The sequence below is a fragment of the Heliconius melpomene genome, chromosome 7 (genome assembly GCF_056956725.1).
Source record: "Heliconius melpomene rosina isolate 202511_hmr_F chromosome 7, ASM5695672v1, whole genome shotgun sequence".
Classification (NCBI taxonomy): Eukaryota; Metazoa; Arthropoda; class Insecta; order Lepidoptera; family Nymphalidae; genus Heliconius; species Heliconius melpomene.
In genome coordinates this window covers 2,613,052-2,685,140 of record NC_140395.1, presented here as the reverse complement: position 1 = coordinate 2,685,140, position 72,089 = coordinate 2,613,052, and the positions used below count along the sequence as shown (strand labels likewise).

At 34.3% G+C, this 72,089-nt stretch overlaps 3 protein-coding genes and 4 non-coding genes across 7 annotated transcripts; 5 read left to right on the top strand and 2 right to left on the bottom strand.

Moving 5' to 3' along the window:
- Positions 1-12,304: 12,304 nt before the first annotated feature.
- Positions 12,305-20,790, top strand: Ephrin (ephrin). The gene has a single exon (XM_085188481.1). It carries the CDS (start codon positions 12,731-12,733, stop codon positions 13,511-13,513), a length of 783 nt encoding a protein of 260 aa, XP_085044607.1. The 5' UTR covers positions 12,305-12,730; the 3' UTR covers positions 13,514-20,790.
- A 10,255-nt stretch (positions 20,791-31,045) lies between these two features.
- TRNAE-UUC (transfer RNA glutamic acid (anticodon UUC)) lies at positions 31,046-31,117 on the bottom strand. Its single transcript has one exon. It is a non-coding gene; the product is annotated as a tRNA-Glu (tRNA).
- A 537-nt stretch (positions 31,118-31,654) lies between these two features.
- TRNAE-UUC (transfer RNA glutamic acid (anticodon UUC)) lies at positions 31,655-31,726 on the top strand. The gene has a single exon. It is a non-coding gene; the product is annotated as a tRNA-Glu (tRNA).
- Positions 31,727-33,134: 1,408 nt separating this feature from the next.
- Positions 33,135-33,206, bottom strand: TRNAE-UUC (transfer RNA glutamic acid (anticodon UUC)). The gene has a single exon. It is a non-coding gene; the product is annotated as a tRNA-Glu (tRNA).
- A 537-nt stretch (positions 33,207-33,743) lies between these two features.
- On the top strand, positions 33,744-33,815 carry TRNAE-UUC (transfer RNA glutamic acid (anticodon UUC)). Its single transcript has one exon. It is a non-coding gene; the product is annotated as a tRNA-Glu (tRNA).
- An 18,684-nt stretch (positions 33,816-52,499) lies between these two features.
- LOC146537303 (uncharacterized) lies at positions 52,500-58,058 on the top strand. The gene has a single exon (XM_085188178.1). The coding sequence runs from the start codon at positions 52,500-52,502 to the stop codon at positions 58,056-58,058; it is 5,559 nt and encodes a 1,852-aa protein (XP_085044304.1).
- Positions 58,059-64,647: 6,589 nt separating this feature from the next.
- LOC146537302 (uncharacterized) lies at positions 64,648-65,445 on the top strand. The gene has a single exon (XM_085188177.1). The coding sequence runs from the start codon at positions 64,648-64,650 to the stop codon at positions 65,443-65,445; it is 798 nt and encodes a 265-aa protein (XP_085044303.1).
- Positions 65,446-72,089: the final 6,644 nt, after the last annotated feature.

Here is a 72,089-nt window from a genome sequence, read left to right as displayed (position 1 = left end):
CGTGGTAAATAATATATTATACCTATTCTTATATTATAACTAGCGGCCCGCCCTCGGCTTCGCCTGCATGAACTACGTTATTAATAATTTCTGTCTCCATGAGTACCTGCGTCCTATACGTGACGTCCATGCAAAATTTCAGACTCCTAGCATTTGTAGTAACGAAATTTCATACAAACTTTCAACCCCAAAAACAAACCCTTAGACGTCGAATATTGCAAATTCCCGTCTTAGCGTGCACCTACGTCCTATAAATAACTCCTATGCAAAATTTGAGATTCCTAGCACATGTAGTTCCTGAGTTTTCGTGATGAGTGAGTGACCTTTCGATTTTATATATATAGATTTAAAAAAAATATATTATGTGCACTTGCTAAATAGGATCAAAATTTATTTTGAGTGTTTCAGTTTGAGGTACATACAAATGTCAGTACCGCTACTGGTGCAGGAGACAGTTCTGCTAAAAATAGTCGGCAACAAACTCAACAGTTGCTTGCTATATAATGCTTCTTTCTTTTTGTTTCAGAAAATCCAATGTGCTTGCAAAAATTGTTATACCAAGGCTAAACGTGACATCTTACTACATACTCGCTGAACTAGAAGAGAAGGAAAGAGAAGAAGTGTTCCGTTTGAAAAGAGTCAAACAGAAGAAGGACTTTGAGAAGAAATTAGATGAAATCAGGAGGAGGCAAGCGACTGAAAACAGACTTCGCAAAGATGATCCATTTCAAGTACCTCCAACTCCTAGCTCTATTACAGATGTGGAGAAAAGAGAGGGCTCAGCTGCTATAAGGAGAAAAGATGATGACGTAGGAAATTGAAGTTTTATAAAGGAAAATAAAAAATTGCCTTCTTATATATTTATTGCATTATTTCGCATAGTAAGAAGTATATATCTGCCCCGTACACCAGGTAGGTCACTAGTTTGTTAGGCAATAGGGCGGCGTTAAGTTCCGAAATCAAACACGTTGAAAATTTAATATACTTATAAAAATGGCGAAAAGTACAGAATGCAGTGTTATATTGTGTCTTTCTACAAAGTCATGATAACAATGTGTAATCATAGAGTAAAATGATAATATTTTAATTATACTCAAGTAGCCTGCTCGTAAAAGACAAAACACGGCGTTGAGTTACGCCACTCAACACACCATATATGAAATAAAAAATATAATTATCTAAATTAACAAAAGTAAGTAGTAATTTAAAAAGTAAACACACAAGCCATTCACGCAATCCCATAAAGTATATGGAAAATGTCCAGTGATTATAGAAAATTCGCCATATTTTCCTCTTTTTTTGCATTTCAAATGTTTAGGAGTGAATGGAAACTGACAAATGGTGCCATTGAATCGGTAGTACAGGATAATCCAGCTTAGAGCCAAGTTAAAAAGTTAAGCTACTATTGCCCGCAAAAAAGCCTTAATTGTCCTTGTTTTATAATACAAAGAGGACGTTATAGGGCAGTGGCAAAGCGATGACTGTGAGGGCGATCCTTCATGGGTTCAATTCCCAATCGGAAAAAAAAACTTTATTATATTTTTGTTTTCTCGCCCTGGTGAGAAGACAAATTGCGGTGTTAAATTCTTCGACTCTAGATGCAATGTCTTGAAAATTTTGCAGAAAGTGGGGTATGGAGTGTTTTAATATTATGTTCCCTTTACCTATCCTGATTGTGAGAAAAAGCGCGAAGCTGCTTTTTTTATTAATAAAACGTGATATATTTGATATATGGTTAAGTTAACGTAATAATTATAGGTTGTTAGAAATTTGTGTTAAGGTAGGTACTCGGCCTCGCACCGCTCAGTTTTCGAGATATGTTGTCACACGCGTGTTGAGTAGAGGAACTCAGCGTTGCGCCTTGTTACCAGAATGAGGAATTGAAAAATAATTCATTCCCCCGAACTGGCATCGAACTTACAACTATCGTATTTGCATCTAAACGCTGTGCTGTCTAATAACGACTTTATATTACCATAACTGGGATTTGAACCCCTTTATTTGTTTATTCAACGAAAATTACATCTTTTCATATAATTTATCTGATATTAAACCAAAATACAAAGTAGAAAATCGTATCAATAGAAAAATACTCAAGCCTTAACAATACTATTGAATCGTCATTGTGCTATTAAGAAATTACCAGATCGCCTTTTGTGGAAACTTCTAGTGATGGCCGAACAGATATCGATAAAAAATATATATAATTTTTGAAGCTTTCGTCACGCAGTCATAGCATAGTCATAGCATGTAACTGTGAACGCGAAGGTTTTGAGTTCGATTTCCTTTCGGGAGATTGAAATATTTTCATTTCTTTTTATAAATGGATAAATGGGATAAAGCACAAAGTTTCAGTTTTTTCACTAACCAATACTGGATACATCGCGAAGCTAAAAAAAAGAATATTTTCAAATTTGCTTCTTTACAAAAAGAAATATATCGTATATAATAGTAGTATAATAAGAACGAACATTTAGTGGAATAGTAATACACAACGGTAGTGAAACGAAAGGCCTGGCCATTTAATGGCGTAAAATTTAATATCAAAACACCCCAAAGTAGTAAAATTCAAAGCCAATATTTAAAATGAATATCAATCAGTCTATCGATATCAACGTGTCGCATCCCTACAAAGTACGCCATTAGGCATGTAGCTGTCAACTCGCATCAATCATAATCAACCTCTGTCCAGGACTTCGTATTCTTGCCGGGGGAGACTTAGAAACGATATATTAATGTTTTTTTTTATTATTTACTAACTTTTACCTGCGGCTTCGCACGCGTGATGAGATCACAGGTACGCCTCGGTAAATAAGCTACATATTTTTTTTTCAATTTTTTACCTATATTTTCTGAGATTAGCGTGCTCAACCAAACAAACTATTCAGTTTAATAATATTGGGATAGATATTTATATAGATTATTTGAATAAACATGTAGGTACCTGTTGTTGTTCCATTGGTCTGTCACTGACATTGAAGCTGACTGAGGGAGGCATCACGCCTTTTTCCTCATTTCCTTCATAGCCAGTTATGGAGAGGGCACTTAGTTTGAAAACACTCCGTTCTCCACGCGACGTCTTGTCTTCTTACCAGAGCGAAGAAATGAGAATAGTTAATTTTTTCGGAGTCATGTTAGATCCCACATCCGTCGCGTTTACAGGTAGATGCCGTGCCCCTGGTATTAGAACGGGAATAGAGTTTCTTAATACTAAATTCCCTATAACGAGTTATGCGGGAAAGAGCGTGAAGCCGCAACAAAAATACATGCATATATAAAATTACTGGTACACTTGGTTTATTTTGTACCTAAACAAAACTTACAACTTGTTGACGGCATGTAAACACCAAATGACATTTTTGTTTAGTAATAAAAAAGACCAGTCGAGGGCAAAGCTGACCCACCCATATAGGGTTCCGTACCAATTTCATGATTGTAAGTGAACGGGAAGTACACCTTAAAAGGTTGATGAACTTCAGTTTGCGGGCGATTTGTATTAATTTTAAATGAAATGAACTTTGAAATATAAGTTGGTAAAAATAATGTAAATTATAGTAGGCTACAAATTAACAATTTTGATTTCTTATAATATTATACGGTCAAAATGGATAGACAGACAGAACGATTAATAAACAGACAATTAACAAACTCATCTATAATTCCGCAATGCTTGTCAAATATCAACATCATTCTAGGTCAACGGGAAGTAGGTACCCTATAATTTCTAGCTTCTTGCCAAATTCAACAATTGTAGGTCAACGGAAACTAGTTCATAGGTTTTGATTACGCAGCCAATTTCTTTTAACACTATGCAGCAGACGAACAGACAGAAAAACATTACCATCATCATCATCGACAGCCATCTTTTGTCCACTGCTGGACATAGGCCTTCCCCAATTCTCGCCATCACACTCGATGCTCAGCTCTTCGGACCCATCCGCTTCCTGCCAACCTCTTTGATAGAAAAACATACGAGCGTTTAATTTCTTCTTTTAAACTACGGAACCCTAAAAATCACTTCAAATCATCTTTAAAAATAAAACAAACGACCAACGCTTCGGTAAGTACAGCTTAAAGCCTTAATTTAACATTTTACGATCAAACTAAATTGCGAATGTTTCTCTGCGCGCATTCAATAAATAGTTGAAAGACTACACAATACGAGTACATTGTTTTCTATGAGTTTACTTTCGTTTTCGTAACAGAAGTCCTGTCGTAAAATGCGAGTATTATATTGACTTGTGGGGGGGACTGTGGTTTTGGAGATTGGTGGAAAATGTAGTATATTATTTAAATAATAGTTGTGTATAATATTGTGTAATAAAGTTAATAACTAAATATTTTTTGTGGCGGTGGCGGCGGTGGTGGGCAACGGCTGGATGCGAAGAGCTGAAGGTCGAGCACAGTGGCGGGCTATTGGAGAGGCCTATGTCCAGCAGTGGACGACGACAGGCTGATGATGATGAAGTAAGAAAAAATCTCAACCTCTCAAGAGATTATCGCTTAGCTGTTGGATTAAGAACTAGATGCAGAAAATGATACGGCGCATGTTGTGAGGAACCTCCTCACTATGGCAAGGATGGCTTCGACCCTTGTCTCACCATTAAAATATATATTTTTTTATATTTTAAAATATATTTACAATAAAGAAATAAATAGTAGAGTAAACAATTCATTGAATTATGAAACATATAATGTTATAATATAAATAAAAACTGTTTTTATACTGTAGAGTACGATTAGACAGGAAAGCATCTAAAAGATACGACAATATAATGTCAGTTCAATTTCCGAGTCAGTCCTTTCTTAATCCAACCCATGGTCACACTAATAAGTAATATAAATAGCTAATTCTCTTTACAATAACACAATTGTTCACACGTTTGTACGTGTCAGAGAAAAAAATAATTTAATACACACTACATTATATATTATTATTTTACTTTTCGAAATACTTTTCTTGAAGATATAGTTATGGTTTAAATTTCAATTTGTTAGTTATTACTTTTTAAGCTTCACGCTGTATCCCGCATACAGGATAGGCCGAGGGAACCCAGTGTTAAGACACTTCATTCACAATTCCTCCATTCCGTCCACAATTTCGAAATATTTCGTGTTGAGTGGCGGAACGGAAAATGAAAATAATTCATTTCTTCGAGTGGGAATCGAACCCACTACCGTTACACTTAGAGTCAGACATTGCGCCGATGCGGCATGACGACCTGGGCCTCATCCTATGACTGACGAATCCACAACCTGGTTTACAACGGCAAGCTTGTGCCCCTATGCCACGACTGGCCCCTAACACTATTATTATGTCACTTTTTCTAAGAAAGTGCAAGTTGCAAATTGCATTGTCGAACAAAGTTGTCAAAATATTGCTACTTTTTATATATTTTTAGTATATAATAGGATGAGGCCAGTCAGAGATTGTAAACGTGAACGGTTATGGGTTCGATCCCCACTCGAGCAAATTAAATATTTATTTAAATTTATATTCACATTTCTTCGCTCTGGTATCGAGAATAAATATTCAGAATTAAATATTTTAATAATCATAAATTCTACACATTTCTAGGACAAATTAAAACTGAATTCTGTCGTTTTGTTCTAAGAAAAAGTGCAAGTTGCTAATTGCATTGCTTGCAAACTAGTCCAAATATGCCTATTATTTACTATTATTTTATTATATAGCAGTATTTACTTTTGTTATCGTATTTGTCACGTACAATTACAACGGCGTGACATCTGGGTTTTTGCTTTGTTTTTTTTTCTTGGAAATAATTTAAAGATGGCATCGGCTTAGGTAATTGTAGCTTAACTAACTATGGGTACCTTAATTACTTTTTATAATTATTATGATGTCTGTTGTAGCGCATTGGCTGAAGCGTGTGACTGTGAACGCGACGGGTTGTGAGTTCGATTCTCACTGGAGGATATGAAATATTTATATTATATTTTCATTTCTTCTCTCTGGTATCCAGGCAAAACGAAGCGTAGAGTTCCACCACTTAACATACAATGCTTTCAGAATTTGGCGGAAAATACTTAAAGGAAGTGTCTAAATGGGAACAGAGTATCTTAAAACTAAGTTCTCAGTTACCCTCTGCCTTTATGTTTTATGCGGGATACACCGTGAAGCTAAAATATATATATTTGTATCATTTATCTGTTTTAAGATATCCATACGATGTGTGCTTATCGTACTCTTTATAGCAGCGTAAAGCTAGAAATGTGCGTTAATAATGTTTAGTTTTATATAATATTATAAAACAAAACTGGCATTCTATCGATGTAACGGATTCCAAAGGAATTAAAAGAATATCAGAAACTGTTATGTGATTTCATTAAAAACTAACTTTTCTAGGGAAGTAGCGAGGAAGAAAATGAATAAATATAATAAAAAGATATAAGGATGCTATGAACGGAACACCAGTCCCTATATATAAAACTGTTCCGTGACTGACAGACAACGCACAGTCGGCACTACGCGGCGTAGAACGCTGAATTTGTCATGTAGGGTGCTAGAGGAGTATAGAAGAGCACTAAAAGAAGATTTGCCGAAATTCTAATAGTGTATTTTATTCTATGTTTTACTATTTGTTTTTATAGCGGCAACAGGTCATGTGTAAAAATTTCGACTGTCTGACTATCACGCTTCTTGAGATATAGCCTGGTCACGAATAGACAGACACCGAACTCTAAGCAATAGGGTCCCTTTTTACCCTTTATGTGCGGATGTCTAAAAAGAACAAAACCAAGAAACAACCCAAAAGAAAGTTCGCCGTCATAAAAATTCTAAATAAGTAATGACAGACCATAAAATATTTGTATACAATTGTTTGTAGACTTTCTTTTGTTTTCATATTTTTACGTAACGGGTTATATTTTTAGGTAAAATAATAAATCTATTATTTTTTTAAGTTCAAAGACAACTTTCTTTGCCGTAAAGGTACATATCTTGAATATTTGCTATATTCCGCCATTATTCTTTTAGTAAGTTAGTTTAGTAATTTTATCGCTAGCGGAAATCGAACCCACAAAACGATTTGATAAGAACTAGCTATATATTTTTCGATAGTAAAATTTTTCATATTATATATTTTAATTGATATAAAGTTATTATAATTGATTATAAGCGGCACTAAGAAAGTCATGCCTCTAGAATTCGACGGATAGTGGTAAACGGAAGTGTCTTATTCTGATAGGAGTGTTTGAACACTTGGTTCCCAGGTTCCCTTTACTTACTCTACTATGTGTAGGATACAATATGAATCTAAAAAAATCTATTATGTGGTGTTATGAAACTTTTACGTATCTGACTCAAATTTAAACTACCTATAGTTATTCATTATCCTCAACAAAAATAAAGAAAAGCAATGAAAGAGTAATCATAAACGGAAGTAAAATTTAAATTCTTCATACTTTTCAAGTAAAATCATTTGTTTAGGCCTTTTGTTGGAACATAACGGGTTGTATAAACAAACGGACCGACAGTTTTATTGCTAACAGTTAGAGAAAGTAAGTATTAGTCATTGATGGCTGTGCTAATTTCTTTTCTTTTGTACTTAAAAAATGAATATGTAGAAATTATTATATAACACTATTGTTAAAGAAACAAATGAATATAGTTTAAATACAAATAGGGGGTGTCATCTCCTATTCGTCGTGTTACAAGTGTCTTAATGTGAATCGGAGTGTCTTAACAATGGGTTCCCAGGTTCCCAGGTTCCCTTTGCCCACCCTGCCATGTGCGGGATATAGCGAGAAGTGAAAAAAATACCTTCGTCTTTTGAAGAGTTTTCTTTATTAGCACACTCAGCAAGGTGAACTCGGTGAGCAAAGCTAATAAATATATGTTTTTTTTTCCTTTCATTAACAAACATTATTGAATCTTATACCTTTGTAATATATAAGATAGATTTTAAAAGAGTCTTCTCATGAAATCTAACACCTGTTTGCAGGTGAATATAAATGTTGCTTTTCTTGCAGAAAGACTGTAATATAATCGTGCAAATAAATATATGTACATATGATAATAGTATATTACCGTATATTAGTTATGATGTCAAATTTACTATAGAGTATGGAAACTGTATGAAAAAATCGTTTCTTATTGTGATAAGAGGAATAAATATTATTTTCTAATTTTTTCAGCTAAAGTTGGAATTGAACCCACAACTAATGTGTGTGGTTAAGTTTGCCCCTCGTGCCTCTGATGAAGAATTATACAGTGAGTTAGACACTCCGTTCCTAACTCTACACCTAATTTTGAAGTGGTATATAGTCATACCCCTGACTATGAATCGAACCGACCATCTCGTTCATTCAATTCACAAAATACTAATATTATATAGATACAATAAATGTGATGGGTTCCGTGAAAAAAGTAGAGAGTTCTCGTTCTCTCCCATAAGAGAGATGCATAGCTAACTAAATATATAGAAGGCTGTATTTCAAAGAGGATCTCTAAAATATAAGATATTTCGCACGTCCACGGATAGCCAAACACGTAATTTTACCGCTAAAAAGCGTTAAAAGCATCGTGAGGCGCTAAGTTGTGGTACACCGAGCTTATGGTGAAAAGAATTGAACAAAAATAAAGCTAAGGTAGCACAGTTGAAAATATTAGTTAGATTGCCTTTGATGGTTGATTTGATTCCCATTCCCAGAAATTTCGAGAAATCTTCTAGTGCTTCCCTATACTTAATAAGGAACCTGCCAAATTTCATCGTTACGTCCTGCTTAATTTCGGCTGTGCGTTGTCTGTAATGGAAGAGTTTTATATATAGAGATAAATAAACAATAGAGATCAACAAAAAAGTCCTTTAAAATTACAGAAAAGAAGAGAAATGTTAAATCATTTGCACCCACTATACCACGAACTCAAACCCGCCGTCGGTGCTATCAATAAAACAAACAAACAAACACACAGGTCTCACGTTACTAATGCATCAAACCCTTTGTTGTTTTGAAATGACACCGGGAATTTTAAAATGGCGTTGGCTATTGGAAATATGGATAGCTAGCGACCTGAAGCTGGCTTTACCTGCTTCAACTTATTGTTATATTATAGCTAAATTATACGATTTTTTACCGAAATTGTAGCTTGTGTGTTATTATGATGTATTAGCTATATTATTGGAAAGTTTCATCGAAATCTGTTCAGTAGTTTTTTCGTGATAGTGGACCAAACTTACTATTTGTTTTTACTATTCATTTTTAGACTACCCCCATTTATGATAATAATGACCGGTGAGTAAAAAAACCGTAAAAATGAGTAATAATCCACGAAAATGGAATTGAACCTCCTCTCTCCATGTATTCTATTAAACCACTGAATCAATTACGCTATCAATACAATAACAATATGATAAAACATAAATAAAATGAAGCGTGTTATAATATTTGACGTGATGTCGGACGCGGGTTACATAAACTAACTTTTGTATTTGGGCAATGTGTTTACTTATTCATTAAATATGTCGATTATGTTTATTATGGCAGGGACTCTAGTTATAGCTTCGCTTTATCTCGCGGGAAAGCGGGGGTGGGCCATGTCCATCCTAGAATAAATTTGTGCCCACCCCAGTTCTTTGTGTAACAAATGATTTAATAATGAAAAATTGAGGTCGAGAAAATCTGATGATTTTTCACTACATTCCATTTTTTAACTTCCATTAACTTTTAGTTAAATAAACTTTAAAACATGTTTACCTTTTAACTAATTCGTTGTAAATAAAACATGACGGGGTTAATTTTAGAGCTAGCCTTATATTGGTCGACATTACTTTGGAGATGCGCTACACGATAATAGAATTCATGTGAAAATTCTCATCTTCTTTTATATTTAAATTGTGTATGGCAGAAGTCGAAGCTGCGCATTATCTACCGGAGTGAGGAAAATGATGAAAAAATAAGTATAGTAATTCCCCCAGTGCGAATGGAACCCACAAACGTCGCGTTCACAGTCAACCGCTGTCAATTCGCCGCAACGCCCTCTAAGTTCTATAGTCACATATAATATTGAAACAAAAAAAAGAATAGCTACTTTGTCATAATAGCATTAACACCAACTTACTGTAGGACTGTTTGAAATAGAGCGTAATGGTGTGTAGAGTCGCCATCAGTTGGAGAAAACAGTGAAAAAAACGTTAAATTAAAAAAATATATATTTATATGTATATTAAATTTAGTAATATTATTCAATTATACATTAATTATATGTTAGTGAGACATCATCATCATCAACGTAATATATAGTCCGTACAGTCCATTATCTTCATCAAAACCGATCACCATGATAGATGACCAATGGCTGACGCTGCGAGTGTCAAGGTATTCTTCTGTGAATCGTGGCGGCTTTTCTCCTATCCTGCTATGCGGAAAAAAGCGTGAAACTATATAAAATTCTAAGCATACCTAGACATATTAATTAACGGACTCTTTCAGACATTTTAAAATCAAGACAAAACTTTTAAGGAGGACTCATCTAGCCTTCCTCCATTAATTTTTGCAGTGATATAGATTCTTCTCTTTCAATACATACGCAGTCGTGTAAGTAATACAAATAATAAAAAAAACAAGAAAAGAACAGAAAAAGGCACCGACGCGACGACCAGTGGTATTATATTTAATATTAAAAAAATATCATAAATGTCTCTTATATAACAATAAACGTGGTCACAAGCGAAACCGTACCGAAAAGCGGATTTATTTCATAATTAGATGAATGATAAACTAATTTTGGACAATTGTTTTGTGAATGCTCATTTTGTTTCACAATATTTATATAAGCGGTTTGTCTTTTGTATGAAAATATATATTAATATTATGCTGCTACTATAAATGGGATTAAAAATTATACGTAGATCGACCACCATACAAAGAATTTTTGAATTTGATATTTTTTGGTGCCGCGTTGAGTTCCGCAACTCAACATTCTTAAGTTATGCTAGGCTCTCTTTGCTTACTGCCAGGGCTTACGGAAGATTCTTTGATATTCGTAGCCAAAGTCAGCTGCTTTTCTAACAAAGTTTTTAAATAGAATATTAAAAAAGAAAAAAAAATAGGTAGATGGACTTTTACCAAGTTACATGCATACAGGTAATATTTTTTTAATGGCAAAAGGAATAAAAGGCGTTGTTTTTTTTTTAATTTCACGCTGGATCTTATATATATCAGTGTAGGCAGAGGGAGAGTTACAGAGAGAGAAAGAGCCTGAGAATGCAGTGTTAAGACATTCATTTCCCATAAAGAAAAGAATAAGGAACGGAAGTGCCGTTCCTCACTTTCCGCTGAATAAAAGCTTTGAAAGCTAATAAATTTGTATTAGGATAGATTAATTAGTATGTAGCGAGATTACAACCCGTATCTCTTTGTTATCACCCAGCGTTATGATCACTAAGCCATACGTTCTCAGATATACATATATAACAACAAAAGTCTCTACTTTTTTTAATAATAGCAAACAGATAAATAGATATAAAAATAAATTATACAAATTACAAATTTCTAGATAAAAATGATACTGTGAGTAAATTTCTTTTTCCAGTCGTTACATGCTTAACTTTCCCAGTTAATACTCGTCACGTATATATAGTGTAATGGCGTACCTTACGTACATATTTTTAACATATGATGACAGATTTACGTTTTGAAAGCTAAAATCAGTGTAGATGCATTTCAAAGCTTCTATTTTTACCTATGTATAGATTTATTAATATTTATGTTATAAATATATAAAATCATTTATATTAAATATGAATATTTCAATTTTAAATGACTCTACATTCATTAAAATTAATAGTTTTATATATTATAAAAAAATAAATGAAATTTATATAGATAGAGTGATGTAAGTATCACAAGATCTATTTAAATATGTAGCCCATATTGTACCGTAGACCCCATAAAGCCTTTGCTCGGGCTTCGCGAGCTTAAAGCTTGTTTGTGGCAATGCACTTTTTTACTTACGCGTCGGGTGCGTTCAATATTAACATACGGCAACAACTTACAAAATATATGAATTCCACATTAACTATACTATAAAAAACCTTAAAATTATTAATAAATATAATAATAACATAAGATAAATAAGATTTGAATAAAAAATTCAAAAGAACTCTACATTTTATAAAGCTTTCGGTCTCACATAATACCAAAAGTTCGATTGGGTCTCGTATAATACAGTACAATCCTGGCAGTAACTCGAACGCGTCGGTTAGACTAGGGGTTAGTGGGGGAGGGGCGCGGGCCGCATGCGTACCTCCAGCCCGAGCAGCATTCCAGTATTCGACCGACGGCCGCGCGGCGCCACGCAGCCACTCCGCGACGCACGATCATACAAAGAACGCCTCAGTATTGTAAAAAAATCTGTGATGTATTGATTTATTTCAACGCTTAACAAACATAGAAGACATCCAACGCAATACTAAATAACGTTACAGTGTAAATAAATAGAGTCTAAGTGTTCATAGAGACGTTTAAAGCGGGCCACGTCCCATGAAATTCCACATTTATCGATGAATAGAATCTAGCGGAGACCGAACATGGTGGACTGTACGCGATGAGTGGAATTGTTCTTGTTGTTGTGTGAAACGGTTTTTTATTATGTATTTAGTGAATTTTGTTTGTTTCTAAATATGGATTGGTATATCCGGGCTGAAGCTTAGATAGAGTGGCTCGAGTCTCCTTTCGGATATGATTTTGTGAATGATAAACATACAGAATGGTGTCCTTTACTTATTTCGGATTGCGACAAGCGCCTTGGACCTTGCTAGTCCTGATCTTCTTCATCGAGAGCGTGATGGGTAACTACGCCAAATCCTTCTACATACATTGGAACACAACGAACAGTATATTCAGAATAGACAACACCGACCATGTATTCGATTTGAATAAAGGCAACGCTCAGTTCGAGTACGACCAAGTGAACATAATATGTCCCGTGTACGCGCCCGGGACGTTCGAGGAGGACACGGAGAAATATATAATATATAACGTTAGTAAAGAAGAATATGATACTTGTAGGATAACCAATCCAAACCCTCGCATTATAGCGATATGCGATAAGCCGCACAAATTGATGTTTTTCACGATCACCTTCAGACCGTTCACGCCGCAGCCCGGCGGGCTAGAATTCCTCCCAGGTAAAGATTATTACTTCATATCGACGTCTAGTAAGGACGATTTGCATAGACGCATCGGGGGTCGTTGTCTCAGCAACAATATGAAGCTGGTTTTCCGGGTGTGCTGCAAGCCGGAAGACCAGCCGCCAGCTCCTCCCTCGCAGCCGACCCCTCCACCGCCGCCTCCGCCGCCCACCATGCCGCCGACCACCACGACGACCACCACCTTCAAGCCAGTGACTAAGAAGACGCACAAATACGATAAGACGCAAAACGAGGTCGTGAAGAGCGAGGAGCTTTCGTACTCTCGCGGGGCGGCGCTAGCTTCCTCCTTGGCTTTGGCTCTGGCTGCGACCGCCGTTTTAGCGCCCCTGGCTCGGTGAATGTGCGCTAAAGCGGCGCGGCCACCGCGACCCGATCTATTGGCCAAGCCCGATTCACACACAACACAAACTCTACAATCCCTACAGTCTCTAAACTATCCGGACTCTCTAGTCTTTACGTGAATCGTGGGTGTGAACAAAACTCTAGTGATTTAAATTGGAATGATCTATAGTGTTATACTGTGCTCATATAAAGGATTCTTTTGGATTTTGTAAGTACATAGTGCGGTAACGAGATTGGTGTTCGAAATGGATAAATGACTGTTGGTTGGTCGAGTTGTGCAAAATTCCTAGTTATTTCAGAAAGTTCCAATCGACAAATTGTTAGTGTTTAAGGAACATGAGCCTAATTTTACTATTAACTAAAATATCTGGCCTACGGATAATCGAACTATTATTATAAATAAAGATCGGAAGGCAGTTGCTGCGGCGATAATTATGAAGTTATCATATACACATACATACATATATATAAATATAAAAAAAATCGTTAAAATGTATAATGGTAATATACATAGGTTTCTTAAACCATTAGAAATTAAATTTTTATATTTTCACTAATGCAATCGTGGATTAAGATTTAGATTCATTACTGTCTAGATGAAGTCTCTATATAGGGCGATGTAGCTAGCGTTTAATTTAGTTCAAAAGACATGTTTGTTTATTTTATTTTTCCATACAATTACAATTTTATTTATACGAGAAAAAAAAATGGAACAAGAAAATCTTGTTCGGACACACTGTGATTTTGGTTTATTTAGGGTGTAATTTTTCTATATATATATATTCTATATATATTTTTTTAATTTGTGATAAATTCCCATTTTTTGTATTTAATATTGCATTTCAATATTTGTTTGACCACACGACTGATTTGATGCTTTATTATAACAAATAACGCAAATTAAATATATTAACAGCTTTTAGTGGCTTTTGGTCACCTACATAAATATTATTTTGAGTCAATACTCAAAAATGGCAAAATTACATCTCAGATCTGGCCTCCGCTTAAGTGTTAAGCTAATATAAATTGATTAGAAATTAATCATTTTCATATTATTATGATCTTTTATGTTTGAAACCAGAATAAAGATATAGAACGACTAACTTGGGTATATTTGCATAAAATAATAGGATTAACTAATAATTGTCCATAATTTTGTCAAAAATCTATAATATTAGATCAAAGCATTTTTAATTTTGCTATAAATTTATTCAACACATTGACGATGGTTTGTTCTTATACACTGCTTAGTTAGAAACTTGTGAATTGCTTCATTTTAAGTAATTTTCATATCAATTTTGTTCTGGTTCCAACATATATGCACATCTTGTGCTGGAATGTGATCTGTCATCTGTTCACAAAATGAAATAGTCAAATAGTTAAATAGTAGTTGAAATAGACCGGTTTTCAGTTAGACATACGCATTTAGTGGCAGTTGGTATATTTTTAAAATAGTGCTTAAGGATACGTTTATATTTCACACTGCATTGATTACTGTAGTATTATCAGAATTAGTTTAGTCCATTTTATTAAAATAACGGAGAAAATTTAAATGAGAATAAATGAAAAAGGAAACCACAACGTTAAATTCTTAAAAGATCCAAAATAACAAATAACTTAATAATCTTAGTAAAAAATAAGATTGATATCTACATTGAATTAAACAAAAGCTGAATTAAACTAATTGTCTGATAAAAAATACTCTAAAAACAATATAATATTGAAGCATTACATTAATTACTTAAAACGTTTTTACACGTGACACTAATTGCTTTATTTTACACTGTAATGACCTAACCTTGTGAGACAAAAGACCACGGACGGAGCATTATGAAAATAAATTCCTCTCAGAATAGATTCTTAATGACAGATTTCACCCCAAAAAAGAAACCAAGTGGAACAACGTAATAGACATATATCTTAAGTTTAATTTACCAAAAACAAAGTAAAAAGACATCACACGAAATGAATGATTCAAGCGAACAAATGGTCTTAAAAATAAAATTTTGAATATCTATTATGCTCCATATGCTGGGTGTCTATTTTAAAAAGCTTAACCATGAAGATATACTCAACCGTTTCGTGGTACAGACTATGTTTAAAGCTTTGGTTTATTTTAAGATTACGACCCTGAAGCTCGTGAAGGGATAATCGGCCTAACCTGTTCGTAATAAGTTAAAGCGTGTTTACTTGCTCTCAACTGGTTGAAATAATGTATGATGTGCAAACAATTAGTTTATCACGCGTTTAATGGCGTGAATAACACTAAATACACGGCCTAAAATATTTACATTTGACAATAATGAGAATCCGAGAAAGGGGATTTAAAATTGTTGAATCATCCAAAAGTTTGTCTAAAGCCTAACTTTTGTTTAAATTTTAGATAGAAGTGGCCTAAATATTATATGACAGAAGAAGCAAAAGAACAAACTTACATCACATGAAATTAATTAAGACAAACCGGTCTAATGGTTAAAAGATGTTGTTAATAAAAACAAATAAATGATTACACAATATAAAAATTACTAGCGATCCCTCATATTACACAAGAAACATTCTGAATTAAAGAGACATAACAGAATGCAACATTTAATTGATGACGCCGCATTTATTTAAATAGATGATACAAGAACTTTACTAAATCATTTTGGTTCTGAGAATGTTTCTGAACAAAAAGGAAACATAAAAGATTTTAGATTAAGAAATGGAATTTGCATTCTTAGAAGGAATATTGTAAATGAGAAAGGTAACAAAAGATCGTAAGTTGCAGCATCTTTAGATCTTTAAACTGGAGATTAACATGAGATTAAAAAAAGGTAAATTCAACAATGCAGTGTGAAATTTGAATGTGTAACCAACATTTTTAATAGTACTTCTCTCTCATATTAGTTTTTGTTTAGATGTGCTGTGTACTTAGAATAATTAATTGCCTATTAAATGAGATGACCTCATTTTTTAAGTCTCAAAACAAAATCAGTCCGTTAGTTATAATGATGGAAATGGTAATTTTATATTTAACTAAATCTTGGGTGATTTCCAACAACACGAAGATACGGTTGGCAGACTTTTGTGACACTAATGTCTAAATTATTTAAATGTCTACTGTTCATATTGTATTAACAAGATCTATGTGAGAATGTATAGACAAAATTGTTTCTTTTTTAAATATTTGTTTGTAAAATCAATTGAATTTAACCCTTTCGTATTCAAAATTAAAGTTTTAATCACTTTGCAATAGTTGTAAATTAATTAAAGAATTAAGTAATTATTGTTGAAATTAAGATGTCGTGTCATTTGAAATTCTATTGTTTTGAATTTGTACAAATGACTGTTTCGTTTAACGTCTCTTTTAATGATAGTAAAAGTGTTAACAAAAATACTAACGAAATAATTGCAAGGATTCAAGTCATAATTATTGTACATTCTCATAGATATTTTACAATTTTTTTATATATATATTTTCGGTCTTCGAACTTTTTGAATTGTTACCAACCGTTTTCAAACTTTAAACATCTTTATTCTGAAAGTTGTTTTAAGTTGTACTTACTTTTCCATATTATAATATAATTAAATAACAAATACATTACATATTCTTTCATAATCATCATAATCCAAATAATGATTATAGAAACGTACGTACACATATTGTGTTTGTGTTTGTTGGAAATCACCGTTTAATTGATAATTTGTAAGAATAATGTTTCTTTTATTGTAATGGTATTAGCTATTAAATTGAACCAGAACGTCTCAGTGTCTCAAGGCGGATAAGTCCTCGAAATTGTGCCTCATTTTATCGTTTTACGTAAAAGGCTTTATTATTACGGAATCTCATTATGTAGAAATAAGTGAATACTTATTATTTTTAAAAGATTCTTTAAAAAAAATAATGTTCTAAAGCCTATGTGAAATTTTGATGAATTTCTTTGCTCAGTGGAGGTTGTAAAATATTTTAAACTCCCTATTGTTTGAATACTTAAATATTTATTATTTTTAAGCTTTTTTTTAAAACTATTATTATTATTATTATATTTTGTACGCGTGTTCTGTGAATAAGAGCAATTAATTGAATAGGTATTTTAAAAAGATTGCAATATTTAAACAATTAAATAATCATTTTTAAAAAAAAATCTCTAAGCAATAGTGCAAAAGCCTGGCTGTATCATATTGAACAGCATTAGTCCCTAAAATCACTATATTCTAAAATGTAAAAAAAATTATCTTAAATCTATTTCTAATTGTTTCCATATAAATTTACTGTATATTTTGTACTTAATTTAGACCTGCTCAAAATTTGTGGTTACTTGTTTTTCTCTAATGATTAATGGAAAAATATCTTAAAATAATCAGTTTATTGTTAAAATTTTCGTTCAGAACATTGCACTTATATATTTATTTACTTGGTAACCTTAACAGTTTTTCTCTCGTAAAAAATTTACATAGTTAATTGTTAGTTACTCTCTCTCTTTCTCTTTCTCTCTTTACCTCACATAATGCAGGACATGCGTGAGGCATAATTGTGTTATAATGGATGTTTTGGACGTCACTCCAAAAAGAGTAAGATAATATCAGTAAACAAAAAGATTTGAACTAATATTAGCGTATATTGGTCCCCATTAATCACAAAATAAATACAAAATAAAAAGGTGTTGCCAATAATGCTTATTGATAAGAATAACACTTTGCACTTATCATTGAATATTAAATATTTAAAATATGTATTCGCAAGGTCTTAAGTGCAAGTTTAAGCAAAAAAATATGTAAAACAAATGACTGTAATATCTTTTAAAACACGATTCAGCCATTTTTAAAGCCATAAATTACATTTTTGTAATATCTGAACATTTTTTTTTTGGTCTTAAACAAATGCTATAGCGATACAGTTGTCAAATGATAATTGTGGGTTTGATTCTGGTTTGGCAAAGCAATATGTAAATTAAAAAAGAAAAAAAAATCTCAGTCAGGTCGCAACCACTAAAATGGTTCAAAGTAAAGAAATTTTGTTTATTTAACCTTTATACTAAAAAGATGTCTCTTCTGGTGTCCCAGTCAAAAAAATATATGATTTTTAATAGTATTTTTTACACTTATTGTCAAATTTAATTTAAAAGTTCTAAAAACTAAACAGTTTCTTCTAATAAATTTCAATCAAATTTAAACGTGTAATTAACACAAATAACGTTTGAACAATAAAATATCTATAAAAAGCTTTGTAATTAGCTCGTATCGTGATTTTAATGAAAAAAGCCAATTCAATTGCTAATTTCATCTTTTTATGCCTTTTAATTTGTCTTTAACGTCCTCTATTACGTATTTTGTTAAAATTTATGAAAATTGGTTTATCTATCGATATATCTAGGAACTAAATTTTATAGGCATCTTATAAATTCATATAGAAGTTATGTTATTTCAATAATAACTGTTTAAAATTCTAATAATTTTTGCAATTCGGAAAATATTTTTATTGCTAAGATTGCAGCTTTTACTAGTTTTCTTGATTTTTTCATATGAATACATTTAGAAGTAGGTTTAGAAAGGTTTATTTAAAGCTGATTAAGACTTATGTTATATTTTAAAACGGCCCTGACCTAAGTTTCTTATGTGCTTTGAATTTCGATTGAAATTATTTTTCTTAATGAAGAGAATCTAGTGACTACACTCTTTTGCTAGTAATTTTGGGACACTCTTTTGTGGGAAATCGGAAACCATATTTCTTAATATTGATAACTTTTTCAAATAATTATAATATGTACTTAATAATATAATTTAATAGTAATACCTTATTGTAAGAGAGTAATAATATAATTTTTACCTTACTTTGTTAATGAGTTGTCTAGGTTTTTAAATGAAATTTGAAGTCTGTTTACTGATTAAAATTAAAAATCTAAGCAAAAATATATAGGGACGGATTTATTAATTTCATATATCAACTAATTGCTCTTATTCCTAATGAAAAAAATAAAATAAAATATTTAACCACGTTGGTGCTAAAAAAGACTATCAAAATCTCATAATGTATTCAAATTAATGATATTATTTTATTTCTTTCTAAACTTTTTTTCTTCTTAAATATTCTAACGCTTAATGCTGCGTCTGCGCAAGTTTCGGTGCAGGTTCGACTCCTTTTTATTAACTTAGCTATTTATTTTAAATGACTGATAAATTATTTCTTTAAATGTACTTAAATTTTAGCGTAGTATGCTTCAGCTACCTCTAAACTTTAAAATATTTATATATAAACTTAGATAAGGGCCTTTACACACTGAGACATTCCGGTTATTTTCCTAAAAAAAAACAATGTTCAGAAGCCTCAATTTTCCTAAAGCGATTGTTGGTAATAAAAAATAGCACGTAGGTTATTCCATTTAGAATATTATGATCGTATATTTTTTGCAATTATTATTAATGCTATAATACTGTGCGGCCATAATTCTGGTTGATTCTGGATTGTTCTCGAACATTCTATAATACTCTGGGGGGCGAGACATCGATATGGAATCGAATATAACATTTACTGTTTATTATATATTTATAATTGAATTATTTGTGAAAATTTTAAATGTATGAATTAATAAAATGTATTGTTTATTGAACTGTTTGTGACAATTTGAATTTTTTTATTTTATAATGTAAAAAGAATACAGCATTTTAATTATGAAATTATATAACAAATACAGCCATTTTGTATATTGTAATTGTTTTTATAACATATCGCATAATATTATGTAAAATTTTCATAATAAATTGTTTCATGAATTTCGACAATATTCCTCTAGGCATATAAAAAAGACTGTAAATCGTCTTATTAATAATTATTATGTCCCTTTCACACTTTGATTATAAGTTAAGGTGTGAAAGAAACAGATGTTTATGTGATTTTTTTTCATAATAAATTTGTATTATGAAGACGATATTTATAATATAATGTTATATTCGATTAATTATGTAAAAATTGGTATAAAAATATTGTAATAATAACATTTATTTGTAAATTATGTATAAAATTCATCGTAAATGTCTCTGCCTCATCGAAATTGATGAGAAATGTCGAAATTTTTTTTGAAAAAGAAAAAAACTAAAATGAAGAAAAATTGGCAACGATTGTAAAAAGGGGAGGGGATGAAAATTATTGTACCTACTAAGTAAACAATAAGGAGTTGTAAATATGTTGTTATTAAGAAGTAGACCCTGTAGGTATTTATTTTCGATTTCAGGCCTTTGTTAAAATCCAAAGTTTTTAATTTATTTTTCGACCAATAAATGTTGGAGAGAACTATTTGTTGTTTTTGTTCATTATTAACCATATGAAATAAAATTATTTATAAATTTTTATATAAAAATGAAATCTATCCGAATTAAAACCTAAATCCTCTTACAATTTAAATTTTTTTAGCTACAGATACTTTAAGAAATTATATTGAATTTCAACATGCCATACAACTCTAGTTTTATGCTTAAATTAATTAATAATTTAAGAAAGGTAAATAAATATAATTTTAGAAAAGGGGCCAAGTGTGAATTACCTTTTTCTACCAGCAACATAAATAACTTTGTTTTTCAAATGTTTGTGTAAATGACAAAGTTACATTTGCAGTTTTAAAACTGTCTTGTTCTAACTAATTTTTGTTGTGTTCATTGAAATCTACAGGCTCATATTTATATTTTTCACTTTTACTTTTAAAAGAGGAGAGTAGCAGAGACCTCATATATGAGAGTGATATATTTTACTACTTTGGAAGTATCTAATTTTCAAATGATTGAGCTATCTCAGCAATTCGAAGATCTATCTATATATAAACTGCACGTGTAGGTTTGTATTCGTAAAACAGTTCAAAGACTATTATCATTATTGTGTCTCTAATACATAATAATAGCAGTTTAGTTTTTCTTAATATAAAACATAAATAACGAAGTATTGTTACTTACTAGCGGACGCGCGCAGCTTCGCTTGCCTATTTAAGGGTGAATTCTAATAATCCATGAAACATGTGTTCAATGAAAGATTTTTCCATACAAACTTTCAACCCCTTATTTGCACCCTTAGGGGGTGATTTTTGGAAAACCATGAAACATGTGTTTAATTATATACGTTTAAGAGTCTGAATTTCAAATTTTATGAAAATTGGTCACGATTTAAAAAAAACCTACACAAACTTTCAACCCCTTATTTGCACCCTTAGGGGGAGAATTCTAGAAAACGATGAAATACGTGTTCAATTAAATACTTTTAAAAATTTAAATTTCAAAATTTTATAAAAATCGGTGCCGATTTAATTTTTTTTCCATACAAACTTTGAACCCCTATTTCACCCCTTTAGGGTTAAAACTTTTCAAAATCCCTTCTTAGTGGATGTCTAGATTACGAAAGTAAACATTTGTCCAAATTTAACGCTTCTACCATCAGCGGTTAAGGCTGTGCGTGCGTCTTACCTCAGTCAGTGAGGACAAGTCCTTTTATATATATACTAGCGGACGCGCGCCGCTTCGCCTGCTTATTTGCACCCTTAGGGATGAATTCTAATAAACTATGAAACACATGTTCAATGAAATATTTTTAAGAGTCTCAATTTCAAATTTTAGAAAAATCGGTGGCGATTTAAAAAAAATTCCATACTAACTTTCAACCCCTTATTGGCACCCTAAGGGGGTAAATTCTAAAAAAACCGTGAAACAAGTGTTCAATTAAATATTTTTAAGAGTCCGAATTTACAATTTTATAAAAATCGGTGCCGATTTAAATTTTTTTTCATACAAACTTTCAACCCCTATTTCACCCCTTTATGGTTAAAATTTTTCAAAATCCCTTCTTAGTGGATGTCCAGATTACGAAAGTAAACATCTGTTCAAATTTCACGTTTCTACGCACAGCGGTTACGGCTGTGCGTGCGTCTTACCTCAGTCAGTGAGGACAAGTCCTTTTATATATATAGATAATAGAATAGATTAATAATACAATTTATTAGAAAGTTAATGTAAGAAAGTTATAATATAATAATAGTCTCACTTCATTATAGAGTTGTTTATTGACTAAAATTAATAATAAAGCTTAGATAATATAATAACAAAATTAGATAACAGAGTATTATTAATAATATGTTATCATTTACTTCCCTACATGTGAAGATAATGCCTTATCTTCATGAATAATAATGTTATCAGTGCTTTGAGTGACCGTAACCTTGCAAGAACGTTGATAAAGAGAAGACCTGTAGCGCAGTGGCACAACGTGTGACTGTAAACACGATGGTCGTGGGTTCGATTACCACTCGTAAATAATTATTTTATATTTTAAGCTTAACACTAGATTCCCTTTGTGTATCCTGCTATATACGGGATATAGCGTGAAGCTTGATAAAAAATAGATAAACCTATAAAAAAATAGAAAATTAATATATAATTTATCATATATTTTTTTTAGTACACAGATATTTTTTGAGACAATTAACTGATAAAACAATAAATCAGACCATAAATATTATAATATGTACATAAAATAGTTTTCCGATTGAAAGTAAAAAGTTGAAAAGGAATCGATTTCAAAACCACCACAACCAGACTCTATTGAACTAAGCTACAACGGCGTTTAATACATCCTAAAAAAATAAATAGTTTTACGCTGTATCCCGCATAAAGTATAGGCGGAGAGAATCTAGTGTTATGACACTGCTTTTCCAACTTTCCCTACAATTATCTAGTACCCTGTTGATTAACGGATCTAAACGCCGCGTTTGGTCTTGTTACTAGAGCTAGAGCAAGAAGATTAAAATAATTCATTCCCCTGAGCGGTAATTGAACCAACTACCGTTGCACTTACAGTCAGACGCTGTGCTATTGCGCTATTGCGGATTTAAATATATTATAACAACATACATAAAGTTTTTTTTAATTTAATTTCTCCCTCACTTTCAGTATGAAAAAGCCCATCTGAAATACAATTTGAAACGAGATTATTTGACAATTCAAAAAATGGATGAAACAGACAAAAAAGGAAGCCGATGGCGCCGTGAATGCGGACTATCGATCGGTAGCGGATACGAATCCGCAATTAATGCATACCATACAATGGACTTTTTGCAAAAAGACCTCATATAGCCCAGCCTATAGCCTATAGTCTATAGTCCATTTCATAGCGTTTTTCCTTTGATATCTTTTTTATTATCGCTTTGACTGTATCTCTTGTTTGATAATGAAATATAACGTTTCTATTCAAAAACGTTGTTTGATTTTATATGTGGTGGATGTGGGTTTGATTTCTGATTGTGGAAGTGATTTTGTTATTTATTTTTGTTTAAGCGAAGCGCAGCTTTGATAGCCACCTGTTACCCCGTAGTGTCATAGATATGGGTTATAATGGAGAGCATAATATCTGGACACTAAATTCTTTCTGCCTACCCTGCATTTTATATTTTAAATAAAAAAAAGACGACAGAATTTCTCGGAAGTAGTAGATATATTATGTAAGTATAAAAGATTATATTCTAATATGTTTATTGTTAGTAAAGCCGCCATAAGGCCACGCAGCGCCGAGTTGATGCAGTACCTGATTTAATTTTTTTTTTAATATCGAAATATAATTGTCACCTTCATCAGGTGTGATGATTAACTCCATCACTAGTCACAGAAGAAAGTGAAGAACAGTGTCATTCATCATATATAACCTGAGATGGTTCTCGTCACTAAAAAGGCAATGATAAAATAAAAAAAAACATAAAAAATAGACTCTGAAATGAAATTGTCAATATAAAAAACTGAAAACATATTTTTCAAGAGACATTACCACCAAATGACCTGAACTAGCGGATCGTAATTTTTTATTATACTCGTAAATGAGTATCAAACGCAATCTTGAGATTCTTACAAATAAAAGTTTTTCGTTTGACCTCAAAATGGTGATTGTTTTCTTTTAAACTTCTCTCTGTATCCCAGTATAACCCACTATAGCAGAGTAGGCAGAGGGAACCTAGTGTTAAGATACTCCGTTTCTCTTGCATCTCTCTATTTTAGAGACAATGCGTGTGGAGTTCTATGACTCAAGAACGTGTTACAGCGTGTTTGCCTTGTTACCAGTGTGGAAATAAAAAAATTAAAAAAATAATTCCCTGAGTTTGGGAACGAACTGTCAAACATCTCATTTATAGTCAGGTATTTCACTGTGCCAAGAAGCGGTCAAAACAATAACAAGCGCGGCGTTAAGGTCCGTCAGTCAACACAATGTTTCAAAAATGTAAGAAGCTTTTGCGAAAAGTAAGATTTTTCAGTTCATTATGAAGAATATCTGATATATCTGTATTACATTGAATTTATGTACAAGAAGTACCCATTACTTAATTGGAGAAAAAAAAACCGCATCAACCGAACCCACTACCACCAAAAAGCGTACCAATTAAAATAACAAATTAAACTAAGTAAATTTTTGTACACATATTTAAAATTGTAATTTACAAATGTAAAAAATGTATTAAAATTTAGATCTTCTTTATTTTAAATGTTTATTATTATTTGATTTTCAACCTTATTTTAAGATAACAAGGTCTTATTTAGCTTGTATATAGCAGTTTAAAAGACCAAAGTCTTTTAAACAATTCGTATAGAAGTTTAAGCTTTATGTACTAAGAAATAAATGTTATTTTTGTACATATTAGTATATATTTGTGATATATTAAAGCTATGTATAGAATAGAATTTACGTAAATAACAACCTTTGGCGGTAAATACTGTCACAGCATGAGTAAATACGAATGGAGTCCAGGGTTCATTTCTTTTTTGGTTAAGTGCATTCATTTAACTTCTTAAGTTAACTAAGCTTAAGTTAGATATTTTAGGGTTCCGTACGCTAAAATAAATGGAACCATTTTTGTATCAGCCTGACCTTGCCTATAAGCAATCATTTCATAGGTAATTAATTTATAATTGAATAAAACAAACCTGAGTTCGTCAACTATTATATTATATTCTTCCCGTTGACCTACTATCATAAAATATGTACGGGACCCTCCATTAGCGAGTTGGACTTGCACTTGTCTATTAATTTTATTTTGGTCTAAGTTCAAAATAAAAAACAACTTTCACAAGGAACGTAGTAATATGAAGGAACGTAAGTAAAGAACGAACGAAAAGAAAAAAAAAAGAATTTTACTAACTTTGAATGTCTAATATGAAAATCATTCTTTATGTCATTTTTTAATCATTTTTTTATGAATATACTAAATACCTCGTTCATGTAGTGAATATGTGATATTTCTTAATATTTCTTTTCTGTGTTAAACTTTTAGTGTTCCCTGTAGATACTTTAGACGCTTTACCAGGCAGTGGAGAAAGTAATGTCTTCATGAGAACGGAGTGTTTTAATACTAGGTTCCTAGATTCCCTCTACTGTGCAATGTGCGGGATACAGCGTGAAGTTACAAAATAAAGCATATTTTCTGATATGTAACAGGGTAGATAGAGAGAAATTTGTTTCAAGATACTCTGTTCCCCACTATCCTCCTAAATTCGTTGCGGTACTCAACGCCGCCCTTTGCCTATCTAAAACGGAAAAACGATAATATTTCAACAGGTGATATATGATCAGACTCTCTTGGTATTTGTGCCTTCGTGCAGTCTAACAAATAAGTTATGCGTCTAGACATACGAATGTTGAACTTTGATATCTCTAAAGGTTCTTTAATTAAAGATAGCTATAAAGGCATTACAGTTAAGTGTGGACTCCAAATTTGTAATATAGGATGATAATTGACAATTTTCACGCTGTATCCCTCACACAGCAGGGTACGCAGAGGGAACCTAATGTTAAGAAAATCCGTTCCCCACTTTCCCCCGATAAATTTATAACTGTTAGTAATTTATATTTATATATGTACACAGGCGAAGCCGCAAGTAAGAGCTAGTGTTATAAAAATACTTATTTGTACAATAAATACGAGGTTTGTTGAATATTATTGGTACATACATTTTGCTTTAAACGTTGTGAATTGTTTTTATAAACACTCTTTCATTTTACAAGTGACAAATGTTTTTTCAAACATTGTTTCTCTTTTTTTGTTCAAGCTTTTTCTTTTTTAGCTTCACGGTGAATCCCGCATATCGCTATATGGATTGATAGAGGAAACCTAGTGCTAAGACACTCTGTTCACTTTAACACACAGTGTCTCTGAATCGTTTTTAGGTGTTCTGACATCCACCAGACGTCCAGTTGCAGTTTCATCGTAAGGTCCTCACCAGGAACAATTAACAGAATATACCAAGCTACCCAAGCTGTAGGATTTAAAAGGCATTTTTTATTATAATAAAACTGGTTCGACCACATTGGTGTACAGCAGTATAGGTAGATTGAACCTACGAACCTAATATTAAAGACATTTCGTTCCCATTTAGATATTTCCCTTCCCCAGTTTTGACGGAATTCTCGAGAAGGTGGTGAGTGGTGGAACTCAACGAGGAAATGAAAATACTAAATATCTCATTCCCCCGAGTGGAGATTGAAGCCACAACACTCGCCTTTTACAGTCGCACGCTTGGGCGACACAAGCTACCCTACCCCTACCTAAATTTGCTTCACGCATATCCTGCAGTTTACTAGGTATATTCTGCACTCAGCAGGGTAGGCAGAGTGAACCTATAAGATATAAAGTTTATCATTAGTCAAAATTGAAAATATTTCTTTAAATAGACTCATACCAACTCTACCTTACTCTACCTTCGAAGTCATATTTAAGAACATATTTTTTATTATTTATTTCGCATTGACAAAGCGGTGCGTGTGAAGTTTGTAACAAAACAAATATAAGGACTAATATTTGACAGGATGTATGACCAAAGTGTGGACAGACAGACACGTTCTTTCCATATTAGAATGTATGTATATAGATAAAATATTTCTATTATCTATAGATTTTAAGGCCAGTCTTGGCTCTAGCGCACAATGTAATGTAAACAGGACAGGTTGTGGATTCCATTCTCATTTGAGGTAAGGAAATATTAATATTTTCATCTCTTCGCTCTGGTGTCCAGGCAAAGTGCAGTGTTGAGTTACGCAATGCCTCCAAAATTCGGCGAAAGTTAGGGAACGGAGTGTCTTAACATCAAGCCTATCCTGATGTCTGTGGGATACAGCGTGAAGTTAAAAAATCTATAGGTAGTGATTAAGGCCCTTATAGTTCAGCGGCACAGTATCTGATTGTAAATGCGACGGTTGTGGGTTGGATTCCCAATCGGGACAATGAATTATTTTTATATAATATATTCCGTGTATATATGCAGGGCGGATGGAACCTATTGATAAGACATTACATTCCCTATGCACTGTTAAATTTTTAAGACACTGCCTCTTGAGTTCTGGAGCTCAACGCTACCCTTTGTACACTTCTTACCAGAGCACGAATTGAAAATAATTCATTCCTCTGGGTGGGAATCGAACCCACAACCGTTGTGCTTACAGCCAGACGTTGTGCCGCTGGGGCATGACTCCTCACCTCGCTCCATAGTGCCTATAGATTAAATATCACTAAGATAAAATTCTAGGAAATATACTCTACGTGCTTTTTTCAATGTCTTTAATGCATCGTATTATTCTTAATGTGATTAAGCTTAAGTATATACTTTTTTATCATCAAGGCGTAACTTGAGAGGAACTGGTGTCAACTCTTTCCTTTTTATAAAACATTTATTTCTTCATTTAGCTTAGCAGACAAAGGGAACCTAGTGTTAAAACACTCTTGCTTTGAAACCTAAAACACTGCGTGAAGGAATTAATATATTAAATATTTCATTCTCCCGAGTAGTAATCAAACCACAATCGTCTCATCACGACGTTAGAATAATAACAACAAATAGTAATAAGTAATAAAAGTGTTCTGGGTTCGATTTCCATTTGGGGGAAATAAGGTATAGTCGTTTACACGCTTTGATAATTAGTAAGACAAGGCGCCGTGTTAAGTTACGTCGTTCAGCTTACAATGTCTCGAAAATTGGGGTAGTATTTTTACTTGGGGTATTGGGAGTATGGGAGTAGTAGAAATAAAAATAAATAATTTCCTCAAGTGAGAATCAAACTCACAATCGTCGCGTTCAATATCAGTTTCTCGCACTGGGCCGTTGCGCCATGACGTACACTTATTAATCATTTGATTTTAGAAACCTATTATGTTTGAACATTGCAAGAACACAGCAGGAGATGCCATTTAGTATTTCAATTTGATTTTGTAGCCATATTTATGTATATTAAAAAATATAATAAGTTCTAAACAAATTGTGATATCATTCTTTTGAGAATAAAGTTTCATCATCAAAACGCAGTTGGATTTATTCAGCGAGTAGGGATAGCAGAAAAATTAAATTGCATAACTAAAAATTTAAAGAACCGCTTTTTTTAAATTCTGCAAAGGATGTCCAGAATACAGTCAACTCTCTGCCTTCCAAGACTGTTAATATCTGACTGAGTATTTCTGTAAATTCCACAGATATCAACAGATTATTTAGACATAGGAACACGCTCTGGTGGAAATTAGCCCACCCATCTTACACCTGGGTAAAATAAACTTTACTTAACCTGGTAAAACCTATTAAAAGTTCGACCGCAAAACCTACATTTGTATCAAAGAAATGGATGATTTAAACAAAATGGAATAAACTTTACAGTTTATATGAAGTTCTGAATTAGTCATGGAGCCATCGTAACACGAAGAAGTAGTGGGATCGACCGCAATTTAGGGAAATTGAAAAAAAGTCCCTACAATTTGTGCCTATATCTAAAATAAAAGTGACATTAACTGAAATGGGGCCAATGTAGTGCGGCGTTAAGTTGCGCTATACAATGGACAAGTTCTCAAAAGGAAACAATAGAGTAAGTGTCTACACACTAGATTCTTTCCACCTTCTCTGCAAAAAAATAAAATACATGCTTGCTTTCTACAAGAGTGTGTGCTCGGGGCAGTAAATTTTATGAGGCTTAACTCGAGTGGTTTACTGGTAACGTCTGAAGAGTTCCACTATTTAGGTTTTAGTTCCACAATCCTACCTAGATTGTCACGAAAGCTACGTACAACTGCCAAGTTTAACGAGGATACAAATTATGCTAGGGGTTCAAATCCAGTTTCTTAGATCTTATGACATAGTATAGGGTAGGCACCAGGTTGGTGCTAAGATACTCCATTCTCTACTTTCCGGCGAATCTTACCAAGACATAGCGAATTGATTGGCGGAACTAAAGGCCGCGATTTATCTTCTTACCAGTTTATTCCCTAGAGTAAGAATCGAACCCATAGTCGTCACTCTTACGTTGTGCAACTGCGCCACTACGGTGTCAAAGTTACATAGTAAAAAATTAGTCACCAAATAAATATTAACCTATGCCTAAGCTTGAATCATTCATTCAGTAAATTCAAATCACGTTATTGTATTAGAACAATAGGCTTATAATGTTTTTCTTTGGGTTTTTTTCCTATATGTATGTATGTATGATACATACATAATATAGCGTGACAAATAGGATGCGGTTAATATTCGTGACAAATATTTGGTAGATATTTCTATTGCTTAATTAAAAAAGTATAGGCGTCGGTAGGCTAAAGGAACCTAGTGTTAGGTTAGTTTAGGTTCCCCGTTTTCTGCTCCCGTTTTTCTTCAATTTTCTTTGCTTTGTTATCAGAGCATTACGTAAAAGCAACTATTTACCTCGAGTATATTCGAACCTACAATTCACAACTGTCTGTCTGTCAGTCATTGCGCCGCTTGGGCACGATGGATTTTAAATTTTATTTTATAAAAATAGTATTGGTTGGGAGGTAAAAGCAAGCGTATGTATAAACCGCTCTCAAGTCTGAGATCGATCTTAAGTTGCTGTTTCATTTATAAATGATATATAATGGATCATAGTGGTAGGTAGAGTTAAATGACGGAATTAAACGCCGCGTTTCGTATTAATGGCTATAAAACATAAACAATTCATTCCCAACGAAAAAGGTATCGAACCAACAACCACAATCATCGCGACCCATTGCGCCATAATAGCATCATTAATAATAAAACATATTCATAATGAATGGCTTTTAATTCGTATTTAAATATCTCTGACGTATTCTAGATTATCAAGGTCAGCAAAAAAAAATATTATAAGCAAATAACATAATATATTTTTGAGGTTAAGTGTGTTCTCTGAGTGCTTTGATAAATGCGGGAAACAGCGTGAAAGTATATAAAAAATGGATTTTGTTTATTGAAAATAAATTTGGCCTAAGGCAAAAATTGTGAAAAGTTTATTAAACAATATTTTTTTAAATAGTTTATTTTTTAATATGGTAGGTAATATATATTTTATTGATTTTTATATACTGATAAAATTGAAGATTAAACTATCAGTCAACAACCATATTTTATCATACGTCAAAAACGTTCTAAAAATTATAATATTAAAGATGTTATATAAAAAAATTATATATATTAAAAACATTTTTTCGCAAAATATATGCAAAAGAAAACCAAAAATATATTTCTGAAATGATTTTAATATCAAAAAATTGCAAGCAAAAATTTATTTCCCGTACCGGGAATCGAACCCGAGCCTCCTGGGTGAAAGCCAGGTATCCTAGCCACTAGACCATACGGGAGATGAAAATATTGTTGATTTAGTTAAATATATTGACAAAGTAAGCAAAATATTATATACATATTTATATTTTTACTATTATCGATCTTTTTTCTGTTTCTCGCTGTATCCTGTAGTAGGGTAGGCAGAGAGAACTTAGTGTCAATTCACTCCGTTTTCTACCCAAATTCGAGACATTGCACGATAAGTGGTGGACCTGAACGCTACCGATTTACTATTATTTTTTTAATTCGGCAGTCATTGACTGATGACTCATTCCTCTGAGGAGGATTGAATCGACAATAACCGCATTTATAGATAGAGACTGACCTTCAACTGGAACTAAAACCAAGTTTACATAATTTCTGTTGTTTTTGATGTTTTTCCGTTACCGTAGGAATTACGGAAAATCCTCTCATAGATCGGTGAGTATAATTCGCGATGCTATTTCACATTTTCTCTAAGGAACCTACATATCTAATGACAGCGTTCAACACTACGTAAGTGTCTTATTTCAAAAGTGAAATTCTATATTTTTATTTAAAGCCATTCCATCATCTCCCGTATGGTCTAGTGGCTAGGATACCTGGCTTTCACCCAGGAGGCTCGGGTTCGATTCCCGGTACGGGAAGCGTTATTATTCGTTATTACAATTTCTTTTTTATTTTTTAAATATTTTTCATTTTTTTTAAAAATAAGAAACTAATGATAAGATAATACGTTCATTACCTTCCTCGAGCTGATTGTATTTTATAGAATGAGAAGACAACAACAATTCTAAATATAAATATTATCAAGCTCAGGATTGAACCCCTAACCTTCACGTCTGCAATCATACATTTTTCCACTGAGCCACGTTGGTGTCACTTATCTTTTGTTTAATCTCGATGGTGACCCCTTAAATTTAATTTTTTTCAGCTTCAACCTGTATGTAGCATATAGTATAGATATAGAGAACCTAGTGTTAAGAAACAATTCTTTGCTTTGGCGGATTTAAACGCTGCACTTTATCCTGATAAAAAAACCCTAATCAGAATCGAACCTACTACCGTCGCATTTACAATCAGAAGCCAGGAACCTCAATTTTCTTTTGTTTTCCATGTAAATTGGTAAAAGCGTAATACTCAGTATTGTATAATATTCTAAACAGCTGTTCTATATAACAATGGGAGCGTATCGGAACACGATCGGGTGTCTTTGAAAATAAGAAAATTTACTTTCATTTGTTTTTGTGGAATAAGGAAAATGAAAATATTGGTACTCCCCTGGCATTACGTCTAAATATATTTAGGTGAAGGTTCAGGGTGAGGATTCGAGTGGGATCGGTTGTAGGTTCGATTCCCATTGAGGGAAATCTATCATTGCTAAATACCTACTAGTTTTGGTGACAAGCCAATCAACGTGCAATGTCTCGAATTCGAACAGAAATGGGGAACGGAATGTCTCAATACTAGTAGCCATCCACGAAGCTTATAAAATACTTTTTTTAACTTCACCCTGTAACCTGCATATAGCAGACCATGGGAAACTTAGAGTGGCGGAACTCAACGCCGCGCGTTGTCCTGTAACCAGAGCAAAGAAACTCAAAATAAATAATTCTTTCCCCCAAGTGGGTATTGAACCTACAGCCATCACATTTACAGTCACATGTTCACGCGACGTCGGCCTCCATGAAAAAATTGCCTCTAAAGTAATTGTCGTATAAATTAGAACTTTATAGGCCGATGTATCTAGGTTACATATTTTAAAGGCACTTTATAGCTTGGTTTTTTGTAAGGAAAAATTGGTGCCAGCGAGTCTATTCGCCTTTTTAATACCTGCTAAATATAAAATGAATTAAATATTACTTAAACTTTTTTTTATTATACAGCTTTAAGCATTTTCGGATATTAATATAAATTAATGGCGGAAGTCATAGTATAAAGAATATACATACTAAGTATAAAAATATATTTTAAATTATTATTCTAATATTATTAAAATATAAAAATATTTTGATCTTGCTCTATAATAAAAAAATGTTAAATAAAAAAAAATATTTCCCGTACCGGGAATCGAACCCGAGCCTCCTGGGTGAAAGCCAGGTATCCTAGCCACTAGACCATACGGGAGATGATAGAGTAACCTTAAACAAAAATATAGAGATCCACTTTTGAAATAAGAATGTATATTATCGTGCGACTCACAGATAACGCACAACGCTACAGTTACGCAGCGTTGAACGCCGATATATGATATCTTGGTTCCTTGGGGAAGATGTACCCGGAGTAGTACGCTCTTTTACAGAATTTATCGTAATTCCTACGGCAACAGGAAAAACCAAAGATTATATAAATATTGTTTTTGTTTCAGTTAAATACCATTGTGGCGGAGTGAGATAGCCTGTCTATAAAACAATCATCGTCCGTTTGATTCCTACTCGAAGGAACGAGATACTTTTGGCTCTGGTAAGTCAAAGGGCAGCGTTCAGATATGCTACTTATCATGCAATGTCTCGAACTCGGGTAGAAAGCGGAGTGTATTGACACTAAGTTCACTCTGTCTACTCTTCTATTTACACGACACATCTCAATAGTATTAGTAATTATGTATATAATATTTTGTTTACTTTATCATTGTATTTAACTTTATCAACAATAATACTCATCTCCCGTATGGTCTAGTGGCTAGGATACCTGGCTTTCACCCAGGAGGCTCGGGTTCGATTCCCGGTACGGGAATTAATTTTTGGTTATAATCTTATAATGATTTTACAATTTTACAAATAGGTATATTTTTGTATTTCTTTTACTTATATTTTGTTGAAAAATATTTTACATTTCGTTTTAGTTTATTGGCACAGCATCTGATCGCGCGCCGGTTGTGAGTTCGAGCCCCAATCGTGGGAATCAACTACTTTACTCCTCGCTGTAATAACAAGACAAAGCGCATAGAGTTACGCCACTTAAAACAACGAGCTGAAGAAATGAGGCCGTGAAGCTGTTCTTCATTGAACAGAAAAACAGCAAAAAGAACAAATCTTCATAGAATTTTCGATAATAATAATGACAAGCTGACCTTTCGTTCCCATAAAATATTTAACGTTTCGTGACCCACAATCAATAGTTACGGTCGTGACGGTGACCTGGGAAGACTAACTTTAATTAGAGAAACATTTGAAATATCTTATATTGGGCGGAAAACGGAAAATGGAGTGTTTTAACACTTTTCTCTGCTTATCCTGTTATACACTTGTTAACCTACCTTCATGTTAAATTTCAATATTCTAAAACCTGTGTGTCTGTCTCTCACACAGTAACAGAAGAATTATTTTCATATACTCGTAAATGGTGAGGTTTTTTTTACACTACAGTGCATCTAAAAATAAGGACAAAAATAAAAAAAATATACTCAATTATATCCTTTTCATTTTTTTCTCTTATATATCTACTAGCGGCCCGCTCGCGGTTTCACCCGCGTGAACTATGTTATTATTAATTTCTGTCTCCATGACTACGTCCTAGTGACGTCTGTGCAAAATTTGAGACTCCTAGCATTTGTAGTAACGAAGTTTCATACAAACTTTCGACCCTAAAAACAACACCTTAGAAGTCGAATATTGCAAATTCCTGTCTTAGCGAGCACCTACGTCCTATAAATAACTCCTATGCAAAATATGAGATTCCTAGCACATGTAGTTTCTGAGATTTCGTAATGAGTGAGTAACCTTTCGATTTTATATATATAGATTAACATTCTATGTATAACGGATTCGAACCCACACCTTTCCCTCAACTAGGCCACAAGTGTGCTGTATCAATGAGATATGATTTCTATAAAATTGTTAAAAAAATACCTTTAGCTGACCTCTAAACGTTCAATCGTGATAGTAACCTCTATAGCCTGAGAATATTTGACATTGTAATTTAGTTGAAGTTGAAATTGTGTTTATTTTTTTCATGGTTCCGTATATATTTTTGTTTGTTTAGCGATAACCTATTCTCAAATTATTTCATTCTCAATTTATGGTCTAAATTAGAAATTTGTGTGTTCGGTGGCGGAACCTAACGCTGCAGCTCACACTTTCCCCATATATCAGGAAAGGCAAAAGGAACCTAATGTTAACAATTCTTTCTCCATTCTTTACAAATTCCGACACATATCGTGCCAAAAGACAGAACTCAAGGAATATTGATTTAGCTTCACGGTGTATCTCGTATATAGCAGATCTCATGGAGGCAGAGGGAACCTAGTATATATACCCATATTAATCTAGTGTACACTCCGTTCCCCTTAAGACGCTTCTATCCCCCACTTTCATGTTGGCATTACGTGTTGAGTAAGCAGAACTTAAGGCGGCGCTTTACCGCGACTTAAAATAGAAAAGATTAAATATTACATTTCCCCAAGCGGGAATCGAACCCACAGCCGGTCGCGTACAGCCTCACGCTTGTGCCCCTGCCTCAAAAAGAGATATGTTTATAAATACAATACACACTTTCATACATGTCATATAAACGAAAACCAAGCGAACAAAACCGCGTGCCAAACACTAGTTAGTTTAATATAAATTTTAAAGATTTTCAAGTATACCCAGCAGAATTCTAAATATATCGACGTACGTCACGCTCCGATAGTTCAGTCGATGTCGAAGTAAGAGTTAACATTCACCAATTATTGTTATTTTTCTTTATAGTTTATATAAAAACATCATGACCAAGATCGAAGTCGTGGCGTACCAAATTTTGGTTGCCAACATTCCATTTTAGTTGTTAGTTTGTGAGAATGAGGCTAGAAGTGGGTAATTAATTGCGGAAAGTGGAAAGGGGAGTGTCTTGACTCTAAGTTTCAAAAAAAAGAGGAAGGCCGAAAAGAAACCGTCGTGGTGCAGTGGGCAAGCGCCTGATTATAACCACGATGGCTCCGGGTTAGATTTTCAGTCGAAAATTCTCTTTATTTAAGAAAATGAAATATTTAATATATTCATTCCTAGCTCGGAAATAAATATTTCGATATACAGAAACAATACAAGACAAAGGGCAGCGTTGAGTCCCGCCGTAGGATACTCATTGTCTTAAAAATTTATCGAAAAAGCGGAGAAGTTGAACTCACAACCGTAACGTTCACAGTTAGATATTGTGCCGCAGCGCCACGACGGCCTAATAATATTATAAATATATTAAATTTAACACTGTATCAGGATTTGGAGGGATGATAAGATTTGGACGTTTGATGATAGATGAGGGGTGGATTTTAGGGTTGTCAAATGTAATAGGTAAAAATTAAAATAATAATATAACGAATTTGTCTATCATAGACATAGAAAGACGTGCGGAGAAAGTACCTAGACTCTTTTTATTTACAAAAAAGAAATACAAAAGGTCCTGCAGCGATATTTTGGTGGCACTAACTACTAACCTAACCCAGCGCCCTCTTCCCATTGCGGAATGCGGAAATGGAAATAATTTAATTAATTCCCTCGAACGATATCGAACCCACAACTATTGCGTTGTTATATTGCGCTGATTGCCTCAATTCTCAAATTCGTCAACCTCTTTTGTCATGCCCTTTCTACCTTACTTTCCTCCAATATCATCAATACTGTTCTCGAAGGACAACTAAAATCTCCCCTCGCCTCTCTTACCACTAACTCTAGCTTCATAAATATTTTTTGCCATTTCCTCTACAAAACTAAACACGTTCTTCTTCATTCTCTCTTTGACATCCTCACATTCATTAATTAGTTCAAAAGAACCGTTTAAATGAAAACAAATGTTAGCATCTCTATATAGATGTAGAATGACGTGGATATAATTTTTATTTATTTTATACAAAAAAATTATCATATTTTAAACATTTGGTCGTTCATTATAATTTGTATACACTTAAAAGGTATTCGCCTACGCATCAATATTTTTGCTTTATAAAGTTATTTAAGTGTTCGAGATGTATTAGGGTTCCGTATCTTAAAAGATAATAACTCATATAGGATAACTTGCCTATGTCCCTATTATATTGAAATTAATACCAAATATATGTTTTGTCTACAGTCCCCTGGTCCACAGAAAATATTAAACTTCTAAGTTAACGAAATCAAAAGATACGAACTTTAATGATTCGATTTCATAGCATTTGGGATGAAAATAGCCACGTAATCAATATCATTAGGGCACTTCCCGTTGACCTAAAATTAAGATATTTGGCATGACATGAGATGAAATTCATAGTATAAATAAAGGAAAAATCCTTAATTAATAATAATATATTGATATATCACAGCAAAAATCACAATAAATTTAAATTAATTTTTATACATAATGATACGCCAAACACACATATTAAATGTTGGTTATTATAAGTCCCGTTTCCGTTGAGCTACTATCATGAAATTGATACGGAACTCTCAGTGGGCGAGGCCAACTCGCACTTAACCGGTTTTTTCATTATTTGTATAAATAAAATCGTGTTTTTGTGCTACAAATTAAAAAAAAATCTTGTTATTTATATTGATATTATATGTTACATACAGATATTATATACTGAATGGGTTTGAACCAAGAATTGTTCTTAGATTGGCTTAGTGTCAAAAATGTTAATACTTCACATTCTGAAAATTCCAGACAGAGCTTGTCTTGTCAGAGCAAGAATATGAAGAAAAGTAATACCTCTGAGTGGGAATCGAACCTAAAACCATCGTGCTTACAGACAAACATTGTCCCACTTTAGTGTTAAGACATTTCGTTTCCGACTTTCTTACAAATTTTTGAGAAATTGTTAAGTGACGGAACACAACGCCGTACTTTGTCTTGCTACTAGAGCGACACTGTACCGCTAAGCCACGACGGTCTCCACTTTATACTACAATTTATTTTGAACTTTACGTGTTTACCATTTATGTTCTGTAAATAAATCAATATATCAAAAAAAGAAAGAAGCAGTGACCCTTTTGAACTAAAATATTGCCACTGTGCCAATGAATACAGATAATAAATAATATTAATATACTTAATATGTCATATGAAAAATGCCGATTAAAATCGATTATAAGCGATCTGTATACAAATTGTGTGATTTTTTATAAGATTATAAAAATATGGTTATTATTTATGTTACGAATATATAGGTAACTAATTTGTAAATATATTATTATAATAATTAATTCAATGTAGATCATCGATTTTTTTAGCTTGAGGATATACATAGTAAAGTAGGCAGAGGGAACATGAGAACTTGACATTAAGACTATGTTCCCTATTGAGATACTTCCGTTCTTCTTCTTCCGTTGAGTGTCGGAACTTAACATCGTGCATAACCAGAGCGAGTAAAAAAAAATGAAATATTTCGTTCCTTCGAGTGGGAATTCATCCGTAAAAATTTAAAATTAAGAATTAATTTTTTTATACGTCCCAAGAAATTTTCGGGATTATTAAAAATATTTTTACTTACATTTGTTTATATCACACCCTTCCACTATAGACACACATATTATAAAAATAAAAAAGACAAAAAAACCAAAAGAAGTCACATTTAATTAAAAAAAGACTTAAAAAAAAAGAAAAAAAATCCAGTTTCTCTCCAGCATCAACCCTAAAAATAGAATAAATGTCAGCAAATCGGTGCTCCCGTCCGATCTTTACGGATTGAACGAATTACCTATCAATAGGGGGTGTATTAGATTACACCAGCCTTATATAAAAGGGTACAAGGTTCAAATTTTATGGGTAACAACTAATAGGGCAGTTTAAAGGGGTTGCCTTTTTAACTTAATTTAAAACATGTTTTTGATAGTATTATTCGTTATTTTGGTTGAATGAGATAGAAAATTATTGTTAGTCGGTTAGGGGTTGAATATACTATTTTTAACCGACTGCGCGACACAAAAGAGACTAATCTAGTCAGAATATACTTTTACTAAATTAGTGAATCAATTTTACATTTTTAAATATAAATTATTATAAAAAAATATAATCTATTTATTACTATTTGTAGATATATTGGTGTACGTGTTTTAAGCAGTCGCATATCAGAGTAGGCAGGTGAAACTTGGGAACGCAGCGTTGATAGACTCCGTTCCCATTAAAATACTTTCATTCTTCACTTTCCGTCGAATTATTGAGTCATTACGGATCTCGCCTCTGCTTCACGACAGCTTCATCATCGTATTTTTCTTCATATATATTTAGTAGAGTCTCGCTATAGAAATAAAGTGGAGAACGGAGAGAACACTGGGCTCTCTCTGCCTGCCCTGTTATATGCGTGAAGCTAAAAAAGTTATCTCATAGAAAGTCCAAATCATTCGATTTGGAATCGAGTGCAATGGTTATACCAAATCAGTTACGTTTACGGTAGAGTCGTAATCGGTTAAGCTGGTAACGGCGTGTGTTTTTTATTTAAATTTCGTTATTTTTTCTTTTTATTAATAACGGCTTATTAAATAATATTCGGTGTTTTTAATTTGTGCTTTTAGTTTGCCAAGACCAAGACCAGTACCTATTTTAATGGCTGTAGATCATTAGAAAGTACAAATTATAAAAGTTGGCAAACTTATTTTATATAAAAAATTTGAATGTAATGTTTTTTCTTAATAATGGTTTCATAATAATAAAGCTTTGTTTTTCCTTTTGAGGTACGGAGCACTAAGAATAAAAAAATATTTTCCATATTTTTAAAAGCAGCAGCGCATTAAATATAATCAGAGAATTGAACCCACAACCACTACCTCCCTAATGTACCATGATGGTATACTACAGATGTCTTAAAGAAAAATTATATAATACTAATTTTACCCGCGGTTTTACCCTCATAGTCTAATGGAAGTAGGAAATGTTCCTATAGTTAACCTTTTCCTATAGTTAATTAAAGTTATTAGTTGACTTTGACTTTGACTTTAGTTTTCTTCAATAAATAAACTAATTAGTTAGTCAGTTAGTTAATTAGTTCCTTAGATTAACGCATTCGAACAAACAAACTCTTCAGTTTTAGAATATTATAATAGAAGTATAGATAGATTCCCTAGAATAAACCTTGTATAGCAATTTAAATGAATATTCAACTCATTATATTCAACACGGGAATCGAACTGGTGATATTGTCAAATAAGTGGGTCACCAAAGATACATTATTCATTGTGATTGTTGACCAGTTGACATAGGGATTAAAATTTTGTTAAGCAAAAGTATTTAGTTATATTTAATGCAGATACGTACTGATACGTATGCTGTGTTAGTATTATTTCTTCGTTCTCTGCATTTCTTATTATATTTAATATTTAAAGATTTATTATCAAATTTACAACAATACTTATTTGAAGCCGTCGTAAAGACAGATATATTATATAGAAAAAAAAGTGATCGTAATAAATGAAATTCACGTTCTATCTCACAGACAGCAGTGTAGACAGAAGGCACGTGGTGTTACGGCACTTCGTTCTCATTTTCCGCCCGATTTTGAAGGTATTTACGAACCCCCAACCAGTTGCGTCTACAATCACACACTTGTGCCTCTCCGCCACTGGCGTATTAGCGTTCCGTATTTTTCATTTCAGGAAAGGAACCCTAAAAGGAAGAATTTTATACTTGACGCTCGACATAATATCGTTCCGTATGTCTCCACGAGTAGGTACGCTCTAATGAATCATGCGAAACAAAGCAATTATTTGCGTGACCTTGCACCGGGCTAATAGCTTGGGGATAACGTCATTTTGAAACCTACTCGTATCTAGAAAATATCTAGATTTAGCTAATATTGTCTTTTTATTGTTCTCGTGGCGTAGTGGTAAAGCGTATGACTGTGAACGTGACGGCTGTGGGTTCGATTTCTACTCGGGGGAATTTAATATTTTCATTTTCTTTTTCTGATAACAAGACACGTATCTTATTGTTATATTATACATCAAACAGCGAAACTATTCAAAATTTACTAATTTACATTTATAATATTAGTAGGATAATACAAACATGTTTATTTCTCATTTAATAAATATTAATTAATAAAAATAATCCTAAAAAATATTAAATATTTCACATGGAGGAATATATAAACTATTTTCGTTACCCAGAAAATTTGAACATAATGGGCGAAAAATGGGAAACGGATTTTGTCCATCTACTTATCTTGCTATACGGGAAAATGCTAAACAAAAAAGACCTCAAATAGGAACCAAACCTGTTACATCCACTATAACCCCCCAAAACACCAATTTAACCTCCAAAATTTCATATACGTAGGTGAATTAAGCACTTTTACCTTTTTTAATTGGCCAAGTTCCACAAAAACGGTACTATCAATTTGAGTCCCACGTATCTGTTGGTTGTTATATTCGGTTGCATTCGAAATATATGTAATTTCATAGTTATGTCGATTTCTGGACCGAAATAAACAATCGTTTCTAAATGTAATAGTAGGGTGTTTGATATCCGCCCATAGAGTTAGGTATGTTTAGACAATTCTGTGGAACCTATATATATCTATACTTCTATATTAATATTAGAATGGTGAAGAGTTGGTTTGGTTGTATGTGTTAATCTCATGAACTTCGAATTGAGAAGTTGTGTTTTGATCGTATTTTTCGAATAATCTTATTATAAGCATCTTTTATAAGATTTTGATGAAAATTTTTCCAATTAAACAATAACACGATTGAAAATCTTTTTTTCTATATTTTTGATTATTATTAAATTTACTGATAAAAAATCAACAATGAAAAATATAGATTTTTTAAATAACGCTTCTATTTCTTCATAACTCTCATCCGTTCAATGCCTAAGGAAACGTTTTTATAAGGTAACCTATAAAATGAATGTATTACTAAAATAGATAGATAGATAGATATTAGATCAGCAAATTGTATAAGACCAATATTTGGAATAATTAATTATATGATTACAATTTAATGTCTTGCTTAAGAACTTATTTCTTCGTACGCTTCGGAACCTATTGAGGTTCCCTCTTTATTTTTGTACTGGAGAAAACAAAAAGGACGGAGTGACAGTTACTCACTCACTCAATGACAAATCACTGTGTTTTGAATGGTGCTTTTTATTACCAAAGGCTGGATATAAAAAAAAAATATTCTCCGGGGGGAACCGAACTCACTACTGTCGCATTTAATTTTACAGCCAGACATTCTACCACTACAATTGACTAAGATCAAAAATATTTTATTTAGCTTCTTAAAGGAAAAAGATATATTATTAATTTTTGTATGCTTTTCCTCTCGTTGCAAAATAGGCAAGTTACTAAGTCATAATATAGAAACAGAGTATTAAAATGATTCTCATTCGACCACACAAGCGAAACCACAGCAAAAGCTAGTGTTATAATAAAAATCGATAACATTCAAATGATTTAGCATTCGATATTTAATCTGTTACCATCATTAAGTAAATTAGATTCATATTAGCATATTATTCCGAATCGATTCGATTGTTTCGTGAAAGCGTTTATCATTTTTACATTCGTTTTGCTAATGAACGGCTCCTTTATAAAATTAGTGATGAATTAGATATATCAATAAATAAAAGAAAAAGATAAGGTGACCTTATAGCAAAAGTCTAATATTACTAGATTATAATATTATTATTGAGGACGTGGGTTCGATATGTAAATCGGGGAATGAATTCTTTTTATTTCCTTACTCTGGTAATGAGATAAAGCGCGATGTTAAAAAAATAGGTACATATAGGGCTACGGTTTCACTAATAATACTAATAAGGCAAGAGACGACGACGGAATCTATGGGTGCCAAGTTCTGTGTTCATGTAAGTAATTAGAATATCAATTTCAAGGTTGAGGGTGGACGAGGTGAAAGAGGTATGAGACCGTAGCGTTTAGCGTCACATCGTTCAACATCGAACTTGGCTCTCGTTTCACAATTGTATGTTTAATATTTCTAATTGAATCAATAACTTTAGAGTTAGCTTTATTAAGAACTTTTTGTATTTTAAAAACTAACGAATATCCCCACAATAACATAATTTTCAAATTAATATTTCCTCAAAAATCTTTTTTTATAACAGTAACTAAAAAAGAAATTTCATTTCAATTTCCAATTCGATATACATTATTTTAAAACGCACACAAAAACCATTTACTGAACGTTTAAATATTTCGGCAAATCATAAAGGGGACTTGCAAATTTTAAAATTTCTTTAATTTGTAATAATTTTATATGAATCCGACATCGGATGCAACAAGATACGACGATAAGTGGAATAAAGCTTTTAAAATTTAAATTATGCCGTTTGTTCATATATATATTATATATACATATATAAATGTATAATTTAGGCATAAAAGCTTTTTCACGCTTTTTCCCGCAAAATATTCCTACTTTTCTCGAAATTTTCGACTCATTCCTGGTTGTGTGACACGGTGTCCCACTGCAAAACCAGGGCCTGGAAACAAAATGATAGTGCAATTCAGGGAGAAATTAAAAAAATTTTTAAATTTTATCAGCCACAAAGAGAACCTAGTGATAAATGTCTCCGTTCTCTTGAAATCACTGAACAACAGATTGAAATTTATTATTTAATCATACATTCATACAAACATAAATTAGCATCAACATATCAAAGTGAATTACAAAATTAATATATTATCTGTATTGACATATTAAAAAAATTACACGATACATATTAAAAAAAAAGATATGACCTCGAATTAAGCGTATTCAAAGGCAAGACCCCCGTTGAGTGAACATGAGAGACTGACGACGGAATTCCTTTTAATTTTGATTTTAAAGTATTTTATCTTTTAATATATCCTGAGATGGCATTTGTTAATGGAATGGTTCCTGGTTCAGTTTTCTTTCTGACAAGATAAAACGCGGCGTTAATTTCCGCCAATGAACACACAATGTTTTTAATTTAGATGAGAAGTGCAAAGCTGCCACAAGATTCTCTTTACCTACTCTGTAATTAAATGCGGGATAAAGCGTGAAACTGTTTCTAAACTAAAACGTAAAATCTATCTTTTCATTTGGTGATTTTGTTTTAGGGCTCCCCTACACTCGCCAAGGAACCTACACTTGAAACGTCAGCTTTCTACGCCTACGTATAGTTATAATATATCCTGGCACTGCAGCTCAGCATCTGACTATAAACGCGACGGTTGTGAGTTCGATTCCTACTCCAGGGAATTCATACCCTCGCTCTAGTAACTATATTTTTTTTCTTTCTGTCGCAGTATTGAGTTTTGCCACGCAATACGCAAGGTGTATCGAAAATTTGGACAGAAAGTAGGGAACGAAGTGTTTTGTCACTAGGTTTCCCTTGCCTATCCTGCTGTATAGAGTGATACAGAGTGGAGTTTAAATAAAGAATATATCATTCATTTTCTGTTAATTAAGTAGTATATTCTTTGTTTTTGTAATATAGTGTTATAATATAACCTTTTATCTAAATTTTTAATGAAATAACTATCAATTATCGCAACTATAAAAGCTTTTGCTTTAAATGAAATCGAACTTGTAACCACAGTAAATGACAAATCATCAACATTGTACCCAAAACACAAATAATTAAAAACAAAAGGAGGAAAGATGCAAAATATAAATAATAATAAAATTAAATTATTTCCATTTCAAATTTATGCGGGGTCGATTGAATCCGTTTTACGCCGGCTTAAACTTTTTTGAGTTCAAATTAGGGATCTTTATGGATTCTTGAAATTTAAAAGTCATTTTATAAAATTGTAGGTTTTGATCACCTTTTTGCAGGGTAAACACAGAAACTTCCAAAACCCTCTGTTCTCCGTTTTTATTATTTTACTAGAACAGGGATGTGGAAAATTGAAATAAAGTCGTGAGAATCGAATCTACGAACAATGTATTAACAGCAGTCAGACGCTGGCACACTGTTCCATGATGGTCTATAGCATGGTAGGCAGAAGGTAACCTAATGTAAATATGGTCCATTCCAGATATCCTGCCCAATTTGTAGCGAAACATTGTAGCGGAGTGCAACGCCGCGCTAGTAATAGTTTGAAATCAAAATAATTCATTCCCCCGAATAAGAATCGAACCTATAACCGTCGCGTAAGTAGTCAGACACTGTATTCACTGTGGCCACTGCTGTCCTTTAAATTTAAATATAATTAATTTAATTAATAATTATATACGGAATCAAATTTCGATGAAATTTATTGTTGAAAGATCGAGTTTTTATTCGACATATCACTGGTTATTATCGATCATTAAGCGGCATTGTTGCCCGCAGACAGTTTCCCGCTGTTAAGGTACGTTTTTGTATGTACCATACATATTATATGTATGTATGAAGATGCCTTTATAGCGCAGTGGTTTACAGGGTTTTATTGTGTGTGGGTAAGACGGTCGTAAGTTCGATTTGATCGAAGAAATGGTTATTTTTAAATAATGTTATTTTCCCGCTTTGATAAGCTAAAACATGGCGTTGGTAAGCACTATTCAGTACTGTGTCCCGCAAAATGTCTCGAACGGAGTGCTTTGACATTTAATCTCTACCACCATTGCTATACTAAGCGACATGTTGAAAAAACCTCTCCTCTCTTCTAGGTAGGCAGAGGGAACCTAGTATCAAAGCATTCTGGACCCCAATTTTTCAGACATTGCCTGTTCAGACAGAGCGTGGATATAAAACAAGTCTTTCTCCAGTGTCCTCCATTCCACCACGACGGTTTCATATTATAAAATTGTTAAGATCTTCATATAGGTATAGAGAACTAGCTAAATGCGACGTACTATATGCGGTTTCGTACTATTATCTATAAAAATGGCAAAAACACTCGCCCTTCAATATATATATTTTAATTTGTTTTTTAGTATTTCTTCTACAAAAATACATCATCTGTAAAAAAATTAACTGTCTCACTATCATCGTTTCGGAGATACAGCCTGGTGACATACGGAGAGACAAACAGACAGCGGGCACTCAGTAATAGAGTCCCGTTTTACGCATTAGCTAATACGGAATCCTAATAAAATTATGCAATATCAACTCGTCTATTAATGTTGATTATCTTCTAAGGGTAAATTACTTACATGTTATGTCAAACTACGTAATATACTTATTAAATCATTAATTTTGTTGTAAAGAAAATTACAAAATGATTACACTATTACAGTATATAATATGGAATAAAGGATTTTTATGTCGTCAGTTCGTTAAAAAAATATAGTTTTTTAGTTTTACTCTGTATTCCGAGTATAATAGGGTAGGTAGGAAAAAAATGTGTGGAGAACAGAGAAGATAACTAGAAGAGTGGGTTCGATTCTGACTGGGGACAGCCAACGAAGAGTCATAAGACTGGGTTTCCAGGATCCCTCTGCCTACCCTACTGCCTATCCTACCGTCGCATTTGTTGACGCTATTTTTTGCTTACTTTTTGAGCAGAAATTGGACAATGTGTAAATCAACACTGAATTATATCTATCTGCATTTTGACATTAAAAACAATGTAAAAATATATAAGTAAAGCCACGGTCCATACATAGTGAAGGAATTTCCAACATTCTCCATACATATTACAAAAACTTGTTTGCAATTTAAAGTATAATGAAAATGTTCGAGTCGACAAAGAAACTACTAAATATCGACCATTAATGCTTTCATTTTAGCTTGATGAGCGAGGGTGTTTTTTTTTTATTTTAGTTCGACGCTTCATGCAGGTGAGGATAAGGGTGTTAAGACACTCTGTTCCTCTCGCTAGTGTCAACACTCTTCTTTCTCCGTGTTATGTTTAACTTGTATTGAATGCCGGAAACCAACGCTTTGTACTCTAAGACTAAATCGAGAAAATAAAAATTAATGAATGACTGCCCCAGTCTCGTGATGGTTGGCGCTCGATGAGGGAGGCCTAAGTCCAGCAAAAGAAGGCGACAGGTTGAGGAAAAAAGAAAGAGAAATGTATATTAAGACGTTAATGACAGTGCAAGAGCTGAAGGTGTATGCAGAATGAGATAAAGCATGAAGCTAAAAAATATTTATTTAAAGCAGGAATGGAATCCAAAACCATCGCGTTACGGTCAATTGGTCTTATAGTATATTTCGTTCTAACAATACAAGTATCAAATCAAATAATATTCGAAAACATCTGAATGAGTCAGCGTTCAGTTACAATCACGATTCTCTTACTCCACTTTATCATAGTTACTTATTTGGGAATGGTTCTTTAGATGTTTTTGATATACATTGCTGTTATGGAGGCCAGTAGTGGCGCAGTGGCTCTAGCATGTGATTGTATGCGCGTCAGGTTGTGGGTTCGATTCCCACTCGAAGAAATGAAATATTTAACTAACTTTACTTAACTTCTTACTGTATCCCTAGCGGGGTAGTCGGAGAGAAGAGAGCGCCAAACGCTACTGTCTCTACATACCTCTTTCGCCTCGTCCACTGTCATCAAACTTTTTATAAATGCTCTCCGGGGGATCCTCATGTTTTTTACGTGGCCTTCCTCCAGTATCTTGGATATTGTGTTTTCGAAGGTCTACCGAGGTCTCCCCCTACCTCTCTTACCATTTACCATCATAAATCTTCCCGGTTTTCTGGGTTCCCCGGTTCTTTCTACCTCACTCTTCTCCATAAAACCATTGAAAATGATCACAATATAAACACGCAATGTATCAAAAACGAAAAGCTATCGTACATTTTAGACAAAACAAAATGTAAAAAACATTTTTTTTCATTATAAGAATGAGATGGTCACAAGTTCGTATCGATAACATCGACTTTTACTTTTGCAATGGCTCAGTCTTTGTTTTAAAGAATTTTTTAATTATAATTCTGAATAGATATTTGATTTTGTTAGATAATGGATAATTAACTGGTTGAACGAGGCCGTCGCTCGTGGGGCAGGAAGATAACAAGTCAACGCGATGGTTGCGGGTTCAATTACCGCTTGGAAAATTTTAATTATAAGCATATCCCAAGTAGGGAATGAACTCAAAATCATTACGTTTATATTCAAATCCTATGCCATTATACCACGAAGATCTCAATTTTTTTGCATGTATAGAGAAAGTGATGACAGTGGTCGAGGCGAAAGATGCACGCAGAGACGGTTGCATTCCAGGTTCCTAGTTATCCTGCTAGGGTTAAGGCGAAGCTAAAAAAAAAGAAGAATATCTGGATATAACTATGTAATCAAAACAATAATTCATACCCCCGTAGATAAGAAACAAACCAAGTTTTACAGTCAAACACGATAGCCTAATTTATTCTGTAAAATACAAAAAAAAATGCGTAGATAAAAAAATAAAGAAGATAGGGTTATCAACCTGTGAAAGGGTTGAATTTAAATTACCCCCGAAAATTTCACCCCCTTACCTCCATAACCTCCCCTAATTACATAAATTCCAACCCATTCTATTGATATCGAATTATTTCCGATACATTTGACTTCAAAGCTTTGCTTCGAATCGACGCCGAAATATGTCTTTTAAAACCAAGCTGTGGCTGTAGTTAGGAAAAACCGGTTTTAGGGTTTCGTACCTGAAAATTAAAAAAAAAATTATAGGATTACTTTTGTTCTGTCTGTCTGTATGTCTGTGTCTGTTAGGACCATTTGTCTCAAGATCGCGAGGAGATATCAAGCTAAAATTAGATCTACAATCTATTTTATATATACTTTCCAGGAGAATTTATAACAAAGAAGTATATTACAGAAAAATAACAAAAGTATTTTTAATATAAAATAGTGACCTTTATATGTACATATTCATTTCATACAAAGTTAGTGCATACATCTACAAGCTAAGATGTTGATCTACAATCAATAATTAGTACGGAACCCTCGATAGGCGAGCCCGACTCTAACATGACTGATTTTTTTGTTATTTACCCAATTTTCACATTATTTGCAAGAAAGATATTATTTTATATTTCATTACCTCATTTTGGTAACAAGGAAAAGTGCGGTATTGAATTCCACCACTCAACACGCAATGCCTCCAGAAGTCGACGGAGAGTGGATAAAGGAAGTATCTTAATGGAAAAGGAGCTTCTCAAGTTCGGTTTGCCTACTTCTGCTATCTGCAGGATACAGCGTAAAACTAAAAAAAATCACACACTAATAAGACAATAAGTGACGTAGAGTTCTGCAAGTCAATTACGCAATGGAAAAAAGAGAATGGAGTGTCTTAACAGGGTTTCTCTACCTACTATGCAAGATAATACATGAAAAAAACATACAGTAAAAAACATAAATAACTAGCCTTGCCTAATACCCTTAATAAATAGTAGCAATCACGTTTAGAGACAGTCTGTCTGCGATGCGTTTCTCAGTAACATTAACAAAGTCACTCCGCTATGACATTTACATTCCCACTTTCCGCCGGATTCTCGAGACATTGCGTTTAGAGTGGCGTAAATCAACGCCGCGCTTTGCCTCGTTAAGAGCGAAGAAATGTTAATATTAAATATGTCATAATAAATTTTGAACGTGCCCGAGCCCGCGCCTTATACGAATCTAAGTATTTTTATTTGACAATTTATTTTAATTTCAAAATTCCGGTTGCAAAATCGAACCCATAACCACTGCACAGTTAGTCCACTTTACACCAGTTCTTTTTAATTTACCTGGCATTAATATATCAATACTAACGTCCACCCATTGAAGTCATCAACAAACTTGATTCATACAAAAATACAATGTGAACACATAAATTAAATGCATTCATAAAACATAGGATTCGAACCCGCTACCTGAGTTGTGAAAGACCTTTGTCAAAAGTGATTTGGGAGAACGAATTTTTAGTTTTTTTTTGGATATCTCGCTTAGTAATATTAGAGGTTTTAGTAAGTTGAGTCAGTTTTTTTAGTTCATCAGAATATAAGTTTTGAGTTAGTGTATGAATAAAATAAGAAAATAAGTATAAATTTTGTTAAGTTTATTTACTTTTTTTGTTTTGTCTGAGGCCATCGTAGCGCAGGGGTACTAACGTGCGACGGTAAACGCGACGGTTGTGAGTTCGATTCCTACTCCAGAGACTGAAATATTTAATATTTTCATTATCTCATGGTAACGAGTTAAGCGTGGAGTTTAGTCAGTTTAATGAATGTTATTAATAAATGAAATTGTTACTACTGTGCTATAGGGGTCATCGATGAATCTAAATATATAAATATTCTATAAGTATTTTGTTAAGGTAGAGTAGCGGTGTGTGACCGCGTCAATGTCTAAAGCATTTTGGTTAAGGAGAAGTCAAATGTAGATATATGTATGTTTTTTTATGTTTTAATTTTACTTGAGGCGAGTCAGCCCATCTGTCAAGATTATTCTTATCTTAAGTAAGTAAGCTGAAATTAATATCAAATGTTCAATTTAGGTTCCCTGGTGGTGATCAAAAGATACGAAAATGTATGCACTATTTTTGATGTATTTTGTATAATGTCATTGTGTAACCATAATCTATACTAGTATTGTACACCCACAGTAATAAAATTTTGGCACAAAATAAAAATGTATAATTCAAATTGTTCGCGACAACCGACGCGCATCATCGGCTGTGAACTCGTCACAACATGTTAGAGACTGTTTAGTTTGGCAAAAAGTGACGTCATACCACTCTCGTAATTTTGAATGTTATTATTAGTGTCTTTTCTAAATTAATAGTGTTTTTTCCTTTGTAAATAAGTAATTACATTAAATAATAAATATAAATAGATTTGGGTTCCGTTTTAGATAATAATTTTCGACTTTATATCTTATTTGTATAGTTGTACTATGATTTGCCGCATTAATCGCTTTTTATATAATAGTAACTTCCGTATAGTAAATTTTATTATTAATTATTGTTTGTCATAGTTTTCTGTAACAAAATAACAGATTTGTATATTCCTAATGTGTGTAATTAATTTTAGAGAGAATTTTCATTGTAAAAACTCATGTAAAATTCGTCATCGTAACAGCATTTTTCGTAATTTAATAATAGATAATACTTAAATAGTATAATGTTTTATACATAGATAGATAGATATTTTTATGTTCTTTTAATATGTATAAATTGTAAAAACATCCGATTTTTAGTTATTAAAATATAAATGTAAATGTGTGATAATCATAGTAAAAATATTGTTGTAAATAAAGATAAAACGGCTCGGTGGCTCGCGGCTCTCGTTACCGTTTAGCTCCGCGCAACGGAGGTGCGCGTCGGGCGAGACAGAGACAGTCGGCAATCAACGGTGAGCACAACAGGAAGAAGATAGAATCGGAACAAGATACGAATAGAGCCGACAGTCACCGACCGTTATACAGTGATCAACATCTTGTTTCAATATCCTGTTTCAACATCCTGTTTCAGTATCTTGTTTCAATGTATCACAAGAACGTCTCACAAGAAAGACTCACAAGAACGTCTCACAAGAACGTCTCACAAGAAGGACTCACAAGAACGTCTCACAAGAAGGACTCCCAAGAACGTCTCACAAGAACGTCTCACAAGAACGTCTCACAAGAACGTCTCACAAGAACGACTCACAAGAACGTCTCACAAGAACGACTCACAAGAACGTCTTGGGGTCTCAGCATACTCCGTGTTCCCATGATCTGGAACCTATAGTGTGCAGGGCGTCAGCGGCTCATTCACTTGAGTTCCGCCCGTCCGGTACAACGTGCTGGTCCTTCGAGCCGGATCTGGGGACTCCTCACCGAAGCTGAAGCATCATCCGTCATCGTGCAAGTTATCGCAGTGCTCCGTCGCGCAAGTGCTCCGTCGCGCAGTACTCTATCGCGCAGTGTTTTCCGTCGCGCTCGCAAACGCATTCGCCGTCGCGTTTCGCATCCGTATCGACTGTCGCGCTCGCAACTGCGCTGACGTCACATATCCCGTCACGTCGTGAGTGTTTTGTGCATCCGCCTTCGTGAGTCTTCGTAAGTGCTCCATCGCGTAGTGCTCTCCGTCGCGCCGTGCTCCATCGCGCAGTATATTCCGTATTGACTGTCGCGCTCGCAACTGTGCTGAAGTCGCCTTACTCGCCTGTAGTCTTCGTGAGTGTTCGTGCATCAGCCTCTGACATCCGCCTTCGAGTGTTATCGTGAGTGTTCGAGAACCTTCGTGCATCCGCCTTCGAGTATTATCGTACTACATCGCGCAGTGCTCTCCGTCGCGCAGTGTTCTCCGTCACATAGCGCTCTCCGCTGCGCTCTCCGCCGCCTCCGTTGGCGTCCGCATTGACTGTCGTGCTCGCTACTGCGCTGACATCTATCGCGCCGTAAGTCACGTCGTGAGTGTTCGTGCATCCGCCTTCGAGTATTATCGTAAGTCTTCGTGAGTGTTCGTGCATCATCCTCCGACATCCGCCTTCGTGTGTCGTCGTTCGTCTCCGAGAATCTTCGTGCTTCCGCCTTCGAGTGTCGTCGTTCGTCTCCGAGAATCTTCGTGCATCCGCCTTCGAGTATTATCGTTTCGTCTTGGTGAGTTTTACCAATTATCGTAGGTTTTTACTAAGATGCCTATCACAAGATCAAGAGGTCGATCCGAGGGATTGAGATATGAAGCCGACCCTTCATCTAGTCACACAGAGGTGACACACCCGCCTACGAATACACAAGAGGATTCCGAAATAGAAAAGAACTTAATAGTACCAAGTGACGAAAAGGAAGACTCAAGAATTATTTCAATTAACAAGGAGGAACAATTTGAAGGCACACAAATAAAGTCGACAACTTCGAAACGTGCAAACTCGAAGAAGTCTACGAAATCCAGACGTAGAGCAAGAAATGCTCGTGAAGAAATACTTCGCATCAAGCTTGAACTCGCGCAAATAGCTCTGGAAGATGCTGAATCAGATAGTTCAGAATCCCAGGAAGATAATATATCGAAAACCGACTACGTTAGCTCCTGGATTGAAGATAATGCACAAATCGTACAAAAATCACTTACACCATGTGCAGATGTTCCGAGGCAACCACATCCAGTGCCGTCATGCTATAGAATGCCTCAACATCCGAATATCGGCAACAATTCCGAAAATCAACAAGCAATACAGAGAGATTCAACAAAGGAAATAGAGGAGCTAAAAAAGGAAATAGAAAATTTGAAGAAAAGATGCGAAAAAGCCGAAACCGCTCCTACATCGTTGTGTATGAAAACAGAGGTACCTAAACCTACAATGTTACCTCCATTATCGTCATACAATTTTCCCGTCGCGTCCAAAGTCATCATGGATCTTCCTACATATAGTGGAGTGTTAAATGAATGGCTATCATACAGGGCCATATATGAAAACACTAAGGGATACTTCAATGAAGTTGAAAATACAGCCAGAATTCGAAGAAGCCTAACTGGAAAAGCATTGGAAGTCGTCGACACACAACTCATAGCTCATTCAAAACCGGATGCCATCATAGAAGAGCTTGAAATGAATTTCGGTCGTCCAGATGCAATCGCATATAGTGAATATGACAAGCTTCGATCTCTACCTCGTTGTGCTGACAATCCAAAGGAGATACATGCATTCGCCAGTAAGGTAAGAAGCAGTGTCAATCTGTTTCGCGCCCTCGATTTACACAACTTTATCACTGCGCCAGATATAACGAGGGCCCTTCGTGAAAAGCTACCATCGTCGTTATGTACCAGGTGGTACGAGGAACAAGCATCTATATTCAAACCAGACCTGACGCACTTCAGCGAGTTTCTCACCAAACAAGCAGCATGTCGCACACCTTATTCAACAGAGATCCCGCACTCAGAGCCTACTCGTCGTGTGATACATAGAACGCACAATACTACCGAAGAAAGGAAAACTAATAGATTTCATGGAATGGTGAAAAGTACGTGCAAAATTTGTAACAAAGAAGGTCATCACAGTATTAGCTGCAAGAAATTTCAAGATGCCAACTCAGATAAAAGATGGGAACTCGCCAAAGAACACCGACTGTGCTTCAGATGCCTGCGGTTCCGACAATCAGGACATTCCTGTAAACCACAGAAGTGCAATATTAAGGGATGCATCGGTACTCATCATCGATTACTACACTATGATAAAAAGGAGAAATCAGAAATTCGAAATCAACAAGAAGAAAAGGAAACCGTGGCCAACGCATGGGTACCGTCAAAGGCGCATGCTTATCTTAAAATCATACCAGTCAGAGTTCATGGACCGGCGGGAGAAACCTCCGCATACGCTCTATTAGACGACGGATCAACTGTATCTCTCATAGATGAAGCTTTGGCAAAGGAAGTCGGTGCTGAGGGACGGCTGGATCCTTTAAAGATGGAAGCAATCGGGGATATAGTTATTGAAACGCCGGGATCAAGGCGTGTTACCGTGACACTTGCTAATTCACAGAAAAAGAAGATTAGCTTTACAGCTCGTACCGTTCCGCATCTTAATCTTTCCCCGCAAACAATTCGTGAAGAAGACTTAGCTGCCTGCGATCATCTAATAGATTTGAAGAACCAGCTCACCTACGACTCAGCCACGCCTAAAATTCTAATTGGTCAAGACAATTGGAATTTACTACTCGCCGAAGATGTCCGTATAGGACCGAAGAACCAACCAATCGCTTCACTCACGTCGCTCGGGTGGGTGCTACATGGTGCGCACAATAGGACATTGGGTCAGAAAATCCATTTCGTCAATCAAGTTACTGCTATTGAAGATAGAATGGATGAACAACTGAGAGATTACTTTGCCTTGGAATCTCTTATCATTAATCCGCGTCGGCCAGACTCTGATCCAGAAATAAAGGCTGAAAACATTTTGAAGAAACACACACACCGTTTACAAGATGGGCATGTTGAAACCACACTTTTATGGAAATCAGAGAACAGCATCATGGTTAATAATTATGAGTCGGCGCTGAAGAGGCTCATATCAATAGAGAGAAAAATTGATCGTGATCCTGAACTGAAAAGGAGATACACCGAACAAATGGAATCACTCGTCCAGAAGGGCTACGCTGAGGTGGCACCTAAAAGTATCTCTCCAGGCAGAACATGGTACCTGCCACACTTCGACGTGCAAAACCCGGCTAAACCAGAGAAGCTTCGCATTGTTCACGACGCCGCTGCTAAAACCAAAGGTATGTCACTAAACGATTTCCTCTTGACTGGACCAGACCTTCTTCAATCGCTTCCTGGAGTCATGATGAGATTTCGCCGTCATGCTTTCGCTGTATCAGCCGACATAGCCGAAATGTTTATGCAAGTCAAAGTAAGACCTCAAGATAGGGATGCCCTTCGCTACCTGTGGAGAGGACACCGGCGGGAGGGAACTCCTGAAGAATATCGCATGACGTCGCTTATATTTGGAGCTGCGAGTTCACCATGCACCGCGATATTCGCTAAAGATTGGAACGCAAAAAGGTACATCGACACGCATCCAGAAGCAGTGGAAGCTATCATCCACAACCACTATATGGATGACTACCTAGACAGTTTCCGAAGTATAGAAGAAGCTATAGAAACTTCCAAAAAGGTCCAACATATCCACGGAGAAGCTTGTTTCAAACTCTGCAAGTGGGTTTCAAATATCCCGAAAATAATAAATGAACTTGAAAAACAATCAAATATGACAGAAACTATTAACCTGGGTACCAAAGAAGAAAAGATTTTGGGTTTAATGTGGAGACCGTCAACCGATGAATTACGATTCAATTTAAAACTAGCAAGATTACCGCCCAGTTTATTAAAGAAAACAGCTCCTACGAAGAGAGAAGCTCTGAAGATAGTTATGTCACTCTATGACCCACTTGGTTTCGCTTCACCCGTTACTATTCGTGCTAAACAAATTCTTCAAGAATCTTGGCGAAGAATTATAGATTGGGATCAACATCTGGATGAAGATCTTTCCAAGCAGTGGGCAGAATGGATGCTACACCTTCAGAAATTGAAAAATGTGAGCTTACCTCGATGCTACTCTGGTTATAGTGATGCCACATCTGTACAACTACATATATTCAGCGACGCCAGTGAAACAGCCTACGCAGCAGCTGCCTACTGGAGGGTGGTTGCTCCGGATGGAAAAGTCCAAGTCAACATGATCATGGCTAAAGCGAAAGTAGCCCCGCTCAAGGTTATGTCAATTCCTCGTTTAGAACTACAAGCAGCCGTCATGGGAGTTCGCATAGCAGAAGCTGTCATAAAAGAACATCGTATTGCGCCGGAATGCAAAATCTTTTGGACAGACAGTAAGACAGTTCTGACGTGGATAAGAAATGGAGCCAGGTCTTATAAGCCATTTGTCGCACATAGACTAGCAGCCATTGAAGAATATACCAAAGTTGAAGAATGGCGTTGGGTACCTTCTAAGCTCAATGTCGCCGATATAGCCACCAGAGAAGTACCATCTGATTTTGGAGCTGATCATGAATGGTATCACGGGCCTGCCTTCTTGAAAGAAAATCCGAGTACCTGGCCTATCGAAAAACCGGTCGTGTCAAATAATACTGGTGAAGAACATACTTTTACCGTTAAAGAACTCCAGCTGAAGACAAAATTACGTGAAGCAATTCCTGATCCACAACGCTTCTCAAAATGGGAGCGACTACTTCGTGCCACAGCTAGAGTCTTGCAATTTTTAGATATTTGCAGAAATAAAAAAGAGAAGATCTTTTATAAGCGAACACGTAGAAATATGGAATCAGATCCTACGTGGAACAAACGAAGAGAAACATTGCAAAAGAAATCTACTACTCTACATAGCAAGAAATCTATGGATTCCAACAATTTTCTGATATTGGATTCGAAGTACATTACAAAAGCAGAAAATCTTCTCATCCGAACATCTCAAGAAGAATCTTTCAATGAAGATATCACAGACTTAAGATACAACAGGACTATTGCCAAACAAAGTCGCCTTCATTCATTACCCGTAGAACTCCGAGATGACATTGTCGTTCTTCGCAGCCGTATAGCCGCCGCCGAGGGAATAAAAGACGAAACAAAGAAACCACAAGTCTTAGATGGAGATAACTACATCACACAGTTATATATTGATTGGACCCACCGTTGTCTTCACCACAGCAGCACCGAAATAATAGTAAATGAAGTACGTCAACATTTTTGGGTAATTCGTCTTCGTCCCACCGTGAAAAGGATAGTTCATCAGTGCCTCAAGTGTCGTATTCGCAAGGCACAACCCCCACAGCCTTCTACGGGTGATCATCCTAAATCCCGTCTCGCTCATCATCGAAGACCATTTACATACACCGGCTTAGATTATTTTGGCCCTCTCACAGTAGTCGTCGGCAGACAACACGTGAAACGTTACGTCGCACTCTTCACGTGTCTTACCACTAGAGCAGTTCACCTGGAAATCGCCGCCAGCCTAAGCGCAGACTCTGCCATACTTGCATTGCGAAGATTCGCTGCACGTCGAGGATGTCCTTCCGAAATTTACTCAGATAATGGTACAAACATGCATGGAGCAGACAAAGAACTTCGAGAAGCATTCAAAGAAGAAGCCAGTCGTCGAGGCATCGCATGGCGTTTCATAACACCATCTGCACCATTCATGGGAGGCGCATGGGAACGTCTTGTTCGCTGCGTGAAAACAGCTCTATACACTATTCTTCGTGAGAGATACCCCCGAGAAGAAATTTTGGCTACATTACTCTGCGAAGTAGAATATACTGTGAATAGTCGTCCCCTCACACATGTTTCTGTAAACAATGACGACGAAGAATCTATAACACCCAATCACTTTTTACTTGGGGGTTCAGCTCGTCTACCTGTACCTGGCACATTTAGTGAGGACGACATCGATAGCAAAAAGCAGTGGAGACGCTCACAGATATTAGCGGACATGTTTTGGAGACGCTGGGTTCGCGAATATCTCCCTGAACTTCAACACCGGCGGGAGCCTCATGGTCGAGGCCCTACTTATGAAATAGGTGACCCGGTACTTATAGCCGACTCACAACTTCCAAGAAATACGTGGCCAAGAGGACGCATAGAAAAAGTATATCCAGGTGCAGATGGACAAGTGCGAATAGTTGAAGTACGCACTAAGGGTGGTCTTCTGAAAAGGCCAACCAAAAAACTCGTTCCGCTTCCAAAGTAAGAAGACGTCGTCGCTCACCGCGGGAAAGATGCAGCATCACATCGAGACCTGATTCTGCACGGCGGGAGAAATGTTCGCGACAACCGACGCGCATCATCGGCTGTGAACTCGTCACAACATGTTAGAGACTGTTTAGTTTGGCAAAAAGTGACGTCATACCACTCTCGTAATTTTGAATGTTATTATTAGTGTCTTTTCTAAATTAATAGTGTTTTTTCCTTTGTAAATAAGTAATTACATTAAATAATAAATATAAATAGATTTGGGTTCCGTTTTAGATAATAATTTTCGACTTTATATCTCATTTGTATAGTTGTACTATGATTTGCCGCATTAATCGCTTTTTATATAATAGTAACTTCCGTATAGTAAATTTTATTATTAATTATTGTTTGTCATAGTTTTCTGTAACAAAATAACAGATTTGTATATTCCTAATGTGTGTAATTAATTTTAGAGAGAATTTTCATTGTAAAAACTCATGTAAAATTCGTCATCGTAACAGCATTTTTCGTAATTTAATAATAGATAATACTTAAATAGTATAATGTTTTATACATAGATAGATAGATATTTTTATGTTCTTTTAATATGTATAAATTGTAAAAACATCCGATTTTTAGTTATTAAAATATAAATGTAAATGTGTGATAATCATAGTAAAAATATTGTTGTAAATAAAGATAAAACGGCTCGGTGGCTCGCGGCTCTCGTTACCGTTTAGCTCCGCGCAACGGAGGTGCGCGTCGGGCGAGACAGAGACAGTCGGCAATCAACGGTGAGCACAACAGGAAGAAGATAGAATCGGAACAAGATACGAATAGAGCCGACAGTCACCGACCGTTATACAGTGATCAACATCTTGTTTCAATATCCTGTTTCAACATCCTGTTTCAGTATCTTGTTTCAATGTATCACAAGAACGTCTCACAAGAAAGACTCACAAGAACGTCTCACAAGAACGTCTCACAAGAAGGACTCACAAGAACGTCTCACAAGAAGGACTCCCAAGAACGTCTCACAAGAACGTCTCACAAGAACGTCTCACAAGAACGTCTCACAAGAACGACTCACAAGAACGTCTCACAAGAACGACTCACAAGAACGTCTTGGGGTCTCAGCATACTCCGTGTTCCCATGATCTGGAACCTATAGTGTGCAGGGCGTCAGCGGCTCATTCACTTGAGTTCCGCCCGTCCGGTACACAAATAAGTAAAAAAATTCGATAAGTGAAAATTTATAGGTCTTTCATAGAAAACAAGTCCAAATTTATATTCGTATTTAATTTCTTACAAAATGAATAAAAACAAAACTTTTAAGGTATAAGTCGCATTATCAAAATCTGTAGGATATTTTCTTTATACTTACAATTATGAAATTGGGCAAAAAGCTAGAACTTGCAGAACAAGTAAAGGAAAAGTTCGGAAAAAATATTGCAGATAAAAAGCATATCCAAGCTTATAAGCTTGGATATGCTTTGTTGTGTTATCGTACATTCCATACAAAATGACTACATATGCCAGGAAATTTAACTTTGTAAAGTTTTATAAGTTACACTTCCCGTTAAGGTAAATGGGATGGAACGGGATGGGTATGGAACCCTCAGTTGGCATGAAAAGTATTAATTCTCGTAAAACATACATATAAAAACGCATGCAAATGCGTATATTAAAAAAATATATATCTCTAAAAAAAGCGAGCAACGCCGCGAGCTGGTCGCTTGTTTATTATATCAATCAACTTTACCTTAACAAATAATTCCTTATGTCATCGCTAAAGTCTAACCCTCAAAGTTACGGTCTTTAGGCACTGCTCAAATAAAAAAACATGGCCAAAAGCGTGACTGAACGATCGCTGAATTTCCTATTAAATATTCTGTTTGTGATTCACTAACGTCGCGCAGTGGAAATGTATGTGAGTGTAAACGCGACGATTGTGGGTTCGATTCCCATTCGGACGAATTGATTATTTTAATTTTTTCGCTCTGATAACAAAACACACAAGCGTGGCGTTGAATTCCGCCACTCAAAACGAAATGTCTCAAAAATTAGGCGGTATGGGGAACCTAGGTTCCCTCTACATACTTTGCTATATGCGTGATACAAAATTGGACTTTATTTTATTTAATCCACGTATTCGAAGTTGCTGGCGGCAGCTATTATAAATTACATATTAGTATTCATTTCGTTCGGTTTCAATTTGCATACAAACAAACAATGTCGTTTCAAATTATCCATATTGCTGTGTAATTGCAAATTATCTTGTGTGTAGCGGGGAGCGGAGTGTATTAACACTAGGTTCCCTCTGCCTACTCTCCTCACCTTCTACATGAAAAAATATCATGAAATATTTAATGAGCGGATAATATAAATATTTAATTTTATCGCCCCGCAATGTTTAGGTACGCAGAGTAAAGCTTAGACACTTCGATCTCTTCTTTCCACCCAACTTCGAAATATATTATATTTAGTGGTGATGGATTTCATTTTGTTTCTTTTTCACGATGTATCCTGGGTAGGCAGAGGTCGAAAATGAATGGCGGAACTCAACGCCGCGCGTAGTCACGTTCTAAGCAAGGAAAGAAATGAAATATGTCATTCCTCCGAATGCGAATCGAAACCACAACCTCTTTTACTTTTTTACTGTTGAGTATCAAAATATTTTTGATTGGAAAGAGGTAGACGGAGTGTTCTAACACTAGGTTAACCTGATTTATGCGGGGTACAGCGTGAAGCTCAAAAACGTCTGAAATTAAAGTCACTATCACCACGCCTTGTTTGCTCCATGTTGAAGTAAATATTAAAATCCTAAAACTTTATATAAATCGAGATAAAGTAATAAATTTCTGATGAAATGAAACAAAGCGGTTTATTGTTGAAATACGTTCAATAGTTTTTTTGTGTTCACAATGAACAAAGAAGTTATTATATTTTTTATTATTTTTTATTTAATCATTTTTTTACCGCAATGTCTCGAAATTAAAACGGTTCGTGGGAAGTGAAATGTCTTATCCCTACCTTCTCAAACAAAAACTGAAACTTTTTTAGCTTCACGCTTTATCCCGCACAGAAAGAACTTAGTGTCAAGATTCTCCATTCTAATTCCCATCCGAATGCGAGACATTATCTGTCGAGTGGTAAAAATTGATTAAATAAAAGAGTATAGCTAAAAAAACGAGAGTAGTTACCCTACCGATGATTCAAAAACATAAATTTATATTTAAACAAATTTTCGCGATCATAATAAAATTTTAACGTACGGCTAACAAGAAGTCGCGGTGTTTAAGTACAATGTGCTGTAAAAGTAATGGTCTATTGTTCCACATTGCTTTGGGCTGTCAGAGTTTGTTTCAAATTAAAAATAACTGGAACAGCTCTTGGTAAAGCTTTATTTTTTTTTCAGCTTCACGCCGTATCCCGCACTCAGCGGGGTAGGCAAAGGGAACCTCGTGTGAAGATACTCTGTTCCCCCCTTTCTGGAGGCATCAAATTCTTTATAACTTCAATATTATAGGATATGATCGTAAATTGAGGCTGTTGTGGCGTAAGGGTACCCTTATGTATGTGGGATGTAGTAGTAGAAAAGAACTATTTTTTTTTTTAAACTTCTTTATGTATGTGTACTTTTTACTTCGGTATGTGTGTGATGAAGATACTGAAGAATATAGAGAAAAAAAAAACAAAATATTTTTAACTCCTTTCTGCAAATCTTGGAATTTCAAGTTGAGTAAGGTACGGAACTTTTTTCACACTGCCTATGTTTCACACCCATTTATAGCTGGGTAGAAAGAGGGAACGTAGTGTTAGGACACTCCGTTCCCCACTTCCCCCCGAATTTTCCGAGCAATTGCGTGTTAAGTGGAGGAACTTAACGCTGAACTTTTTTATGTTTTAAAATATTTTTCCCTGTCTCTTCCAGCATATCAATCTTTATTATAATACAAGATTACTACAGCCGCTCAGAAAACAATGGTCAGTATATACAATTATATAATATTTGAGCTTTACAAACTTTCGTTACTTATGATTTTGTTTGGGAACAGCCGGCGGTTGGTTGTGATGCCTTTTTTGGTCTTTTGAAGTTCAATCTGTAAGCACAACTCTATTTAAGATGGAGTGATGGTGGTGATAGAGAGAATTTGGTGTTTTGTCTCCGTTTTCTACTTATTAGAGTACCGTTCCTTAAAAGAAAAAAAAAAACGAAATTCTTATAGAATCGCACTGTCTGTCCTCCATCCAGGAGGTAGCACAGAAAATTAAGTTTCTAAGTCAACGCAATCAAAAGACAAGAACATTTATGGATCGTTTTTTCTGCATTTTGTAAGAAAGCAGCAGTATTAGACATTCCGTTCCTGTTTAGACACTCTCGTTCCCTACTTTCCGATTAAAGTTATATAATAGGACATAGAATGTCATACCCAATTTTTTATTATTTCTATTTCACAATGAGGGCAAGGCCGTAGGTAAAACTAGTTTTTATATTTTAGAAATGAACTAAATATGCATAATGTAATAATGAATATATTTATATAATACGGCTTTTCTCATCTCACCAGAGCTGGGAAAACAAGTATAATTTATATTAGCATTTCCCCAATTGGGAATCGAACCTACAACCATAACTATCCCATAATCGATGGCTACATCATCTAGTTAGTTATAGCCCATATATCAACGGCTAGAGGCACAATTGATAATATTGTTCCTAAACAAAGACCTATTATGTGTTTATCTACTCGTTCACGTCCGTCTATAGTCTACGCTATAGTCATTTCAGACTGGTTTCTATTATATAGATAGATAGATAGATATATTATTTATATCTATCTATTCTTTGGTTTCTATTATATAGATAAATTATCTATAATTATCTATTCTTATAATAAAATAGTAAACGGAAGCCGGGCTTTTGCCTCGACACCAGAACAACCAGTCGGTTTTACAGTCACTTTGTACTTGGGCCACAACAGGCCTCAAAATATTAAATATTTAATTTCACCGAATGGGAATCGAATCTACCATTGTCGCGTATAAATTCGCACGCTTTTACCCCTCCGTCATGACGGCCTCTATATCTTTATATCTAGCCGTTTACGAAATAAAACTTAGACAGTTAAAGCCTAAATAATGCTAAACTTCTTCAAGTTCACTATCACGACCATAAACTTCTCTATCACAAAAAATCCTCACCAACATCCATTCGCTATAAAACCTAACCATTTTATATAGGTAGACTTGTAAAACGGTTATTTTTCGCTCTTAACTAACCAGTTATTGCTGATCTTCTCAAAATTACTTCCACCTGGAATTTGAACTTTAGACCTCTGTCTTACAGTTCAAGGCGTATTTTATTAGGGCATGTTCTAGTTGGTCCAATAGAAATGGGATACGTGGTGTATGAAGTTGCAGTTTCGGACTTTTTTTCTTGCAGTCTAGAATTGCTTTACGTAATCGAGTTCGATATGATTTCGATAGTTTTAGAATCTATCTGTCAGTTGATACTTATGTGATAGAAATGTTAATTGAAATTGTTGTTTCATTTAAAAATTCGGTTAAGTGCGAGTCGGGCGTGAATTTGAGGATTGTAGGTCAACGGGAAGTGCATCTTATATGAGTTGATAAACTTAAGTTTGCGGACATAAGCTTTCTTATTACATGAAATGAACTACGAATATAAGTTTGTAATTTATTTCTATGAAGTATCTATAAATTTTGAGATTTATAGATATAGATTATTATTGATTATTATGAGTTTTCATTTTACGCCAATTTTCAAAATGCAGCAAAATCGATGTATAAATGCTCGTACCTTTTGATTACATTGACTTAGAAGTTCGATATTTCTGAGCTTCAAGGGACCATAGACCAAAGACCATATATAACTAAATATGATAATCGGACGCGCATCTCGAGATAAATCATCTGGTCTTGACAAACGAATAGACGGACAACAAAGTAAGCCTATAAGGGTTTCGTTTTTACCTTTTGATATACGGAACCCTAAAAAGACAGCTTCATACTTTTCCCCACATAAGAGGGCAGGCAGAATTGATATAGCTCAAAACTCCATTTTAACTCAAAAACCACTAAACGAAATTAGATGAAACTTTACAGTAATATAACTACTTTCATCTAAATACCACATATTTAAGCTTTAATTTTTGTAAAAGTTTTATACAAGTTAACTATTATATAAAAATACATTTATGTGGGCGTTTAGGTTGCTAGTTGAAAATAATTTAGTAAATCTGTCGAAAGTGACCTTGTTTCATACGATGAGCTGAAGAAGCTATACTATTTAATTGATAGGTGAACGTCACCTATGGGTTCCTTCCTCATTCATTTTCAAAAAAATATATATACAAAAATTTTCGTTATTAATCTTCGAAGTACAAGACAGTTGTTTATATTGATTTTTACAAAAAAGAAATGTTTGATATAAAATATCAGTACTTTTTAAATGTTCTATCAAATACTTTAATTTAAGTATCTGTTACACAAACAAACAATTGCGTCAAAATTTTTAACGTCACATCAAAAATCTAAAAATTTTAGTAAATAGTAATAATTAATATTAAAATTTTAGTGAAATGCAATCTTGTTTAAACAAAAATTTAGAAGACAACAAAGAAAATAATTTACGCGAAACACATCAAAATTATATTGAAGAACCTTTAAATAGTTCTGGTCGTGGTGATCTTTATATTATTGGGAGAATATGGATAGATATTCTAAAGGCAGGGTTAGTTGGTTCAAGGTTCAATCTAATCCCGATAGTGGAAGCTGCAGCTCCAGAACCACCTAAAAAGCCACCCCCAATGAAATACAGTGATCTACCCCTATATGAATGTCCACATTATGAATACAAAGATTTCGTTGAGAAAAATGAAAAATGTCCTGATGCAAACGTCAAATTGATACATAGATTTCTCCTCCCATATGTTAAGCACTGCAGAAAAGAAGTAAGTCATAATATGTGCAAAATAAAATGTACTATAAAAGGACATTGTAAAAATACTTGTAATAAAATTCGAGATGCTAAAAAGCAATTTAAGCAGAAAATGAGAGATCCTGACAATTTAGTTATGAGACAAGCTGTGGTAGCGACTAGTGGAGTTGCTGGTTACTTTCTTGGAGCCGGTGGAGGACTACCACGTCGTCTCTTCTTCACAACTCTTGGACTTCTAACAAGTGGTGCTGTGTGCTTTCCAAAGGAGACAGATGAAATATTTAGAAATGCGGTATACGTTGTAGGGAAGGCTTTTTTGGATGTTTATAACAAATTTTGTGGCAAGGAAGTAGCTTTGAGGGAACGTTTGCCCTGTAGAGACGAACTGCCTCCTCCACCACCTGTGAGGAAGCCAATCCAGTGTCCTGAAAAGAAATAAATATAGAAACAAATTAATATTTTAGTACTATTTTAATATTTTCTATATAAAATTTGTCATATTCTACAAGAATATTTCAAGTATGTAACAAAGATTTATAATACAGCATTAATTTATAGAGTTGAACAACTGAAGTCTTGCCTCTCTTTTTTATATATTTTTTAGTTTCAGGTATATAGCAAGGCAGGCAGAGTACCTGGGAATCTAGTGTTAAGACACTTCGTTCTTATTAAGACACTTCTATTACCCACTGTCCACCGATTTCTGAAGACGTTGAGTTGCGGAACTCAACGCTGCGCTCCACTTTATGTATAGTATAGATTATTTATTATATATAATAGGTAAATAGAAAATATCACATGGTAATAACTGATTTTAAACCGTATATAAAAGATAATGGATCCAATTTCGTCAGGACGGATGTGTGGATATTCTTTCTTTATAATTAGACTAGTCTAATAATACTAGTATTCGCTGTTTTGTCCACTATACGGTGGTTCGGACTATAATTGTGGGTTCGATTCCCACTCAGGACAATGAATTGTTGTCATTATCTCGTTCTAATAGCAAAACTAAGCGCTACTAAGTTTCCCCACTCAACATGCAAATTCTTAAAAAAATAATACAGAAAAACATGTCTGAATAATTTTCAAATAATATTAGGTGTAGGTTTTAATTCGTTTTCTAGTAAAATCTTTTATGCTGGTATCTATATATATAAAATCGAAAGGTCACTCACTCATCACGAAATCTCAGTAACTACATGTGCTAGGAATCTCAAATTTTGCATAGGAGTTACTTATAGGACGTAGGTGCTCGCTAAGACGGGAATTTGCCAAATTCAACTTCTAAGGGGTCGTTTTTGGGGTTGAAAGTTTGTATGAAACTTCGTTACTACAAATGCTAGGAGTCTCAAATTTTGCATGGACGTCACTTATAGGACGTAGGTACTCATGGAGACAGAAATTAATAATAACGTAGTTCACGCAGGCGAAGCCGCGGGCGGGCCGCTAGTAGTCAATAAAGTATATAGTAAAGTGGTCGATGCAGGTGACCTACAAAATTCTAATTCGACGCGTGCAGTGCGACAATTAGTTTACCTATAGCTGAGTGGCTTTTTGTTGACAGTGTATAGCGTTTAACTAATAGAGCTGTACAGGTTCCTTTTTTAACCGACTTCTGTAAGAAAAGGAGGTTCAATTCGTCTGTATTTTTTGTTTTTTTTTTATACTTTTTGCTTAACGAAGCTAGAAATAAGACAAAGCGTGGCGTTGAGCTTGTATATCTATTTTAATATTATAAAGGTAAAGAGTTTGTTTGAAATGCTTCTTTTCGGCGGAAAGTGGGAAACGGAGTGTCTTAACACTAGGTTCCCTCTGCCTTTGGTGATGTGTGCGGGATACAGCGTGAAGCTGATGAGTTTGTTTGGTTGGATACGCTAATCTCAGAAACTATTTGTTGGAATTGAGTATTATTATGTTTTTTCTTAGTTTCTCGCTATAGTTCTCTGTAGAAACGTATTGCATGTTAAAAGACGCAAATCTATGTCGCGCTTTTGCATATTTACCTTTACCTTTGTAATTTCTTATGATATTATTTAGAAGCCATTGTAGCGCAGTTTGATAGCGTTTTACTGCAAACAAGCGGTTGTGGGTTCAATTTCCATTCAGTGGAATAATCTATTTTCATTTTGTCGCTTCATCTTCACATTCTGGCGAGGTTTATAAATATAAATAGAAAGAATAATTTTACTTATTTTTAAAATTAGTAAATATTTTTTTTTAGTTTCCTTGTATTCAGATTTCTTAAAAATACCAACAAAAGGAAAACTTCCAGCGTTTTCGCGTGACAAACAGACAAACAGGTCTATTATCTTACATCTAGGTACAACTATAGAACAACTGTACAGATATCTTACGGCCATTTACAATATAGTGACCTCAAAAAAACATTCTATCTCTAGATTAAGAACCATGATAGCTTTGTGACGTCACTACAAAAAACACTGTGCTTTATGCAACTTAATTATATTTTCGACTTTATTGGAAAGTAATAGAGTCGATTTTTGATTGAAAAGTTGATAATTTTTTTTCCAAATCCAACGTTTATTACCGTCCAGTTTCATGGCAGCCTTTTAATACACAATTTACGTTTTCTTTTTTATAATTTCGAATTAATCGATTTTGGACTCTATTGCTTTTGTCTTAAGAACTGTACGTAGTTGGCCCATTTTGATAAGATTTTTGTTAAGTTGTTCACACTTAGTAGTTATATTTAAATTTATTACAACATGGTTACTTGTAAAATTTTAATTTCGAGAAATTGTTAGTTCGTGGGTAATTTCTGTTTAGACTTTAGCATAATGTATAATATTATGCCCATTTTTTTATTACCTTCACGCTTTATCCCGCATATAGAATGGTAGGCAGAGGTAACCCGGGAACCTAGTGTTAAGAGACTCCGTTCTTATTAAGACGCTTAGGTTCCCACTTTTCATCGAATTATGGAGGCACTGTGGAGAGTTTGGTGGAGGCACTCAACGCCGCGCTTAACCTCGTTACCAAAACGAAAAAATAATAATATTAAATATTTAATTTCTTCAAGTAGGAATCGAACCCTCAACCTATCGCGTTTATAGTCGTCGAAAAAATCTTTTTCCGTTCTATAGTCCACTTAGCAAAGAAGGTTATAGCGGTTCACGTTATCCCACATATAGCAGAGGGGGCAGAGGGAACCTGAGAACCTAGTATTAAAACACTTCCGTTCTTCATTTTCCGCTGGAATCTCCATCTCCATTGCGTGTTGAGTAGTGGAATTGAAATCCGAGTTTTGCCTGGTTACCAGAGTTTCTTAGAATGTGTCGCAAGAACAATACTCCAAGTTATTTCCTCGGACTATGCAGGCGCAGCCGTAAATAAAAAAAATAATATCTATAAAATTAAATGCAAATTTCTTATAAGCATATTGAAAGAAATGAACTCTAAGGATTTCCTGTTAATATTTTAAACGCCAGTTTTTGTTGCTAAAGTGTTTTATCGGTTTTTCAATTTAAAACCTAAAAATTTTGATTAAATAACTTTTTACCAAGCTCTAGTGGTTAGATGTTCAAGTAAGTATATCTAGTTAATAGTTTTTGTCTTCTAATATGTATCTATTTATATTTATAGCTGATCGCTATGGTCACTTCGCTTCTTGATTTCAGGTCACTTCGCTCGCTAAAACCTTTTAAAGGACAATACTTCGCTCACTCTATACAAATAAACTATTCACATTGCCCATATAAATAATAAAAATATATAATTTTGTTTAATAGAAATATGCTTTTTTCTGTGTAGAAATATGTTATTTCGAGAGAATACAAAAATAAACAAAACCAAAAAAATAAAAAACTCTCTCAGCCTTGTTCTTTTATGGTAGGGACATAAAATAATTGCAAATGTAATAATTTCTCAAGTAAGGTCCGATCCCACAACCATTACGTTCACAGTCAGGCACTATCACTGAGCGACGATAGTTTTATCTTATCTTTTTATTCCGCTCATAGCAGGCTAGGCAGAGGGAATCTTATTAAGAGACTCTCTTCCACATTAAGACTACATAAGACTTTAGTTCTCCACTTTCCAGAGAATTCTTCTTGAAATTCGTTGCGTGTTTAGTGACTGAAATCACGGCGTTGATTTTTGCCTTTATTATATTACCCCGAATGGGATTTGAATCCATAACCGTCGCGCTTACAGTCACACCGTACGTACTATAATTAACCAATATTATATAAATAAAGGTGTCTTAAGTTTCCTAATTAAACACCTAATATCTCTGAATCAGTAGATTTTTATGGTAAAACTTGGTATTATCGGTAATATAAAAAACGTCATGAATATGTATGTATACATACATAAAGTTTATGATGTCATTATAGTGCAGTTGGGATTGACTTTTTGAGATGGTTGTACTCGTATGTGGTAATTTTTTTTGGGGGGAATTCTTTTTTATAGTTGCACGCTTTATCACGCATAATTATGGCAGGATAGTCAGGGAACCAAATGTCCAGATACACCGTTTTCCGCCTTCCCCCTTAATTCGAGACAGCTGATTGTTGAAATTGAAGGCAAAATGCTTGCTACAAGGAGGAAACGAACCTTCCAAATTTCTAAATATTTTACTTTCACTAGTGTGAAACAACATTTCTAAAATTTAAAAAATAGATCAAAATGAACTCTTGAATAGACTTAAAATACTGCTAATAATTGGAAAATATAAAAATAGTAAGAATATACATGTAGGTACCTCTATAAAAAGTTATTTTCAACTACCCTCAAAAACATTTATTATTTTTATATACACATACAGAACACCTTACATAGAAAAATGTTCGTACTTAACCAAATTGAATTTTATGTGATTGATTTTGTCACGTTGAAGCAATGAAACAGCCGTAAAAATGCCAACGAAATGCAAATTTATTTGATGACATAATTATATAGGGCCGTAAAAATTACGATATAATTAAAGTTTAACAGTTACTGTGCTGTGGGGATTTTATTTTGTATATAACGAATGTATTTCCAATTTTATTGGTTATAGGTATTTAGGTATTAATTAAGTGATAGATCTTTCCTTTTTTTTCTATAGCTTCACGGTGTATCCCGCATAAAGCGGGTTGGCAGAGGGAACTTATTGTTTAATGGAATTAGTCGCAGTTCAAGGCAGTTAATATTTTTAATAGCCATTGATGGCCTGGATCCTTGTCCCACCGTCGAAACAGTATTTTTGTATATTATTTTATATTTAAAAAATCAAAATGAATTTCTCTTTGATTACAAAAGTATATGAATTTACTTTACTACTAGACATTTTTGAATCAACAGCAGAAGCTGTGCTGCTGCGAACCCCAATGTTGAGCTCTTAATGAAAACTCTTCCGTAACTGAATGACAGACAAAGCTCAGATGAAATTACTCACTTAGAAAATTTAAATTTGCCATGGCCTTCCAGGACCTTAGGGAGTGTTCATACACTGAGGGTACCCTGTCCTGAGGGTTTCTCGAAATATCTAAGAGGACGGGAAAATACGGTATGGTACGGAAAGTAGAAATTTGCCACGTAGCCTTTAGGTACTTACAGGACTTTAGGGAGAGTAGGTGAGGATTTTTCAAAATTCCCAAGAGAACGGAAAAAAGGAGCTTTCCATTTTGATGTCTTATAAACAACGCAAGAAAAATCACGGGCGACAACTAGTTCATTGTAAAATATATAATAAATTTTGACGCCATCGTTGCGCAATTTGGACATGCCTGAATGAACGCCGTGATTGCGAATTCAAGTCTCGCTTAGCACGTTATTTGTATTGCAATATTTCTTTTTTTGTTTTTCTCATTATTAGATATAGATTGTGAATTTCTATAAGATAGGAAACAAATAAAAATAAGACTCTAAATACAATTAACTATATATTAGTAGCTATCCTGGCGAAGTATGCGAAGTTATGCGTTCAATTCCTACAAGAAGCAAGAATTTTTCATTTCCTCACTCTAGTAAGAAGACAGTGCGGCGTTAAGTTCCGTCACTCAACACGCAGTTTATCAAACATTGGCCGGTGCGTGGAGAATTTCTAAGCACTACCCTAGTGCTGCTCTTTGCATTCCCTGCTATATACATATACGGATTTCAATCGTTTTGTTAATATTTTTATGCTTTATGCACTCTAACTATTAAAAAGTCCAGATTTAAAACTACTTTATATAAATTTCCTTTAAGAGAATTCTCCAAAACTTCGAAGAGACCTAGGTTCGAATCTTACTTGTGTCATATATCTTTCGACCACAAAACCTTAATACTCCATAATATTCACAAATAGCTTTCTAATAACAATAATATGATAAGATATATTTTAATTTAAAACATTATTCGATAAATTCCGGTAATGCAATTAGTCAATAGTGAATAATTACTTTACGGTCAAAGGCCAGAATCGTATATGAGTAAAAAAGAAATTGTTATTACCTCACGCTTTTTGTATGGAACTAGCGATTTCCCTCGACTCTGCTTAATAAAGATTTTTTTAAAGTTGACATGTAAAATATTAACTACCAACACCAAGGCAAAAACCCAGCGTTGAGATCCGCCACTCATGGGTATCAAATGAAAGGGTTTGATTTCTTAAATACAATACTATGAAAAAAATATATAACTAGAAGTTGAATAGTACAATTGACCTTTTGAATAAAAAAAAAATAAAAATGGCGGTTTTTGTCTTGTTACCAGAGCGGAGAAATGAAAATGATTAATTTCTCCGAACGGAAATCGAACCGTCGTATTCACGACGACTGCTCCCTTGTAATTATTAATAATATATTATTTAATAGTTTTTACATTTATATAACATACGAGTACATTAGTGATAAATTAATTAAGGCATTAATAAAAATATATATTAAAATCAACCTACGGACTCAAATAGATTTTTTATCTTTGCCTATTATCCTGCATATAGCAAAACAGGTATAGAGAACCTAGTGTTGATTCAGTTCCCCACCAACATGCTGCCAAATTATTAAAACATTACGAGTCTGGCTCTGTCTGACTGGCGTAACTTAACGCCGCGCTATCCCCCAAAACGATCAAACGAAAACAATACAAAAATTT

Excerpts from the sequence above, each read along its gene's own strand:
- Ephrin (XM_085188481.1), top strand. The coding sequence starts at position 12,731 with ATGGTGTCCTTTACTTATTTCGGATTGCGACAAGCGCCTTGGACCTTG.
- LOC146537303 (XM_085188178.1), top strand. The coding sequence starts at position 52,500 with ATGCCTATCACAAGATCAAGAGGTCGATCCGAGGGATTGAGATATGAA.
- LOC146537302 (XM_085188177.1), top strand. The coding sequence starts at position 64,648 with ATGCAATCTTGTTTAAACAAAAATTTAGAAGACAACAAAGAAAATAAT.